The 72,089-nt window shown below is 45.3% G+C and overlaps 4 protein-coding genes and 1 long non-coding RNA gene across 6 annotated transcripts; all 5 read left to right on the forward strand.

The window, feature by feature from the left end:
• The first annotated feature begins 6,733 nt into the window (after positions 1 to 6,733).
• Positions 6,734 to 10,286, forward strand: LOC123407512 (basic leucine zipper 19-like). The gene is made up of 3 exons (XM_045100659.1): positions 6,734 to 6,948; positions 7,338 to 8,145; positions 9,670 to 10,286. The coding sequence occupies exon 2, from the start codon at positions 7,380 to 7,382 to the stop codon at positions 8,133 to 8,135; it is 756 nt and encodes a 251-aa protein (XP_044956594.1). The 5' UTR covers positions 6,734 to 6,948; positions 7,338 to 7,379; the 3' UTR covers positions 8,136 to 8,145; positions 9,670 to 10,286.
• Positions 10,287 to 13,416: 3,130 nt separating this feature from the next.
• Positions 13,417 to 14,397, forward strand: LOC123411928 (basic leucine zipper 19-like). Its single transcript, XM_045104888.1, has one exon. The coding sequence runs from the start codon at positions 13,423 to 13,425 to the stop codon at positions 14,155 to 14,157; it is 735 nt and encodes a 244-aa protein (XP_044960823.1). The 5' UTR covers positions 13,417 to 13,422; the 3' UTR covers positions 14,158 to 14,397.
• Positions 14,398 to 18,654: 4,257 nt separating this feature from the next.
• On the forward strand, positions 18,655 to 21,515 carry LOC123411496 (F-box protein PP2-B11-like). The gene is made up of 3 exons (XM_045104454.1): positions 18,655 to 19,150; positions 19,238 to 19,361; positions 20,988 to 21,515. Exons 1-3 carry the CDS (start codon positions 18,770 to 18,772, stop codon positions 21,044 to 21,046), a joined length of 564 nt encoding a protein of 187 aa, XP_044960389.1. The 5' UTR covers positions 18,655 to 18,769; the 3' UTR covers positions 21,047 to 21,515.
• Positions 21,516 to 40,852: 19,337 nt separating this feature from the next.
• Positions 40,853 to 42,246, forward strand: LOC123411508 (F-box protein PP2-B11-like). 2 transcript variants are annotated; one of them, XM_045104468.1, is made up of 4 exons: positions 40,853 to 41,231; positions 41,317 to 41,441; positions 41,642 to 41,809; positions 41,891 to 42,246. In XM_045104468.1, exons 1-4 carry the CDS (start codon positions 40,947 to 40,949, stop codon positions 42,180 to 42,182), a joined length of 870 nt encoding a protein of 289 aa, XP_044960403.1. In that variant the 5' UTR covers positions 40,853 to 40,946; the 3' UTR covers positions 42,183 to 42,246. The 2 variants fall into 2 exon arrangements, with proteins under 2 accessions (XP_044960403.1, XP_044960402.1); XM_045104467.1 differs by having other exon boundaries at positions 41,642 to 42,246.
• Positions 42,247 to 64,084: 21,838 nt separating this feature from the next.
• LOC123412223 lies at positions 64,085 to 64,697 on the forward strand. The gene is made up of 2 exons (XR_006613451.1): positions 64,085 to 64,397; positions 64,474 to 64,697. It is a non-coding gene; the product is annotated as an uncharacterized LOC123412223 (long non-coding RNA).
• Positions 64,698 to 72,089: the final 7,392 nt, after the last annotated feature.

Here is a 72,089-nt window from a genome sequence, read left to right on the forward strand (position 1 = left end):
GGGTCAGTTTTTACTTTGAAGGGCGGAATTTCATGAAACTTATTATAATCTTCTGACATGTCTGTCTTGTCATCTACTCTCACGATGTTTCTTTTCCCTGAAAGAACTATGTGGCGTTTTGGCTCATCGGACAATATCTTCTTTTGCTAATTTCTTTTTCTCGTTAATGTAGACATGTCCTTCACATAGAAAACCTGAGCGACATCATTGGCTAGGACAAATGATTCGTCCATGTACGCAAGATTGTTGAGATCCACTGTTGTCATGCCGTACTTTTGGTCTACAACTACCCCGCCTCCTGTCAGCTTCACCCATTTGCACCGAAATAAAGGGATCTTAAAGGTAGGTCCATAGTCAAGTTCCCATATCTCCTCTATGTACCCGTAATATGTTTCCAAACAGTGCCCATTCTCGTCTGTTGCATCAAAGCGGACACCACTATTTTGGTTGATGCTCTTTTTATCTTGGGAAACCGTGTAAAATGTATTCCCATTTATCTCATACCCTTGGAAAGTACATATAGTCGAAGATGGTGGCCTGGCCAAACAGTACAGCTCATCTTCAACGGTGTCGTCATTCATGAGATGTGTCTGCAACCAACTGCCGAAAGTCTTCTCGTGTTCCCCTTTAATCCAAGAGTCAACCTTCCCCGGGTTTTCGGAGCGTAGAATATTCTTGTGTCTCACGATATACGGAGCCACCACGGTGGAATTGTGTAGAACTGTGTAGTGTGCTTGAGAGAAAGAATGCCCGTCCATACATACTTTTGCTTTCCTTTCTAGTGTGCCTTTTCCTGTCAGCCTACCCTCATACCGAGATTCAGGAACACCAATCGGCTTAAGGTCAGGAAGAAAGTCCACACAAAACTCAATGACCTCCTCTGTTCCATAGCCCTTGGAGATGCTTCCTTCTGGCCTAGCACGGTTACGGACATATTTCTTTAAGACTCCCATGAACCTCTCGAAGGGGAACATATTGTGTAGAAACACAAGACCGAGAATTCTAATCTCTTCGACTAGGTGAACTAGGAGGTGTGTCATTATATTGAAGAAGGATGGCGGGAACAACAACTCAAAGCTGACCAGACATTGGACCACATCAATCTGTAACCCTGATAGACTTTCTCGATCGATTACCTTCTGAGAAATTGCATTGAGGAATGCACATACCTTCACAATTGCCAGGCGAACATTTTCCGGTAGAATTCCCCTCAATGCAACCGGAAGCAATTGCGTCATAAGCACGTGGCAGTCATGAGACTTTAGGTTTTGGAATTTTTTGTCTTTCATATTTACAATTCCCTTTATATTCGACGAGAAGCCAGTCGGGACCTTGATACTGAACATGACTTCAAAGAAGATTTCCTTCTGTTCCTTAGTAAGAGCGTAGCTGGCACGCCCTTGAAACTGCCCTGGATGCATGCCATCTCTTCCTTTATGACGTTCCTGGTCCTCCCATGCTTCCGGTGTATCTTTTGACTTCCCATACAAGCCCAGGAAGCCTAGAATATTCACGCAGAGATTCTTCGTCAGGTGCATCACGTCGATTGCCGAGCGGACCTCATGGACTTCCCAGTAGGGTAGCTCCCAAAATATAGATTTCTTCTTCCACATGGGTAGCGCTTATCAGGGCCGTTAGGAACAGGTTGGCTGCCAGGACCCTTTCCAAAGATTACTTTTAAATCTTTGACCATATCAAATACTTCAACACCAGTACGGATGACAGGCTTCCCCCGGGATTCTGCCTTGCCATTGAAATGCTTGCCTTTTTTCTTTAAGGGATGCTTGGGCGGAAGAAAACGACGATTGTACGGATACACATTCTTCCTACAGTTGTCGAGATATATACTTTCTGTCTGATCCAAACAGTGCGTGCATGCATTGTATCCCTTGTTTGACTGTCCTGAAATGTTACTAAGAGCAGGCCAATCATTGATGGTTACGAAAAGCAATGCTCGAAGGTCAAATTCCTTGTGTTTGTGCTCGTCCCACACACGTACACCTGGTTCGGCCCACAACTGTAAAAGTTCATCAACTAATGGCCTTAGGTACACATCAATATCGTTGCCGGGTTGCTTTGGACCTTGTATAAGCACTGGCATCATAATGAACTTCCGCTTCATGCACAACCAAGGAGGAAGGTTGTAGATACATAGAGTAACGGGCCAGGTGCTGTGACTGCAACTCTGCTCCCCAAAAGGATTCATGCCATCTGTACTCAGACCTAACCATAAGTTCCTTGCGTAAGCTGCAAATCTCGGGAACTCTCTCCCGATTTTTCTCCACTGCCGACCATCAGCGGTGTGCCTCAACTTATCGTCTTTCATACGATCTTCCATGTGCCATCGCAACAACTTCGCATGATCTTTATTTCTGAACAGACGTTTCAACCGTGGTATTATAGGAGAATACCACATCACCTTCGCAGGAACCCTCTTCCTGGGTTGCTCGCCCTCAATATCACCAGGGTCATCTTTTCTGATCTTATACCGCAATGCAGTGCATACCGGGCATTTATCCATATTCTCGTACTTCTCACCGCGGTAGAGGATGCAGTCATTAGGGCATGCATGTATCTTCTGCACGTCTAATCCTAGAGGGCAGACAAGCTTCTTTGCTTCGTACGTGCTGGCGGGCAATTCGTTCTTTCTTGGAAGCATCTTCTTCATCAGTACCAGCAACTTTTCGAATGACGAGTCAGTCACACTGGTCTCTGCCTTCCACTTCAGCAATTCCAGTGTGCTACCTAGCTTCTTCTGGCCATCTTCACAAGTTGGGTACAACAATTTGTTATGGTCCTGTAACATCTGCTCGAACTGCAACCTCTCCTTTTCTGTGTCGCAACCTCGCCGTGCATTAGAAATGACCCGGCCAAGATCATCAGCGGGCTCATCTAGTTCCCGTTCTTCATCCTGATCTTCTTCTTCATTGTCTTCCATTGCGGTATCAGCATACTCAGGGAACATAGATCGGTAGTTGTCATCATCATTCTCTTCTTCTTCATCGTAGTCTTCCATCATAACCCCTCTTTCTCCGTGCTTGGTCCAAACATTATAGCCTGACATAAAACCGGACCGAAGCAGGTGGCTCTGAATGACTCTTGAGGAAGTGTAATCCTTCTCATTCCGACATTCAACACATGGACAAAACATATAGCCACCACCATGCTTGTTCGCATCGGCTGCATCTCGAAAAGAATGCACGCCTTCTCTGTAAGCGGCCGTGCGTCGATCATCGTACATCCATGGATGGCTCATCTGCGTTATACGACAGTATATCAAATACAATCACGATCCTAAAAATTAGTACCGCACGATCTAAACGAGGAAATATAGTTGCTAACCTTTTAGAATAAGTAGAAATAAAGAGGAAGAGGTTTAAGCGTGGCTCGGGCATCTCATATTGTAGTTGTGTTCGGTGAACTGAAGCGGCATCGCTCTAACACACATTTCAACAAACACCTCTAGTGCATCAAAAAAAGTGGAGAGCAAGCACCCACCCACAATCCTCCATCCAAGAAAAATTGCAACGAAGAGGGGAGAGGGGGGCTGTGCTATATATAGGCAGAGGACTTTAGTCCCGGTTTGAGACACAAACCGGGACTAAAGGTGGCGCACATGCGGGCTGCCCACCACGTAGCCCTTTAGTCCCGGCTTGGGACACGAACCAGGACTAAAGGCTCCTTACGGGCCGGGACTAAAGCCTCGAGGGAGGATATGAGAATTGGGGCGACGTGGCCAGGCCTTTAGTCCCGGCCCAGAGGCAGGCCGGGACTAAATGGTCCCGGCCAAAGGCCCGTTTTCTACTAGTGTCAGCCAAATATGTAGCCATGCCTCTCTTCCTAATCCCCCTACAGTTCCAAAAGAGACAAATCATTTTTTTCTTATGTTTGGGGGATTGAGTTTTGTTGCGAGGTTTACCAGGATCCATGGTCTTACCTGCAACTCCACTCAATTTTTGATTCCGGCTTCTAGTCAAAGGTTTAGAGATCACCACATTAACTTTCTTTCTTTCTCTTTTCCTAGATTTGACAATTTTGAATCCTTCCTCATCCAGGTCCCCCTCATCCCCCAAGATGTGTTTAGAGGAGATGATTCTCCTGCAGCATTAGTAATCAACAGCACATTCTCTTGTTGTTTCTCATTGTTATTAATTTTCTTAGCTATATTGGCTCTAGATTTCTCAAGCTCTCTAATCAATAACAGCAAAATTATCATCAGGAATATTCACTCCCATTTGCGAAGCAGTGGAAATGATTTCCATATTCGAAGGAACATCAAAAGAATTGCTAAAAAGTGTTTCATTACCTTGCAGGTTTCTCTTCTTAGCCATCTTCTCAGCCGTGACGCCCACGTGTTCCATGTTGACCCCAGCTGTCCTCTTGCTAAATCTAGTTTGCACTTCCTCTATAGCAGGAGGGGTAGGTATTGCATCCATAAATTCATGGATGCGACAGATGACTGCACATAGTAAGTTTGATCTTTTTTATGACAAGAATTGTCATCATGCTCCAATTCAGTTACAATAGGCTCTCGAACACAAGCATCCAGATAAGAGGAAAATTTTCTGCCAATCACAGGACTCGGAACAATTTGCATCGAGTTCACCACAATCTTATCATAAGAAATAACTTGAGGGGACAATTTTAAAATTTCCCTCAACTGATTCTTTTCTACTTCAGCAGCCATAGCATCTATGAGTAACATGTCATCCACTTCTTCACTTTACTCCTCTGATTGGATCTCATCACTATTTTCATGATTCTTTTCATTTTCCTCATTTTCTTTAACAGGTTCCAAGCTCATATTCTTCATATTTTTTCCTCGAGCCGTTCCAGGGGGAGCCGAAGACTACATCATGGTAGACGAAGAAGCATTTTGCCCTTCTGGGCGTTTGTTCTCATTAAGTTTAGCCCTTTTTGGGGAGGTCCCCCCTTCAGTCTCCATTTGCACATTCACCTTTTCCTTAGGTGGATTTTTCACAAGGATCTTGTCCACAGAGAAGAAAAAATCATAGAAATGCCCTCCCAACACTCCTTCTGCTGAAGTAGGGATCTTCAGCATCTCTACATCCCAATTTTATCCTCACAGACTCGGGTCTGTTAATAGTAGCTTTATCAATTTCCAAAGTCACCCAAACCAAAGACCCCACATAAGCAATATTTTTTTCATGTCTTTTATCCAGAGAGATATTGCTAACATTGACCTAAGCAATGTTAAGTATACCCTTGGCACCCATAGATTCAGACCATTTCCTTAGATTTATGACATCACCACAACTTTTAACATTCATACTCTCAGCAAAGCAAGCCTTATCTACATCTCTAGGTGAAGGAAATCTCATCACAAACGTATTTGGACCAATGGATCTAGCAGAGCATCTCCAGTTTGTGTTAGTATAAGCATTGGATAACTCTTCCAACTGCCTCCCAGAAGCGTGCCCTTCCACAACAAATATTACAATGAATCTATTCATATCTATGGTCTGATTCGGAGTGCTATGATCATGGATGTAAAAGAACCCCTCCCCTCTAGCTTGGAAACCACACATCGGAACCACACATTCCCAAGGAAGAACAATATTACACACACAGGCTAGGTGACCATGATTACCACATCTACCACAAACAATGCGAGGACAATAAGCAAGCAGGTGTCTAGATTCCTTGCAAGTAACGCAAACCTCAGCACCTCCCACTAGTGGGGGGGGGGGCGTTCCTCTTGCCGGGTGTGGGATGCCGACACTCTTGAACTTGGTGAGCGCCTTGTTGTTGTCACATATCTTGCTGTTGTCGACCACCCGCGGCTCCACCAGCCACGGTATTGTTGCTGTTGGCGCCCCACTTCTCAGATCCGCGGCCACCTCCTTGCTCATAGTCGCGGCTTCCCACCTCGCCTTGTCGGATGATCCGTGGCGCGGATCCATGTTGGATGAATTTTGACCGCCGTCGTCGTTGTCACGCATCCACACCAAGTTGCGGCCACCACCGCCACCACCACGGTCGCGACCTCCACCTCGCCCAAATCGACCACCACCACGCCCGAATCGCCCCTCCCCGCCGCCATCCCCTCAGTTGATGCGGTTGCCACTCTCTCGCCCCGCCATGGCTTGCGATCGTGGTGGCGAGGCAGCAACCTGCGAAGGATCTCTGGTCTCCTCCCACCTTCCCCTCCCACCAACTGAAGGAGGAGGAAATCCTAGAGGTGTCCGAGAAGTGGTCGAGCAGTGGATCGAGATCTGGAATGGGAGACGGGGGGTGGGGGGGTGGGGGTGGGGTGGGTGGGTGTGTATATCGCAACCCTAGCCGCGCGCCCCCTGCAGCACCCGGGCCCTCGTGGACCGTGGTCGCACCGCTCTCCTCAGGCCGCGACCCGGGCTGCATCGATATTTGATGTCACACGCTTGTGATCCATGCAAGGGTTCAACGACGACGGCTACAGCTCCAGAGCGCTGGTCTTTATGAGCACTTGCACGAAAATTTCTCGGATGTCATCGATGAGGTCAAGCCAACTCCGATTTGAGAGCGACGGCTGGTTCTAGCCGCAGTAGTGAATGTTCAGTGGGCTTGGAATCTCGATGCAGTTTTTATATTGAAATACACGGTACTTCAATGAACTTTTATACTGTATATACTACTACTAGAAGTAGATCTGATTGCAAATGCGTGATATTGCTGTCGCGGTAGATTTGTGGGAGCAGTGAAGCAATCTCCCCGCACGATCCAAGCAGGGGCCCGAATCGTACTGTACGAGCGAGCCTCTGATTATTGGCGGCCGTCCGTCCGCAGGTGGCTCAGATTCCGCCCCACCACTTCCATCGCCTCACCACCGCCCCCCGAGATAAATTCCCTCCGCCAGCGCCGCCTTCCCCCCCTCTCTTCCGCCGCCAGAGTCCTCCCCCGCCGCCGGACCGCCGGCCCGGAACGGCCGCCGCGGCTGCTCCACGGACGGTAAGCGCTCCTCTTTCTCCGCTTTCGTCCTCCCCCCCCCCCTTCCACCGCCGAGATCGGATCGACCGGTCGCCGCCGGCGCGCGGCCCGGTTGCCATGCCCGGGCCGTCTAACTAGCTAGCTTCTGCCGTGGCGTCCATTGCCCGCAACCCCAATCGGTCAACGGACCGTGGGACAAAACAATCGTAGGCGAAGCAGCTTGTTAATTATTGCTAGCACCAATTTGCTTACCAGGAACCCCCGCTTTTCAGCCTCCGCCCGCATGCGCTGCTACTTCTGTTGCTAGATGAAATCGTTGCTGCCCGTCGCTCCGAAATTTTGGTTCTTTTTACAAGAAACTTGAATTTTTCGGTGGCGCATCTGAGGCGGCTGTTGTGCTCTGTTTGCAGGTCTTCGTGGCGGGTGCTCGCCCCCCTGCGGCAAGCCCAGCCATGGACGACGGGGACATCGACTTCTCCAACCCGGAGACGTACCTGTGCGAGGCCATGGGCAACGACCCGCCCGCCAGCTGCTCCATGGGGAGCTACTTCGACGACATCCTCAACAGCGACGCCGACCACCTCGCCTGCACCCACACCCACACCTGCAACCCGCCCGTCCACGACCTCGCGCACCACACCCATACCTGCGTCCACGTCCACACCAAGATCCTCTCCGCCTCCGATGACGCCGCCGAGACCTCCGAGTCCCTGCCGGACGCCAAGAAGCAGCGGCCCTCGGGCAACCGCGCCGCCGTCAGGAAGTACCGCGAGAAGAAGAAGGCCCACACCGCGCTGCTCGAGGAGGAGGTGGCTCACCTCAAGGCTGTTAATCAGCAGCTCGTGAAGAAGCTCCAGAGCCACTCCGCGCTCGAGGCCGAGGTGGCCAGGCTCCGCTGCCTGCTTGTTGACATCAGAGGGAGGATCGAAGGGGAGATTGGCACTTTCCCTTACCAGCGGTCGGTGAAAAGCAATGAGTTTGTCGACCAGGGGAGCTTTCTTGGTGGTGCGCAGGTTATGAATTCCTGCGACTTCAGATGCAACGATCAGTTGTACTGCAATCCAGGAATGCAGCAGGCCAGGACAATGGACGACGATGGTGTTATGAGTGCTGGACAGGTTTTGGGGCAAGGTGCCGGTGACACTATGGGTTGTGTAAAACCAGGTTCTTTAAACCCCCCAGGCTGCCGTGGGGGCCAAATGCTGTAAACAGCGTGAGGTTAGTTATGCTTCTCTGTTACCATTTCCCTACATCTAGGAACATCAATTTACTTTCTGTGTGTTTTAGTATGTTGAAACTCTGAACAAGTGTGCAAATGGGCAGATTTTGATTTGGCTACTTGGTGTCTTGGTTGTTTTGGCTTAACTATAGGGTCCTGGCCTTTATGTTATCTACCTATATAGCCAATGATATGTCTCTGGCTGGATGTCTGATGCTTTTCTTAAGGCCACTGTAGATTCGATTGATACTAGATCTATCTAAACAACTATTTCATTTGGTTTGCACAACATTCTTTTTAATGAAAAAATCATGTGGTTTTATTATACTGTAGTAAATTAGCAGTGCGGTTCATGTGCAAACTGTGTTTAACTTTTCAGTTATCACAGACCGATTGGGACAAACAAAAATTATGCATTTCCATCTATCTTTTTGATCATAGTCATCATTGGTGTCAATTGATATTGGAATTCTGAAACTACAACCACATAGTTTAGATTGCTCATAACAATAATCTGCACTAGTTTGTGTTCGTAAAAATCAGCACCACTAGTTGTTCTTTTAGGTTGGCTAGAAATGCTTCCAGCTACTCCCTCCGTTCACAGATATAAAATGTTCAACTTTTTCCCGAATCAGATGTATATAGACACGTTTTAGTGTGTTTGTTCACTCATTTCAATCTGTATGTTGTCCACATTAAAATATCCGAAACATCTTATATTTGTGAACGGAGGGAGTACAATACTATTTCTGCCACAAATGTTCCAGCTGCCACCTGTGCAGTATTTTCAGTGTGTAGCGCAATTCCAAAAAACATAATCCCTATGATTCAAAGTTTTTGGACAAACTACAAACAGTTTCCCATGTAGCACCACCTCCAAGTTGTGTGTTATTATGAAGAGTTATTTCTTCCAGGTGCTTAATATTAGCATCACTAGTCTTCACAGAGTAGTGTCGGACAATCTTTTCTCAGAGTTGATCATTTTTCATTTTAGATGCGTGGGGACTAAATTTTGGTTTGTAACTGGGAACTTAGTTCATTCATTTCAGGTGCTTGCCCTATTGCGTTTTAATGCACTAGCCTTTCCATACTTTTTATTTACTTTAGGTTGTTCGATAGTGGATAGTGCTGCACTATTAACAAGTGGAGAATCAGGTGCACATATTGATGAAAGCCGTGATATGCTGATAACAGCATATAGTGGAGGAGTGCCTCCATGATTATGTCACTGGATGCAACTTTTGTTCATCCCTAGTTATGAAACAAAAAAGTCATCCAATGTCTCTGCAATAATGCTATGTTTGTACCAATAGTTCTTATTAGGTGTATCCAGTACTTCGAGTTGCTATCCACATAGTGTGTGGCTTCTATGTAGCTCAGGTACCATGTGCCAATAACACCTCTTCTGTCAATTGTCATTGCAACTTATTTGTCGTTATCGTTTTTGTCTTTGGAAGTTTCTTAAAGTCGATGCTAACGACTGTTTCAGGACTGAGTAACACATTCTACTGCTTCTTTTTCAGGACTATGAGGTGCTTATCTTCTCCTCCCTGTACAAGGAGGACTGTATAAATTGCTGGCTTCTACCAGAGGGCCGCGTTTGGTTCAAATTGTCGTGTTTGTGGCTCTCTTGTCGAAGATGCCTTCTAAGGTGCCCCGGGCGCCGCAAGTTCGTTAGCTAGGATGCTATAGTGACATCCCCTTTACTGTTGCTTAGTTCCAGCCTCGGTAATGTTCTTGGAGTTGGACATCCTTTGCTCCTAGTCCTAGATGCTCGCCGATAATTAGCAGAACAGACAGCGTTCGAAGACATCTTGAATAATTTAGATTTCAGCATCCAGGTTCTGTGCGAAGATTTCATGTTCAGTTTTGAGTAGACCTCAAGTTGGATATGAGCTGCATCAATTCTTTGGTTGGTTGGTATGCATGCCCCTTGTGTTGGTGCTCTATACTCTGCCCATGATCCAAGCAATTGCATGGATTCCATCATTGTTTGGTTGTTTATTTGTTTGATCCTTAAGGGAATATTGTGTGCCATGGTATTTATTTTTGTACAAAGTATAACTGCTGAACCTTTGCAAAAGTCGCCGAGTTTGGCTCTGTGGTTGAGTATTTTATTGAAAAAGTTGTGGTTCTTTTACTGAGAAGGCGTATTGAATTTTTTTGAAGTCAAACTTTTATTAGTTTGAGCAAGTTTACAGGGAAAAATTATATATCAATACGTAAAATTCCAAATAAATGGAATATGTTATGTTCCATAATGGATCTATAAATGCTGATTTGGCACTGCAATGATATTTTTTCTGTAAACTTCATCAACATAAAAAAGTAACATCTGACTTTTGAAGTTATTAATCCACATTGTACTGCATGTTGGAATAGAGGGAGTACTTGCTTTGCCTGTAATCAAGTGCATGTCCTAGCCTGTGGCCTGTGGCCAGGATCTACTTCTGTTATAGATCTGTGCATCCATGTGTTGCATCTCTCCTTTTCTCGGGTACCAGTCACATGTAAATTTTAATCTATGTCAAGAGAATAAATCTCAATCTTGTGCTGCTCCCCTCCCGATTGCCACGAGCTCCTCCAACTCTACCTCACTAGCTCATGCCACCACTACTCCGGCTCTCTCCTCTCGATCGCCAAGAGGACCTCCTCCTTCCTGGTTTACTCACGTGACTACTTAATTAGTTCACCACCCCTCCTGTTCTCTGCACTCAATTGCCATAACCACCTCCAGCTTTGATCCTTCCTCCTCGACTCACATGTCCGCCGAGGTCACCACCACTTCGGCTCCTCCAGTTGACGTTGATCAACATTTGCAACCATGCTCTGATAAGACTGGATCTCTTGAAGGCCACAATTGGTCACCACTCCCTCCTTCTGATTGTCACCTTCCGATAGCCATGATCACCTTCATCCCTGAGCCCTCCTCCACGACTCACCTAGCCGCTCATGTTATCACCACTATTGGCCCCTCCCACCGTATCCAACTGATCAACATCCATAACCACATGCTTTGACCACACATGATCTTGGCGATGCCGACAACGGTCCCCAATCCCTTCCCCCGATCGAGCACCTCCAGCTCCACGCCCTCCTCCCCATCTCACTAGGCCTCTCAAGTCATCACCATATCCAGTTGATCAACATTCGCAACAATCCTCCGATCACACTCAATCTTCGTGAAGCCAACTATGCTCTGTGGTAATGCTTCTTGCATGTCCTTTTTGGCAAGTTTTGACCCGACTAAAGCCATAACAATTTTCATTCTATAGTCTACATCAGAGTCTCCATCGAGGTCCTGCGGAGCTTGATGACCTTGCCGAAAGCTCCTACTCCATTAAGTGGTTGTCAAGGCGATGTTAGGCAGCAAGTTCCGTCGGAGTTTCATTGTGCCATTTAGGGTGATATGTCCGTCATGGCGTACTGTTCAGAGATGAGATCTCTCGCTTACAAACTTTGGGGCATCGACGTGCCAATGATGACAAGGAAGTCATGCACGGGATTCGGTAGACCCCATGCAGAAATCTTCAACATTTTATCTTGCACCTCATGCGCACTCAGGAGCATCCATTGGTCCTCGAGTTGTGCTCCTTTATCTTTAGTAAGGTGTCATGTATTTCCCACTCCACCTAGCTATAGATCTAATCTACATTTCCCATGGAAAATGATGTTGTGTCATTGTCCCTTGACACACTCCTGTCCACGCTTGCACTTCACGGATTATTCACCCTTCCCAATAGAGGAAGCTTGTACGAAAATAACAAAGGGAAGAGAAAGGAGTATGGTAGTTCTTCCTGCAACCAACGCGCTCCATCTCTAGTGTTACTGAGCCTGTGCTTTCATGAGTTCAATCCATGGAAATGTCTGGCTCATGCTTGGCCACTTCCTACACGCCTTTCCATGCATAACATCTTACATTTGTTCCATGACATCCCCATGCCCTATTCGATGATGGGCACTCAAATGTCCGCCAAGATGCCGCATTCGGTGAAACAGACGTTGATGCCCGCTGCCATGTAGTAATATTTGCCACCATGCTTGCTTACAAGTATGATGTGATACTTCTCCAGGTTCTAAACAACATATCCATCAACTCACACACTTGTGTTGGGATTGGTTCTCGCGACATGGGCACATTCTCACATATGTTGAACACCTTTGGTAAGCTCCCCTCAATCGAGTCCTACTCCTCTTCACATTCTTACATATTGTGGGCAATGGTGCAACTGTACCAATCTCCCTATTACGTTATGACAAGACATATCTTGTTTATCATATGATTTATCATGGTGCGCATTGGATGCTTACCTGATCCGACTTGAGATGGACTTTCTCGTGTAGGCTTACCTCTATTCTAGTTAGTATGATGCTTTATTATAGTGCTTGACAGAGTCTTGTCAGTATCATTCCAAATTGGTGACACCATAGGAGATTGACCGACACGAAGTGAAGTAAACTGGTCTCTCCGTGCAATCCAAATGTCCATCGACTCCATCATTTCCATGAATTCCCCCCTCAAGTGATTCAATCATATATGACACCCTCTGAGGCAAAGAGTGTGATGCTTTTCGTGGAAAGGCAGTACATGATCACCATTGTGGTGTGTATGCATTACAATTTTGTCTAAGCCGTAATTTCCAGGTAAAAATGCTCATTTCAAAGCATTAACCACGATAGTTGCGGCCATTCGGAGTCAACTCTCTCAGTCTCTTCTCTAAGTATTTAGTCATCTACTCCCTCCGTATCGAAATATTTATAATTGTAGTAGGCTAAGTTAGCCTACTACAACTACACATATTTTGGTACAGAGGCAGTACATGGTATAATATATTAAGATTATTGTTGGTTATATGTGTACGAACAATACAAAAACAATGGTAATGTTCTTAATACTTCTCGCCACTTTTCTATGTGTTCATTTTATATTCTAGCAATATCTAGCTAGCATCCCTCCATGAGGGAGCACTAATAGAGCGCTAGAAATGGTAAAAAAATATTCTAATAAGCATGTAATGTAGATATTGTTATATACAAATAAATGAGGTTAAAATAAGAATTTTTGAGGTTAAATACCGCTTGAATAAGTTCCCGCGTAACAGCTACATGAGGTCTGTGATTATTTTCCTATCACTGATAATAACAAATACAATTTCAAAAAGGTATAAGGGCCTTTATGCAAATTGTCAAGCATTTATTTTTTTCCTCCACATTTCTTCCATTCATGAGATCAACCGAGTGGGATGCTCTCTATGCCCCACCGGCTCTTTTTTCCTATGAAAAAAAGTTGTACCAATATAGATGAAAGAATTTCCCATCATGTCGACATCTTGTGCAAAAGTAAAGCAAAACAAAAAAATTTGCAACAGCAAGCAGCACGTGGGCACGGCTTAATTAAGCGTCCTCCTGTCTGTCTGCTGCTAATCGCGGCCATGGACGACGGGCACCTCGACTGCTCCTCCATCGGCAGCTACTTCGACGACATCCTCATGGACACGGAGCAGCAGCTTGCGTGCTGTACTCACACCCACACCTGCAACCCGCCCGACCACCACCTCCACCACACCCACACCTGCCTCCACGTCCACTCCAACTTCACCGCCTCCGCCTCCTCCGACGCCGGCGCCGGCGCCGAGACCCCGGCCGAGTTCGAGGACGCCCACAACACCTTCAGGAGCAAGAGACGCCGTCCCTCGGGTAATCAGGCGGCCGTGCGCAAGTACCGGGAGAAGAAGAAGGCGCACACCGTGCTGCTGGAGGAGGAGGCGGCCCGTCTCAGGGCTATGAACGAGGAGCTCGGCAAGAAGGTCCAGGATCACGCCGCGCTCGAGGCCGAGGCGGCTAGGCTCCGCTGCCTGCTCGTCGACGTCAGGGGGAGGATCGAAGGGGAGATCGGCGCCTTCCCTTACCACCGGCGGCCCGCCAAGGGCGCCGGTCAGGGCGGTGCCCAGATTATGAGTTCATGTGATTTCATAGGAACCTGTGAACAACCTCATACGTGTTTTCATTAGTATCAGATCTATACAATGGACAATATTATTCTCTGAGGGCAGTTGACATGGAAGGAGAGAGGACGGTGGCGACAGTCGTCACTAGGTTGAAGAAAGAAGCTAGTTGTGGCATGGTTTAGTCTTCGGTAGATGTCCCGTGAGTGTGTACTCCCTCCGCTACTCTTATCAATAGAGGTTTTCGTTCCGTTTTATATATAAAGTAACGATCATCAATAACCCAGTACAAACACAAGCCACCACAACACACACCTTTCGGTACTTTAATCAATAAAATAGTTGCATGCATCACTCAGATGCAGAGACCGGGGGTCATCCTTCTTTTCTAAAAAAATTAAAAAAACATCCTCTGATACTTGTTACTCCGCACGCAAGAATTCTTTGAAGTCAAACTTTGTAAAGTTCGGCTAACAACATAGGAAAAATATAGTGAACTACATGTGTGTGTCTATGATGTCTTTGGTGGTTCTATGGAAATAAATCTAGCGATTCAAATAAACTCGATTTCATTATACCCAAACATTATACTAAAAGAAATGTGGGGATAGTAGAAAACAAGGGAAATAGACACATTGACTTTCATTACTTGCATGAATTAAAACCATAATTGCATGCCATGAACGGAGTCCTTACCGGTACGTTTGGCGTGATTCCCGTTTCAGTCACATGTGGCCGTCTATTACCGCCGTTACAAGTATTGTAGGTATGGATAATTCAATTTTGTCCATCGCCGACAAGATCTACGATGACACAATGATCACAGGTTTGATCGTGTGTTCAGCATTGTTTTAGGCTTATAGTCATAACTAGCAAAAGGCCCGTGCGTTGCAACGGAAGAAAAAAAAATACTACACACTTTTAATTTTTTTAATAATCATTTTGATTTATTAAAAGAATAAGCTAATTAACTAATGTAGTCAGTCCTATCCTATTTTGTTGAAAAATCAACCTGTCCATTGTTAATTCCATCATGATGAGAAATTGAGCGGAACAAGCAAAGCAAAACAAAGAGGCTACGTGAATTGATCAATGGATTATTGTCTTATTTCATTCATGGGGTAGAGAATGTGGGATCAGATGACAAACTGAAGGTGGTGTTTCATTCTCTGTCTCTACAACAATGCAATCTTACATTCAATACATTCATTCATCAGCAAACAAATCCCCACAAAACAAAATTTCTTGCCGGTGCTTGGCACACGGTTGGAGGCATGGGAAAGGGATCTCACCAGATGATGAGTTCCTGCCGGAGGAGGGGATACGATGGGGGAGCAAGGTTACGCGCCTCTATCTGGCCATAAGGAGTCGCCCTTGTCGCACCATAACCTTGGAGTTCCTCGTGTGAGCCATGGAGGCCCGCCTCCACCTGCAAGTACTTCGCTCCGCCGCGCCTTATCCTCGCGCCGCCGCCGTTCTGCATCGAGCAGATGCATCATCCCCAGTCACTGTAGCTGTCGCGTTGATTTGATCGAGAAGCTGTGCTCGAGCGCCGAAACGGGGGCAGCAAGCGGGCAGAGGTACGACCGCGGAGGCGGGTGGGTTAAGATCGACAGCAGTGGTGGTTGAGGTCGGCCGCGGCGGCGAGTGGTGTGGCAGCGGTCTGGGCACAGGCCAGGGTGGACCAGGGTCGACGCGATGCGCTTGAGCGCCGCAACGGGGGCAATGGCCGGGGAGAGGTACGACCACGGAGGCGGGTGGGTTGAGATCGGCCGCGGCGGCGAGTGGTGTGGCAGCGGACTGGGCACAGGCCATGGTGGCCCAGGGTCGACGGGAGGAGGCGATGCGTACGGGTATAATTTTTGCAGCGAATCATTTTTTACTTTTGCGTTACAGATAAATGATGGAGCGCGGGTTGAATAACAAAAATTACAGGGGCTTTTTATAAAAATGCCACGATAGGTTTTTCAACGGAAGCAATAGCCGTTTTATTATTAGGGGTATAGATTGTAGTCTCCTTGATAGTACAATCAAGTGCATCCCGAGACTAGAAATTGGGCCACCAGGCCAGTCGCAGGTTCGACACAAGCATGCTACCTAGCTGGTAGGACTCCTCGAGAAGGGCACCAAGATCTCGGTGCACAAGAAGGCTTCTCGAAATCTCGAGGATATTCAACTGGCCGTAACCAACTAGGTTTACTGTTGACGCTAGGACATGTCCCCTTTATAAGGTGAGGCCAGACTAGGTATATACTGTAATCTCGACAGAACCTACAAGAACATCGTAATCTTCTCCTTAATCAACCCCCCCACGCAGTGCATATACACCACCAGTTCAATCTAGAGAGTAGGGTATTACCTTATCACGAGGGCCTAAAGCTAGGTAAAAACTTTGTGTGCACTCTCATCTGGCCTTCCGGCTACGTGTTATACCCTTTCGTGGTTATTGCCAACAATATGAACTGACACACGGGTGCCCGAACTGACACTCCTCTTTGTTTAAGTTTGCTTTTGTCTGTGATTTCAGTTATCTGATCTAAAAAAAACACCCGAATAAACAAATGAAATATATTTGGACGCAGCTCGGAAAAGAAGAGTAGATTTTCTTTTGGATTAGGTAGAATAATAGTTTAAAAATCCGTACTCGTGAGTGAACTGAAATGACACCTATTTAACATATCATCATATTTAAATGGTATTCAAGCTCATTAAGAAAAAAAACCTCAAATCGTTTGTGTATTTGATCATAATATACAGTCAGCAGTGGTGGTGCTTCACTATGCGATTTGAGTCTATCCTTATCAAATACAAGAAGATTTTGCCTATTTCATATCAAAATGGCATCATCACTTTTCTACGGAAGGTCGAAGATCGTTTATTAGATAAAGACAGCCCTTATAAGAACTTTATCACAAAAATAAGAAATTATAGACAAGTCCTTAAAGAAATAAACATTGTTTTCCTTCTGCATTCACCGATGGCACGCCGTAAGCAAAGTTCTCGCTAGCTCTGGGACTCCATCTCAACGGAGCAATCTTGTTGAAACTCAGAAGCTTGAAGCAGCAGCAGCCAGGAAATCATCGATGTAAATCAGAGACGTCCACAACTAGAATTTGACATGTCACCATCTTAGGAAAGCTAACACCAAGGAGAGCCAGAAGATAATCCAAAATCCGACCGGATAGATGAGTGAACTCAAACCTCGCAAGTACCCCGGCCGAGACGCATCCCTCTTAGCTTCGTCGGGTGGAAAAGGAAACGGAGAATGAAATAACACAATGCCATCATCGCCTCCATACATGGTTGGTCACATTGACGAAGTGAAGATAAAAATGAGGCCCATGATCTCCCTTTGTACTAAAGCTCCACAAGCCCACCTACGATCCCAAACAACATCCTTTGAATGAGGAGAGGATGTGGAGGTCTTATTCGACACTATTGATGGCGCCATTGCCTCACCGCCACCATCCATACACCTAGTCTTAACCTAAGTCCCTAAATAGAGCTGGTCAATCGGAGACAGTAGACACATCGTAGTCCGGGTTCCCCCAGTTCACCGATGTAAGAAGGCACCTGGAAGCGAGGGAACTTGCGATGGAAGCCCTAAGGAGGAACTCTAGTTCGCTCGTTTTGTCTCTCTCGTGGAGGCATACGGCCTGTTCGTGCATGGCGGCTATCCTTGCTTGGTCTTGCAGAACTCGTAGGGGAACACACCTGCCTAGATGTGTCCGTCGCCTGATTGCCTCACAATCCGCAATGTCATTGGATCGCACAAAATTTCACAACAAGTTTTAGTTCCAGTTTATGAAACTTACCGTATTTTCGGTCAGAAGTTCTAAAACATAAGATTTTTTCGGCCACAATTTCTAAAACTTACGATTCTATTGGTCGCTTGCACAAGGTTTCAACAGTAGAAACTGAACGAGGTTTCAAAAACTCGGCAAATCATATTCAAAATGGATCTCATGTGAAAGTCCTCGTCACGAGAAACACAAATATGCAAACCAAACTTTATTCTAATTTTTGGTTCAAAAGATATGAAAGATTGAAACCCGAAAGCTAAAAGAAAAAGGGGTTGCGTGCCTCCGCCCCTGCATACGACAAATCTGCCCCCTTGGTCTTGTCATTGTTTTTACCGAAACAATACTTTCTTTCAAACAGATGCTCCGAGTGAAAAACTTGATCTTTTTCTTTTGTGTGCAATCTCGATCGATTTCTCAACCTGACGCTGTACTGTTTTACTTTTTTTTTTTCTTGTAAAGTTTCGGAAATCAACCTCAGATGAGAAAAGAAAAGAAAATCAACATCATGTTTGTTCAGTTTTGCACTCCAGTATAACTTTGTACTAAACTAGAGACAAGTAATATGGATAGGAGGAAATAGTATCCTTGTAATTACATCTTAATTTGAGATACATTATGCATCTTCATTTTAAGTTTTTGGTTTAGAGGGTTACAACCCAACATTTTTTTCTTTCTTTCAAGCAGTTACATATTATGTCTCTTTTTTTTTTGTCTCTCTTCCAATCACCCACACGAGGCTAAACATTATACTTGGCCAATAAGAAAATAACCAAATTGGCGTCAGGAATATAGGAGTATGTCGTCATTATGTGACCATTGCCAGCCATAGCTCAGTCGCAGCGCAGAGCAGGCGATGTTGTCATCTTGGCAACACCATGATCACCATGTGTTGTTATACCAGCGAAGCATATTACACATCGCTTTATCATCCCTCCAGGATGGACCAAAGCAAAATTAATCAACACATGAGCATGGTGACGGAGACGGGCATCTGCGACCTGCCGGCGGACTGCCTGGTCCTCGTGGCCTCCTTGACCTCCCCTGGCGACGCGTGCAGGCTGGCGGCCACCGCTACGGCGCTCCGGGCGGCCGCCGACTCCGACGAGGTCTGGAAGAGCTTCCTCCCGGCAGACTGCGCGGACATCCTCGCGCGGTGTAGTGCTGCGGGTGATGAGCGCCGCCGTGAAGGCGAAACGAACAAGGAGCTCTTCTCCCGACTCTGCGTCTGCCCCGTCCTCCTCGACGGCGGCAAGCTGGTAACTTCTGTTGGTCCATCATTGTTTGTACCATTCAAGAGATCTCTCGTCTGACATTGGCATATGATTGATCGGCCGGGCAAGAAGAGCTTCTCGCTCGAGAGGCATAGCGGTGCCAAGAAGTACATGATTGCACTGTGGCACGGGTTTGGTGGCTACCAGTACTACGGATTGGAGGACTCGTCCAGTCACACATTCACCCTCACTCCAGGTTTTGCTTCCGTACTCCCACCTGGCATAACCTTAGGTTAAATATCCAGTCATTTCTATAAGCCTTGTAATCGTTTTCTCTTCCACACCTAACCCGAAGTCAGGTGATTTAGATGTACAAAAGTTTCATCGAACTGAATGTTGGTGGGGATGAAAACGAAGTGGAAACTTTCCTTTTTTCCATAGGAAAAATGAAAACGGAGAGGAAATATGAAAATTGAAACGGAAATTTGTAGAAGGAAGTGGAAATGAATTTTTTTATACGGAAATGGAAACAAAAACGAAACTATGTTTTCCGGCAGAACATACATGGAGATGGAACTTCCCGTTTCCGTGAATATGAAATTTCAGTTTTTACTATAGGCATATAGCTGCTTTGTAGCCCAACCAACAAACAACACAAAATGTCACAATGAGCGGAATGAGCATAATGGATCATTTCAGACCCAACTTTTGCTACCACACATGTACTCAACTAGACCCTATATGTAATTGTTCAGTGCTACTACAATACTATGCTAAGTTTCTAACATAACTATATTATTTTGTAGCCATGTTAACAATCATAAATCTTGTTTGCTTTTGTGTGTATTTCTCTATGATTTAAGGGGTTTTAAGTTCCGGTCAATGCCCACTTCTGTTTCTGTATCCGCTCCCTATTTGTTCCATTTCCGTTTCCAGCAGTATTTGTTTCCGTACTTATTTCCGGGGTTTGTGTATTCGTTTCCGCTTCTACAAAATAAAATGAAAATAGATATGGTAATACTTAGTTCCATCCGTTTCTACTCTGTTTTCATGCCTAAATGTTAGGAAAAGGGACATTATTATTCGGACCCAAGTATTCAGCGAAAGTCAGATTTATAGGCATGACAAATCAAACGTTTTTCAAGCCAACTTATGTTTGTCGATCAGGACAAGTATAATTAGCAAGTATGGAAATCCGTCTCAATTCTTTTTTGACAGAAAATTGTGATGCTTGCAAACTAAATTTGCCACACACGTGCCAGCCTTGCCATGAAAAAAGTTCGATTTCCCATGCCCAAAAACTCTCAAAATAGGCTTTCGTCTCGCTTTATATAAAACAAATTTCCAGACAATCAAGTTTCACGAGCTATCACACATACGACAGCTGGGGCAACAACACAATCACGTCCAAAAATCATTTAAAAAGTGAAAAAATCCCAACAAGTAGCAGGCGACCCTACGAAGAGGATAAGTGACACACGGTAGCCAGAAGCGTAACTAGCATAAGTCCAAGCCGGTTGCGGTCGCGCAGTCTATAAAGCGGGTGTGAGTGCTGCAAGAAAGCAATAAATTTGAAGAATGAGTTAGAAACATGCCATGCCCTAAAAATACGATGTCACATTTTAAGCATTTCCAGATAATTTAGCATCTTGCTGATGGGTGCACTTTTTTTAAAAGATTTGAGATACATTCTGGGGAATAATTTAGGCTGAGCATTGCCTTGGATTACATTTTGTGCGAGTTTTGTTTGCCAAACTTCTTATTATAGTGCTTGTTCGACCTCCTTTTTCCTACTTGTGTGGCTAATTATCCAAATCATATTATTTATAAGCGCAACATAGGACAACACAGTTCAACTGAGCCTTACTCTTTCGTCCTGTAGATTCCACAAGGTGGCGGCTCCCTCGTACCTGTTGTGGGTGTATGTCAACGCCATCATGAACACCAAGAACCTCTCAAGCATCGACAGAGGCTATGAGGCATATCTCGTGTACAAGGTGCATTGGTTACATGCAGACACGACTCTGAACCAAAACCAAGAAGCTGTACGGGTCCTCCTTCGCGGCCATTTGCAACCATGACTGCAACCATAGCATGTCTCATAGGCACTCGTGGTCAATGTTATGGGAATTGGCTGGGAACTATGGATCATCATGGTTATCTGTGGACAATAATGGTTTTACAGGAGGGTTCACAATGTCACATAGGTGCTAGATTATCATATAGAAGGGATAGAGATAAGGCCAAGAGGAATTGGAAGTTGAAACATGTCTAAATGTATTAGGTAGATAAATTCACAATATATGGTTAAGTCTGTTTTAGGGGATATTACAATTTGCAACTATGTTGTGCTAATTTTGTGCATCTTACAGACATTTATTGTTTTAACAGGAAAAAGATCGAGAACATATCTCTCATTGCGTGCTCCACTTAGAGAATTACCAAAAAGCATATTTATTCCTAGGTAAATACTTTCCTAACTCATCTATCTAGAAATGAGAATTACCAAAAAGCATATTTATTCCTAGCTAAATACTTTCCTAACTCATCTATCTAGAAATGAAACACTTCTCTCTTCCTAAACTCTTACTTTAATTTGGTTCCCTGTTCTTGAAGTGTTTCCTCATTGTTAAATCTTGTCACTGGAAATTACCACCACCAACTCTAGCATTTGGTATTCTCCTTGATCTCTTGATTTTCTTTCTAGAGGACATCAATTTTATTTAAAAGGGGTGAATCCCAGCCTTTGCATCATCGTCATGCACACACCGGTTTTATTAAAAGTACCAAACATATGAATCATTTAGTACAAAGAAAAGAAAATAAAAGAAAATAAAAGACCAGAATAGATAAATAATTAAATTATGTGACTGAAACACATAATCTATTACTACTCACTCGTCATCCAAATTGGTTGGATTTTTTCTATGCATTCGTCAGCAAACGGTTTCTCCCAAAAGGCTTATGCTCCCGATTGTACACAAGTTGAAGTAATTTCGTTGAAATTGTTCGTTTGGAAATTTCCCGAAAAGCTAATTATAGGTTCTTCTCTCCATCGGAACAATAGGGCCGTTATGCTTATTACTAAACTTGTTGAAGAGATGAAATAGAACGACCACATACAGATTCATGCCATAACCTCGAAGATAACCTGCAAAGATTTATTTTTGAAATAAATAAACTAAATACATTGTGATATTGACAATCCTAAATTTCCCGTAAAATGACACACATGACCACTTGGAGATGACCCTTAAGATTTTGGTGAATTCCACCCAACCAGTTTCCATAGAATTGGTATTCTTGTTGGAGGTGAAAAATTATCTGGTATTTGAATCGTGTGGCAAACAGAAGTGGCAAAAGACCAAGAAATAAAAATATGATGGATTGTTTCCTCTTACCACAAAACAACCTTTTTTGCATCCATCCCAAATTTTGTTTGCTAAATTATCTATCGTAAGAGTCACCTTGCCCTCCCCTCCCCACACAAAAATGAGATGGACACTTCAATTTTAGTCTTCCAAAGGTATTGTCTTGGGAAAACAGGCCTAGTATTAATGAAGTCCACATACATGACTTCACAGTAAAAAAATTCTACTAGTGTTCAACCCCGATTGGCATACATTTGGTGCCTACATTACATTGATAGTAAGCAAGCTACATACCAAATGGATCCACATTTTCCATTTATCTCCAGCCAAATCCTTACAAAATTGAAAATTCAAAGGATTTTCCTGAGCACCATGGGCATTGATGCCTCGTCTCTATGCACAATATTATAGAGGTACGATATTGGAGATCCAATGGGTTCTCCCTCAACTAGGTATCTTCCCAAATGTGGGTCGCTTGGCCATCACCAACCACAAAAGAACATTTCTTAAGAAAGGTGGTCGAACCTTCATCAATCCCTTACTAACGATTAGTTAGCCGGACTTACTTGTACCAGAGATGAAGTTTTGGAATGAAGTTCTTTACTATGCAAAAGATCATGCCAATTTTTTATGGAGCAACTTATCCAACCATTTACTGAGTAAGCCCCTACTTTTTTTGATTTGGAGGGTTTCAATACCCAAAGCACCTTGATTCTTGGGCCTACACAGGGTGTCCATTTAGCAACTCTGTACTTCCATTGGTGCTCACCACGATGCTATAAGAACCTAGAATGATAGAAATCTAGCTTTAGGAAACCCCTTTGTGTATTTTAAAAAGGAGAGGATGGATATACGTAGATGTAAGTGCATCTAGTGCCCCTTAGTGATTTTGGTGGTTTGAAGACTTATAGGTTAAGTATCTAATGTGTTTATAAGTGTAACATAGGATCTATAAGTCATTCAGGAGTTTGAGATATTTGAAGAATATCGACCCCTAAAAATGTATATCTTCAGTTGAAGAAATTAGTCTGAAGCTGAAGAAATGAATCACGAGGAATCTGCGATGAAATTGATATTCCTCGTGAACACACTGATATTGAGAAGACCGGTGGTTCCTGAAGAAAATCATTCTGAAGAAATTGAAGCGTGAAGATTTACGTTTTCTGTTTTACTTTCTTCGCATTTGATGAATAGGAACACCGTACTGTTAAAGGGGGTCAAAGTAACACTATGGAATGAATTTCCTCATGATGCTCAACCCAAGCCAAATCCTACCAAAAGCCTCAAGTGAGGAATATGAGTGACATGAGGACTCTCACAGTTGAGGGTCCCGACCGTTTCGATAACCACGCCAAGTCACTGGTCTTATCCACTCCAACGGTCATATTATTTAAGGGCATTAGTGTCAAATCATGTCGAGATGCTCCCAGGCTATAAATAGCCGCCCCCACAACCACTAGCTGGTTGGCTGCTCCGTTAGAAACTGACACTTGTCATAAGAGCAACCCAAATTCCTCAGAGCCTTCGAGAGTAATTCATCAGTGAGGAAATACACCACCCACCGAAACCACAAACCAAACCTAGTGATTGAGCATCACTGAAGAAGTTGTTCCTGTGTGGGACTGAAGCCTTTTACCTTTGAGGACTGTGCATCCTCCAGACGGTTAGGCGTCATGGTCTAGAGCAATCCAGCAGTCAATTGTGGATCGCCGGGTGACCGAGTTTGTGAGGGTTTGGAAGTCTGCCCTGAAGACTTACCACGAGTGTTGGGCGAGGACTGTGTGTTCTTAGCTCAAGGAGAATACGGTAGGGACTGTGTGTCCCGGGACTGGGTGTCCTTTGGTTTCAATACCAAGCCGCTCCAAACCAGATGTACAACTGTCACAGCAGTTGGAACTGGGTCATCAACGGCTGTCGTCTCTGAGAATCGGGTTCTAATTCCTCAACTCTTTACTTTCTCTGTATTATGTGTTGATGACTTTCACTGTGACTGTTTGAAGAATTTGCTGAAGACTTTCTCTGAATTTCCTCAACCCCAAATTCTTCACAATAGTTAATCATCATCTGTGTTCTGCGTGCCTGCTTACTGTGCGATCTGTTTTCACATTCTTCACTCTAAAATACTGCTGGTGTGAACGTTTGCACGTCTGATCCTTTACTGTTTCCGCTGTAAGTTAGTCATCAGTGAGGAATTTCCTCAAAAGGAATTTCCTCAGTGATGAAATTCTAAAAATCTCCTATTCACCCCCCTCTAGTCGATATAACGCACTTTCAATTGGTATCAGAGCAAGGTACTCCCTTGTTGTGTGTGATTTTGGTTTAACCACCTGGAGTTTTAGTTATGTCGACTGCAGGCATGTTCAAGGTGACTGCACCATGTCCCACCTACGAAGGGAAGAACTTTCCTTTCTGGAAGAACAAAATGCAACTGCATCTGCAAGCTATTGACAATGATCTCTGGTATATTGTGGAAAATGGCGTCCCCCTCGTTTCTGCCAGTGTCACTGCAGCTGATGTGAAGAGATTCAAGCAACTCGATTCTCAAGCGAAGAACATCATCTGTGGCTATCTGAGCCCGGGCCAGTTTGGAAGAGTAAGTGCTTTGGGATCTGCAACACTGATCTGGGAGAGACTGTGCAAGGTAAATGAAGGAGTATTAACCCAGCGTGACTCTCGTGTTGATATTCTTCGCAATCTCTTCAATCGCTTCAAGAGACATGACAATGAATGCTGCCAAGACACCTTTGATCGCCTCACTAATATATCAAATGAACTGCAAGCACTGGGAGCTCGAGACATCACTGATCACGAAGTTGTGAAGAAACTGCTGAGATCCTTGGATCCTTCATTTGACACTCTAGTTCTGATGATTCAAGAAAGACGATACTACAAGATGCTAGATCCAGCTGATATTCTTGAAAGGCTAAATACTCATGAATTCCAGCAAGAAGAAAAGAGAGATCTATATGGACAAAGCTATTCCAGACCACGTGCACTGAAGGCTAGAACAATTTCCTCATCTGAAGAAGAAACAGATGACAACAGTTGTGACCCTGAAGAATTTGGACAGGAGCTCGCAATGCTTGTGAGGAAATTCCAGAGATTTACACGCCGAGGTCAGTTCGGTAAATCATCAAGAAGAGACATGAGGAAATCAGAATCTGCATCTGAGGACTACAAGAAACGGACGTGTCACAAGTGCAAGAAATCAGGTCATTACATTGCTGATTGTCCTCGCTGGGGAAAGGAATCAAAGAAGAAGAAATACAAGGATGACAGTTCTGATGTCTCGAAGAAGAAGAAGAAATCTTCAAAATCCTCATCTTCAAAGTCCTCTTCACACAAGAAGACTAGCTTCAGAAAGGCTCGGGCACTTATTGGCAAGGAAATGGATTCCGAGGCAGAATCAGAGGAATGTGATGAAGAAGAAGGCTCTGGAGAAGACTCAGAATCCGGACAGGCTAGTCTTGCACTAGCAATCACTTTCGTCAGCAGGTCAATCTTCAATCTTGAAGAAAATGATTGCACCATCCATACTGATGACTATGCTGATGACTTCGCTCCAACCTATTGCTTCATGGCAAAAGGTTCAAAGGTATCAAATAATGCCTCCTCCTCTGATTCAAGTGACTGTGAACTTGATGATTACAAAAAACCCAGTTACAGTAAACTTGCCATCATTGCCACTAAACAACAAACTGCTCTGGAAAAGCTTCAAAAACTGCTAGACAAAAGTGATGATCTGTTGAATGATGAAATGAATCTTAATCAAATCCTCGCTGATGACATGAAAAATCTTCAGTCTAGATTTGATATTCGTCAGGATCGTTATGATACACTCCTCACTGGTCATGAGAAGCTTTCCTACGAATTTCTTCAAAGGAAGCTTGATCTTGAGAAGCTGAGGATGTCTCATGATGATCTTTGCATGGAAAATGATTCATTACTAGCTCAACAGATCAGCGCTAGTCAAGTTGAATTTATTCCTCCGTGTCTTAAATGCATTGAACGTGAAACTGCTAATTCTTCACCAGAATCATCAAATGCTACAAATTCTTCAACTGCACCTGTTGTGTCTATTTCCTCACTTGAGGAAAACACAAATGTTACTGATGAAAATGCAGGGTTGAAGGAATTGTACGTGACAGGCATGTACAAAAGTCTCAAAGGACACCAAACCCTTTGTGATGTGCTCAAAAAGCAGATCTTGAACAGGAACCCGAGGAAAGAAGGAATCGCCTTTCAGAGGAAATTAAATGCTGATGGAACTTATTGGAAACCTGAGCAGTATCCCAAAACCTCATGGGTTGCTGCTACTGGGCCTCCTTTTGATCCATCTAATCTAACTGGCTTCTCATGTGAATTATCCTATTCCTCGGATGATTCATTTGATTCCAACTATAAACTGTTCAAAAATCAATCTGGTGAAGTATTTGCTCGATATGTTGGAACTAAGTGCAGGAATGGCCCTCCTCTGAGGAAAATCTGGGTTCCCAAAAGTTGTCTTGAAAATCTTCAAGTGAATGTCCTCATGACACCACCTCTAAAGAATCTGAACCCCAGATCAAATTCCTCAGGAGGACCAAAGTCCTCAAGAGGATCAAAATCCTCAATTGGTCAAAACTATGCTCGTACCCGTGCTTATGCGTCTAACATGCAGGGAAACTACAAGGAATATGATTATGAGCGCTACTCCTCAAATCATTATGTTCATAAATCCTCAAACCAGTTCTCTCCATACTCATATGAGTACTTTAACCCCCCTACTGTTAAGAGAAGTGCATTAGCTTCAATGCCACCTTCCTCATATGGTGCTCGCAGGATGATGAACGCTTTGCCACCCCTTCAGATGTGGGTGGTGAAGAAATCAAACTAATCACTTCTGCAGGTCATGTCTCCAGATGAAAATCATCATTTGAAGAATTTGCTGGAGACCTGAGGAAATGCTTGATAGGACGCAAGCTAATGATTGATGAAATAGAAATATTTCACATGTCCTTACATTTCTGTTATGATGAAATCACTGAACTGATGAAATTAGTATCATATTCTTCAAATCTGAAGCATATGAGATGGTAAGCTGTACTAATTCATCTGCAGGATGACAAACCCAAAAATACTGAGTGGGTTCTCGATAGTGGCTGCACACATCACATGACTGGTGATAAAAGCCTACTGATGAATATGCCATTAACTCCATCACCTCTGAAGCAAATCACATATGCTGACAAAGGTAAAAGCAAGGTATTGGGACTTGGCAAAGTAGCTATTTCCAAGGATAGGCATATGGACAAAGTGATGCTTGTTGAATCCCTTGGTTTTAACCTCATGTCAGTCTCGATGCTCTGTGATCTTGATATGATTGTTATCTTTGGTAGATATAGATGTGTAGTCATCATGGAATCTGACAGATCCAAAGTCTTCGAAGGTGTAAGAAGAGGGGATTTGTACATTGTCGATTTCTCTACAGGTCCTCAACCAGCCACTTGCTTACTAGCAAAAACCTCAGAAGGATGGCTGTGGCACCAAAGACTAGGTCATGCAGACATGAGGAATTTGCACACGCTTGCAAAGAAGAAGCATGTCATCGGCATCGAATCAGTCAAATTCCTCAAGGACCATCTCTGCGGTGCTTGTGAATCTGGGAAAATGACCAGATCCAAGCATCCCTCTAAAACCATCATGACTACTACACGTCCATTCGAATTGCTTCATATGGATTTATTTGGACCTACTCACTATGCCACACTAACCAATGCAACATATTTATATGGTTTCGTCATAGTTGATGATTATTCCAGATACACTTGGGTGCATATCATAGTGTATAAAACTGAAGTGCAGGAAATCTTCAAACGATTTTCTTCAAGGGCCTCGACGAACTTTGGCATCAAGATCAAACATATCAGAAGTGATAATGGAACCGAGTTCAAAAACACTGGTCTTGATGATTATCTTGATGAACTTGGTATTACTCACGAATTGTCTGCTCCTTATACTCCTCAGCAGAATGGTGTCGTCGAAAGAAAGAACAGGACTCTGGTTGAAATGGCAAGAACTATGCTTGAAGAATATCAGACTCCTCGTCGCTTCTGGCTTGAAGCAATCAACACTGCATGCCATATCATCAACAGGGTATATCTTCACAAATTCCTCAAGAAAACCTCATATGAACTCCTCACTGACAAGAAACCCAATGTAAGTTATTTCAAAGTCTTCGGTGCAAAATGCTGGATTAGAGATCCTCACCATAGCTCAAAATTTGCACCTAAGGCACATGAAGGTTTTATGCTCGGTTATGGAAAGGACTCGCACACCTACAGAGTCTTCAACAACTGTCACAACAAAGTTGTTGAGACTGTAGATGTGCGGTTCGATGAAACTAATGGCTCGCAAAGAGAGCAATTGCCTTCTGATCCAGATAAGCTGTCTCCTGAGGAAGCGATAAAGCTTAAGCCTACTGAAGACACTGTCCCCACTGAGGAAATTGGAGAAGAAATAATCCCCATCGTTGATAAAAACCAAGAAGATGCTCCTGAGGAAATTGCAACAACACCACTTCCTCAGCCCAGACAAAATCCTCAACCAGCTCATCCAAGGATTGCAAATGAAGTAGAACTTGATAAAATCCTCAACGACATCAACGCGCCAGGTCCTCTCACTCGCTCAAAAGCTTCACACTTAGTTAACTTTTGTGGGCATTTTTCCTTTGTATCCATCACAGAACCCTCAAAAGTAGCTGAGGCTTTTCTGGAACCGGAGTGGATCCAAGCCATGCAAGACGAACTTCTTCAATTCAAGCTGAATGACGTATGGGAGCTCGTCAAACGACCAGATCCTCGCAAGCATAACATCATCGGCACCAAGTGGATTTTCCGAAACAAGCAAGATGAGGATGGTCAAGTGGTGAGGAACAAGACACGACTTGTAGCCCAAGGCTACACCCAGGTTGAAGGCATAGATTTCGATGAAACTTTTGCACCTGTTGCTAGACTTGAAGCTATTTGAATTCTACTTGCTTATGCTAATCATCATAACATCACCTTATATCAAATGGATGTGAAAAGTGCATTCCTCAATGGTAAGCTTGAGGAAGAAGTATATGTTGCTCAGCCCCAGGTTTTGAGGATCCAAAGAATCCAGACAAAGTCTTCAGACTCAAAAAGGCTCTGTATGGCCTCAAACAAGCCCCTCGGGCATGGTATGATACATTGAAGGAATTCCTCATGAAGAAAGGCTTCAAACCTGGTTCGCTCGATCCAACTCTTTTCACAAAATCCTATGATAATGAGCTGTTTGTATGTCAAATATATGTTGATGATATCATATTTGGCCGTACTGACAAAAGATACAGTGATGAATTTGCCTACATGATGAGTGAAGAATATCAGATGTCCATGATGGGGGAGCTAAAATTCTTCTTAGGTCTTCAAATTCGTCAACAAAGCAATGGAATCTTCATATCACAGGAGAAATACCTCAAGGATGTTCTGAGAAAATTCGACATGCACGAATGCAAAGGTGCCAAGACTCCAATGCCTACCAACGGTCACCTCGGCACTGATGAAAATGGTAAAGACTTCGATCAGCAGGTATACCGTTCTATGATTGGCTCTTTATTGTATCTATGTGCATCTAGGCCAGATATAATGCTTAGTGTTTGCATGTGTGCACGTTTTCAAGCAAAATCGAAGGAATCACACCATAAGGCTGTGAACCATATTCTTCGATACTTAGCTCACACACCAACACTAGGATTATGGTATCCCAAGGGCTCCAATCTTCATCTGGTAGGGTATTCTGATTCAGACTATGCTGGTGACCGTGTGGATCGCAAGTCAACTTCTGGCACATGCCATTTCCTCGGAAGATCACTAGTTTGCTGGTCCTCAAAGAAGCAGAGTACATTGCTGCTGGTTCTTGGTGTGCTCAATTACTATGGATGAAGCAAACCTTCAAGGACTACGGCATCAACATGAAGAATGTGCCTCTCTACTGTGACAATGAGAGTGCTATCAAGATTGCATATAACCCAGTACATCACTCGAAGACCAAGCACATCCAGATTCGTCATCATTTTCTTCGGGACCATGTCCTCAAGGGAAATATCCTCATCGACCATGTGAAGACTGATGATCAACTGGCTGATATCTTCACTAAGCCCTTGGATGAGAAAAGGTTTTGCAAGTTGCGGTGTGAGCTAAATATCTTAGAGTCTTCGAATATTTTGTAAAAACATGCACACATCCTAACACTTATGCAAAATTGATGAGTTAGATGTGCAACACATGATGAAACGATTTTCTTCAACCAATGAAGAAAGTCACTCTGAATGTGAAGAAATTAACGAAGAAATTGATTCTCAGGGCCCTACGACAATTGTACGCGGCGTCTGTAATCAACATTCTTATATGGTGGGTAACGCCACCGCCCAATGTGAAATTATTCAAGTTGATTTTCTTCAAATGATCAATTTCCTCACAATGCATTTTTTCTTCAAAACAGCTGTTCTTCATTGTGATGATCTATTACAAAATCTTCAAAAACACTTGATGACTTTCATTTGCCTAGGTAGACTGTGATTTCTAGTCCTCAACAGCATTCACTTATTGCTATTTCTTCAAGTTGATGTTTGTGCTAAGTGAATGTGATCGGACCCCACTTTCCCTCTATGCTATACTTATCCAGTCTATTCAATTCTTCATATGCGTTCTACTTGAAACTTTGTTCAAAATCCTTACTGCATCCTGGTCAGCTGATGATTTTGTAACGAAAAATCCTCAAATCTTCAAAAAATGTTTTCTTTAAAAGGACAGTAACTGAACCCCCACTTCCCACGATCGGATAACCACGATCTCCACTATCTCCACCGCATCGTACGGGAGCTACACGTGTCCTGCGGAGACGTAGAGGCAAGGGCTATTTGGTCCGAAACTTTCGCGCCAAACAGTAACTTTCGGGCTATAAATATGTCCTTATCCCCCTCGGTATCATCTTCTTCGCCTCATCGCTCTCCTGCCACAACACACTCCACCGAACCCTAACGCCACCGCTGGTAGTCTTGTCGCCGGTGAGGAAGAGCTTCACTGCCTCGACCTTTTCGCCGCCAGGATCACGCCGGAGTCGGAACATCTACGTCCGCCGCCGCCGTAGACGTCCTCTGCTGCCAAGTTAGGGTGCATTGGACACTCGACCGAAGAGCCTCTCCAACACCACTTTCTGTGTTCTTCGCTCGCACCTACTAGGGTAAATATACCCCATTTTTACAGCAGATTAGATCTGAAATTTTACCTCTCCCATGTGAAATCTGTTTTCCTGAAGATACGATGCGCACATGATCCCTCAAACACTACCTATCACCGCAATCACTGATGAACTAGCTAAGCATCTAAGATTTTCACGAGATTCCTCAATTGTGCGAATTTTCGGAGCTGTACAACTCTGGAACCCAAGAACAGTATGCTTAGACAAATTCCTCAACCACTGGTTATATTCCTCAAACTGTCAAACTTTTTCATTTTCTTCAAATCTGAGAACGCATATGACCTCTCCAAATTCCTCGCAACTATACTCTGTTCACAGGTACACACATGTCAGCTGATGAATCTCTCGGTTCTCATCACATTAACTCATTTGCAACGTTTCTGGAAGAAACTCTTCAAGGCTCATCAGAATCCTCAAGAGTTCAAAATCATCAGCAAATTCCTCGTCTGAAGAAAATGGAGGAAGAAAGGAAACAAAAGGGAGGAAAGAAACTGGAGCAGAACACAGCTGCTGATATTCCTGAGGACATATACTTGGACTATTGTACGCCTGATGAAGAAGCTGAGACAATGGCCAAGAGAAAGATTAGGCTGTAGAAGATTGAACGCAGATCGGCGAAGGAATGGAAGGAGTACAGGTTTGTGACTCCAAAATATGCGAAGAAATTCGCTTTGAAGCCTCCTGGCAGAAGGGCCCCACTTGAGGATCATCAAGTAGCACATCCCTCAAGTCTTATGACACTTGATGACTACCCAGATGAAAAAGAAAGGCATCTGGCCAAGCTCAAGAAGCAAGCTGAAGCTGCAGTGAAGAAATTTAATGAATCCTCAGATGCTGCCTCCGGTGCTGCTCATTCCTCAGCAGCAGAAACTTCAGGCTCAGAGATTCCTCAAATGCAGTCTGCGCCATCAAAGCCAAAGGCTCCAAAGCCTCAAGAGAAGTCTGCACAGGCTTCTTTCACAAAACCCTCAGCTCCAAAATCCATAGTTCCAAAACCCTCGGTTCCAAAACCGTCAACACCAAAACCATCAGCGCCAAAACCCTCAGCACCCATCTCATCTACACCAAAATCCTCACCTCCACCTCCAAAGCCAGTACAGAAGAATGTCGTGAAGCCTACGACAGCCAGCTCCAGCTCCTCACTCCCAGCTGCAGCTAGCTCGGAGACAAAGTCTTCAAACACCCCTTGTGAAGACTTTGACAACTGCTCAACCTGCACCTCTGCCCAGCCCCAGCAAAATCATCGCAGTCCCGTCTGGATCAGAGGGAAGTGATGACTATGATAATGAAACCCTGCAAGCCATCATGAGAAACAAGCAAGAAAGGGTAGCACAAGCATCAGACAGTGCTATTCCTCTGGCCATGGACCCCAAGGTCCTCCTCGACTTCATCAATATATGGTATGAGGACCCAAACACCCCCATTGATGATTTGAAACCTCCTCCTGGCATCAGTCACATGGTGGCCACCTTCATAAACGAAGCCAAGTGGAAGGAACAGAAGGCCAAGCAGGCAAAGATTGCAAAGGCCAAAAAGAAGAAATTCCTCAGGCAAAATCTCCTCAAGCTGACTCCTGAAGCACTGGTGTCAACCCAGGCAGAGCTGCAGGTCTTGACTGACAAGTGTGACAAACTGTCAGACCGCAAAAGCACCAAGCGCAATTTCATCAAACTAGCCACTAGTGCTGTTGATGACTACAACAAACGACACCCACCACCAGCACCAACTCCTCAGCCCCTGGTTGAGCAGCCAGAAGATGCATCTCCTGATGAGGAGGAAATTCCTCAAGCTGAGGAACAACACCAAGAGCGCCGTGCTGATGAGCCGGCCATTGAAGAAATCATCACCGAGACCGCTACTGATGAAATTGCAATCCATGCAACTGCTCCTGATCCAGCTGTTTCATCAAAGCAGGCTGATGACTCTGTTCCAGCTGGTTCCTCACTACCAGCTGAAGAATCTGCAGAAAGAACACCTTCACCAAAAGCTTCAAAGATGAAGAAGATAATCCCGTCTGCATCAGACGCGAAGAAGACAAGAGCTGCTGAGAAGGAAGCAAAGAAGAGAAAAGCTTCTTCAGCAGAAGAAAAGATAGAGGCAAAGCGCCTCAAAGAAACTGAAGAATCTGCCCCTCTGGACCCGGTGCCTCTAAATATTGCACCTTCATATGAAATGGTCATCATTGGTGACCAAACTACAAGGGCAGATGAGGAAATGAAGGATGTCGCCTCTGAGGAACATACTGATGAGGAAATCCAGATTGATGACAGTCCTCAACCTCATGTTCCTCAGACAGAGACTGCTCAAGCTTCAGCTGCAGCAGCTGATGAATCTGCTTCTGCCACAAAGCCAGTTGAAGAAAAACAAACTGAGGAAAATGCACATTCTGAGCAGACTCCTCATTCTGAACAGGTTGACCAAACTCCTCAAGCTGAGAAAGAAGCAGAAATTCCTCAGCCTGAAGCTCAGCCAGAGCAAGAAATACCAGCTGATGAAATTCCTCAACCTAAGGAAAATGCTGAAGAAAATGTTCCCGCCCCTGACAATGACTACATTGTGCTCAACCTAGAGACTGCCATGGTTGTTTCCCCTCCCATTCCTCAGCACAATATCAAGCCAATTCAGCGCCAGCCATTCTCGAAGCGGCCAAAGTTTCAGAAAGAAGATTTCTTTGAGGAACGCATGTATTTCATCGGAGAGAACCCTTATGACAAGCCTCAAATGAGGCATCTGATGTTTTGGACAAGGACTCAGATGAACTACTATGCTTCTGTGCTCTGTGGATGCAACAAGATATTCCAGCACAGGCACATTCCTCATGATGAGCTTGAAGTAATACCCTGCATGGAACCAGTCCTCAGTGTACTCCATGATGCAGGTTTGCTCCCTATGTTCTTAGACATATCAGACTGGAATAGTGAACTTATTCTTGAGTTCTATGCAACTCTGCACATCTCTGGCAATGCTGATGACATCAACACTTGGGTGTTCGACTGGATGACCCAAAACACTCACTACAAGGCTCCTGCTTCTGAACTCCTCAGAGAACTGCCCGTACCAATTCTCTCAGACGGGGCAGTGAAGTCCTCATGAAGCCTTTGGCTGCAGGAAAACCCTCAAGAACCACCTTCCTCGTCCATGAGCTCAAGTACACACCCCGGTCTGTCTACCGCATTCTCTGCAGTGTGCTCGCGCCAATCAAAGGCCATGACGATGAAGAAGATGTTGTAGGCCTCATGAAGAATATCCTCTTCAACATCATTCACGGTATTCCTATGAATATCCATGATTTCTTCTTGAGGACTTTAGCTGACAATGCAATGTGCCCCTATGATCACAAGATTTATGCACCATGGATCATGAGATTCCTCAGGACAAGGACAGACATCAACTTCCACGCTGATTTCCAAAACCATGTTGGTTATATGCCTCCTATCCGGGTCAACAAGAAGACTTTCGAGCCCATTGAGGGAAAAGGAAAGTCTGTGATTGACGAAGGCAGCAGGCCCCTTGATGGCCAGTTTAAAGAACCAGACGCTTATTCTTCATGGGACGATACTGAGACTCGTCCACCCAGCCCTGTTCCTCCTCGCGTGCTAAACACCAGAGAGCTTCTCCTCAGTCTTCATCAGAAGGTGGATCACAACCATAAATGGGTCAAACGCCAGTTTGGTGCCATTTTGAAAACCCTCACTGAAACCTAGAACTCTGTGAAGATTAATCATCACTATCTGCATGAGGTTTTCGATCGCACCTGGGCTACGCTTGGACATCTGAAGACCCAGAATGAGCTTGAAGAAATGAACTTTGAGCAGGACTTTGACTGGTCGTGGCCTCCCAAGAAGAAGTTCAGGCCCATTCCAGTGCCAGACCTTGAAGACAGCTCCTTCTCTTCATTTCGCACCGCTGAGTCTGATGAGGAACAACCCGACACCGCAAAAGGCCCAAGGAAGAAGACTACACCCAAGAAGCGTCAAGGATCTTCATCAACCGCCAAGAAATGAAGTCGTCACGGGTGTTAGTCTTCAGTTTGTCCCTTTTTGTCACTTGATGACAAAGGGGGAGAAACTTGAGAGTTAGTCTTCAAACGGGATTTATTTTTGGGGCCTATGAACTATATTTAAGTTACAAACTCTTGGCTCTTCTGAAGTTTTTATGTAATGAGTTGTAACTTAAGCCCGATGGTACTCTGACGCTTTTGAACGTTTTTCTTCGCATGCTTATTCCTCAAGTTTTAATGCACGCATGCTGGAATTCGTCAGATACCATTTGTCATCATGCATCTTCATACTCTTCATATGATATGTTATATGTATGCATGATTTACAAGATTCAGGGGGAGATCTCCATGATATAAATCATCAATGTGCATCTGCTATAAAAGCAAAATCCTCAAGGTATGCACATCTTCAGGGGGAGTCTGTGTGAATCTTGTCTTCAAATTCCTCAAATGAGTATTTACACTTCATATTTTTGATCCTTGTTGAAGACTTAACCTAATTGTCATCAACCACCAAAAAGGGGGAGATTGTAAGTGCATCTAGTGCCCCTTAGTGATTTTGGTTGTTTGAAGACTTATAGGTTAAGTATCTAATGTGTTTATAAGTATACACAGGATCTATAAGTCATTGAGGAGTTTGAGATATTTGAAGAATATCGACCCCTAAAAATGTATATCTTCAGTTGAAGAAATTGGTTTGAAGCTGAAGAAATGAATCACGAGGAATCTGCGATGAAATTGATATTCCTCGTGAAGACACTGATATTGAGAAGACCGGTGGTTGCTGAAGAAAATCATTCTGAAGAAATTGAAGCGTGAATATTTACGTTTTCTGTTTTACTTTCTTCGCATTTGATGAATAGGAACACCGTACTGTTAAAGGGGGTCAAAGTAACACTATGGAATGAATTTCCTCATGATGCTCAACCCAAGCCAAATCCTACCAAAAGCCTCAAGTGAGGAATATGAGTAACATGAGGACTCTCCTAGTTGAGGGTCCCGACCGTTTCGATAACCACGCCAAGTCACTGGTCTTATCCACTCCAACAGTCATATTATTTAAGGGCATTAGTGTCAAATCATGTCGGGATGCTCCCAGGCTATAAATAGCCGCCCCCACAACCACTAGCTGGTTGGCTGCTCTGTTAGAAACTGACACTTGTCATAAGAGCAACCCAAATTCCTCAGAGCCTTCGAGAGTAATTCATCAGTGAGGAAATACACCACCCACCGAAACCACAAACCAAACCTAGTGATTGAGCATCACTGAAGAAGTTGTTCCTGTGTGGGACTGAAGACTTTTACCTTTGAGTACTGTGCATCCTCCAGACGGTTAGGCGTCATGGTCTAGAGCAATCCAGCAGTCAATTGTGGATCGTCGGGTGACCGAGTTTGTGAGGGTTTGGAAGTCTGCCCTGAAGACTTACCACGAGTGTTGGGCGAGGACTGTGTGGTCTTAGCTCAAGGAGAATACGGTAGGGACTGTGTGTCCCGGGACTGGGTGTCCTTTGGTTTCAATACCAAGCCGCTCCAAACCAGATGTACAACTGTCACAGCAGTTGGAACTGGGTCATCAACGGCTATCGTCTCTGAGAATCGGGTTCTAATTCCTCAACTCTTTACTTTCTCTGTATTATGTGTTGATGACTTTCACTTTGACTGTTTGAAGAATTTGCTGAAGACTTTCTCTGAATTTCCTCAACCCCAAATTCTTCACAATAGTTAATCATCATCTGTGTTCTGCGTGCCTGCTTACTGTGCGATCTGTTTTCACATTCTTCACTCTGAAATACTGCTGGTGTGAACGTTTGCACGTCTGATCCTTTACTGTTTCCGCTGTAAGTTAGTCATCAGTGAGGAATTTCCTCAAAAGGAATTTCCTCAGTGATGAAATTCTAAAAATCTCCTATTCACCCCCCCTCTAGTCGATATAACGCACTTTCAGTAGAGGTTCATAATAACATAGATGGTGATGTTTAATCATCCTCCACAGGACATGAGTTTAGCCTTTCAACTGTTGAGCTTCTTTTGAAACAGGTCTTCAATAATTTCGCACTCTTTGCTTATCATTTTACAATGATGAATGGGTATTCCAAGATACATGAATGGGAGGGCGCCCACCTAGCGGGAAAAACAACTAATATTGACACTCTTCCCCTTTGTCCTTGCCAAACCAGATGATCTCAATTTTGTGTAAGTTTATAATGATTTCGACCCAAAAATTGTTTGAAAAGATAGACAATCAACTTCATACTAATAGCCTTTTGAAGATCATGTTCCATGTAGATGCCGATGTTATCAACATTACAAATGATATACGCAGCAACATCCACTGAATGTGGACGCCAATCTGACTGTTCACCTTAGCCGTTGGTATGAGGACAACCAACATATCAGCCTGGTGATCACTCTCCTAGCACAATCAAACGTGGAAATCCGAAACGCAAAGACATGTAGGAAAACTTTGCTCCTTTGATATGTTTATTTCCAATGAAATTATGGCGATTCTTGATCTCAATGCGGAGTTTGATGATGAAGTTTCTGAAGCATGCCAGTAATGCATAGCTTTACTTAAAAAATGGGTACTATGTATTTTGCAGGAATAGGGTGTTGGTTCTAGGCAACTATTCAAAGAACATAAGATCAAGCAAAACAAAGGACAATGCATTCAACCAACAATTAAAATATTTGCGTGGAGGCGTCTAAGGATTTAGCAACGGTGGAGGTCATCAATATTTTCAAATCGTGATGCATAAAAAATAATACCAGATCCAATATTTGGTCCTGAATTGGATATATTTTTTTTCTTAGTTACCATTTTTCAAAAATTTACAATCCTAATTGGGTATAGAATGATATTTATTTATCAACCTATATTATTGTAAGTATTTATTGTGCACCAGAACATCTGGAAGTTTTATTGACAAATTTTAGTTCTAATACTTTTGTTGGAATCTTGAAGCATATATTTTTTCCTTTTTGAGAAAAGAAAAGAAAAAAAATCGGTGTTATACACTTAGTTCATAGCACATATCTCAATGTATTACTGGGTGGTATAGATAATGGGTGCATTTGACTACTATTTAGAAAATCCACTATGTTGTACTATATATGGAGAAACTATTCTCTCAAGTAAAGTAGTGGGGTGTTGCACTATGCTAGTGTTGATGTGTGGTTGACATGGAAGGATAGAGGAGGGCGGTAACAAAGGTGGTAGGTTGAAGAGAGAGGCAAGTCGTTGCATCGAAGACCGTTGATAGAAGACACACTAACATATATCTTTAGCCAATTGAGAATCAAACTTTATGTTTGACGTTTTGCATGGCTTAGTCTTGGTGTTTCTACAAAAATAAATCAAAGTTGTAAATGAAAACTATAGCAAAAATGTGGGGATAGAAAACAAGAAGGGAAATAGATACAATGACTTTCCATTACTTTAAAACACATGATGAATACTTGCATAGTTGTCTTATATTGGGGAGGTGCCCTGATGTGCCAATCTTTGTTGTATGTAGCGGTCTACTATTTCAGCAATTGAACACGATTTTCTCCTCTATTGGTCTTCGTAGGTACTTTTGTCTAGATCTATTAATGCAATCCATCATTGATGAGAGCTATGGTGACACAACAGTGGCAAGCTCAACCATGAGTTCAACAAGAATTTTGAGACTTACGGTTGCAATTTTCATTTCCTATTTTTTAGTGTTTTTCTTATATTTCTGAATTTACTTATCAATTATATATTTACATCTCATCTAGTGCTCTGTTTATCCAAATATCTAATATAATTTGGGTTTGATTAAAAGACACATGAAGAAGCAATGCAAGATATTTGGATGCAACTTAGGAAATGATGAGTATTTTCCTTTGAATTAGGTACAATCATAGCTTACAAGTCCAGGACGGTGAGTGAATCAGACGAGCCCCTAGTTAACCCGCTCAATCGGTCCAATACAAAATCCACTTAATTGATATCGAAGATAACTTAGAAAATGATGACCTCATATCATGTATTTGTGCATAATATAGGATAATGTTTTACCAGAATACATGATACAGCCGACTCAGCCTAGTTGGTCCTTGGTCAGTAATGGAGGTGCTTCTATGTATGTTTGAGTCTAAGTTATCACCCCTCACAAATAATCCTGACATTACAAAATATAAGGTGTATTAATTTTTGAAAATCAATCTTCCCAATATTCGATTGAGTTTATAGAAAGAAATATCAATATATAAGATACTAGATATTTTACACCAATGGATGTTGATGTGATCCAAAACATTCATAAAATAAGTTGTTCTCAACTTAGTATCATTAGATTCGTCATGGTATATATCTTTGCATTTTATTTATTTTGTGTTGTATATGTTAAATATTTACATAAACCCAGCGGAATTTTTTCTCCTTTTTTCTTTTTCTGATTCTCGGTCCATTTCTCGGCCCGTCTTGGAACTTTGTAGTATCTTTGTAATCAAATCTCAATTTGTGATAGATTATGTATCTTCATTTTAAGTGTTTGGTTTACAAGGTAGTTATGACCCAGCAATTATATTCTTTCAATCTAATTTTATACGTTCGTTCTCTTTCTCTTCACCCATGGCCATGGGGCTAAAAAATATATTTGCCCAACCAGCTGAGAACACAAGAGTACGTATCACAATAGTCCACTAATTACACGTGCAAGTTAAAAAAAATATACACGTGCTACCCAAATTGGCTTCGGCCTTGTTTGGTACCAGTGTATTTTAGAGAATTTGTGGGGATTATCCCGGTCAAACCCCTCAATCCCCACACATCCCATAATATCATTTGGTTCTAGTGTATTTGACATGTTTCATCCCTACATTTCCCCTCAAATCCTCAAATTATAGTGCATTTTTCTCAATATCCAATACATTATCCCTACCTAGTGTATTGGGGATAAATGGGGATTTTGAGGGATTGGGTGAAGGTTGGGTTTCACCAGATTCCTTGGGGGATTATCCCCACCAATCTCTATAAAAACACTACTACCAAACAAGGCCTTCAGGAATGTCGTCACTATGTGGCCACAAACATCCATAGCCAATAGCTCAGTCTCAGCGCAGAGCAAGAGATGTTGTCATCTTGGCAACACCGTGACCACCATGTACAAGCATCCTTGTTGTGCAAGTCTTTATCATCGCTTCCAGAGGCAAATGATCAATCAACCAGTACGCATGGACCATGGAGACGGAGACAGGCATCTGCGATCTCCCGGCGGACTGCCTGGCCCTCCTCGCCTCCCTGACCTCCCCCGGCGACGTATGCAGGTTGGCGGCCACGGCTACGGCTCTCCGGGCGGCTGCCGACTACGACGAGGTATGGGGGAGCTTCCTCCCGGCGGACTGCGCCGACATCCTCGCGCGGTGCAGTACTGCCGATGATGAGCACCGCCGGGAAGGCGAAACGAAGAAGGAGCTCTTCTGCCGACTCTGTGACTGCCCCGTCATCCTAGATGGCGGCAAGCTGGTAATTGCTGTTGTCATAGTTTGAAAATGCATGTGTGTATCAAGAGATCTCGTCTGACAATGGCATCAATCGGCCGGGCAAGAAGAGCTTCTCGTTGGACAGGCATAGCGGGGCCAAGAAGTACATGATACCAGCGAAAGCTCTGTGGTACGGGTGGAGTGGCTACCACTACGGAGGACTCGTCTGGTCACGCTGCCACCCTAACTCCAGGTTTGGCTTTCGTGCCAATAGCTTAGGCTGCATTTAAGCGTTGCAGTGGATAACAATTTATGTGAATTTCGTTTTCCCAGCTTATGCTTGCTTATTGTGGTGCTTGTTGGCCCTACTTGTGTGTGGCTAATTCTCCACAACAGATTATTAAATAAGTGCAACACAATATTTCAATTGAGCCTTACTGTTTTGTCCTGTAGATTCCGGGAGGTGGCGGTTCTCTCTTACCTGTGCTGGGTGGACATCGACGTCATCTTGAACACCAAGAACCTCTCGGGCGTCGGTAGAGGGTATGCGGCCTATCTCGTATACATGGTGCATTGGTTGCACGCAGACACGGCCCAGAACCAAAACCAAGAAGATGCAGGGTCCTCGCCCTCGGCCATTTCCTATCATGAGTGCAACCATCTCGTGCCTCAGAAGCACTCACGATGTCTGTTATGGGACAGGGGCTGGGAACTCGAAGGATCACCATCGTCATCGATGGCGGCTGACACCACGGAGAAAAATGGAAGGCAGAAGCAGCGGCCGACAGCTAATGGCGTCGGCATGAGGAGCGATGGACAATGGATAGAGCAAGAGATTAACATAGAGTTGGACAAGCAGTGTCCGGAAGGGAAGGAGAGCAATGTTTCCATTGAGTTTAGAGGGTTCACAAGGTCACATAGGTGTCAGATTATCATAGAAGGGATCGAGATAAGGCCAAAAGGAATGTGGAAGTTCAAATCACGGCTAAATTGATTAGATAGATAAATTCATCATATGGCTAATTAATCTGATTTTTGGCAATACAGCAATATGCAACTATGGCCTTGTGTTATAATTTTGTGCCTTGTAGTCCTTTATTGTTTTAACAAAAAAGAATCGTGAACAAGGCCCCACTGCTGGAATTTCACCCTACGCTGAGTGTTTGTCTCTTTGCCGATGGCCAAATTATAGACACTCGGCAAACAGATATATGCCAAGAGCACCACGCGACAAAGACAAGAACACATCAACGAGATGTTGTTGCCGAGTAGACCACATAGCAAAGAAGGCATAATGGGCAAATGCTAAGTATGCCCACAACATCGCACGACAAAGAGTTGCCATGTCACATGTCCATTTGCATCTGAGGGCTCCGTGACTTGCAATTGTCTTTACCCACCAGTGCAGAATCAATCAATAGTCTCGGTTCGTAAGGACCTTTAGTGCCGGTTGCCATTTGCATCTGACGGCTCCGTGACTTGCAATTGTCTTTACCCACCAGTGCAGAATCAATCAATAGTCTCGGTTCGTAAGGACCTTTAGTGCCGGTTCTGCAACCGGCACTAAAGGGTGGGGACTAAAGCCCCCGCCCTTTAGTGCCTTTAGTCCCCATCCTTTAGTGTCGGTTCGTCACGAACCGGGACCAAAGGCCCACCACATGGCACGAGCCTGCTCCGGGGGCTGGGGACCTTTAGTCCCCGACTAAAAGGTTTAGGGGTTTTGGGTTTATGGTTTATTTTTTCTTTTAATTTTGTGTTTTCCATTTAATTTTTTTTCATTCTAAATATATTTTACGGTACTACATATCGTACTCGTTATGCATATATAAAAATAGAATTTCTCATAGAACCGATCATAATAAAGCAAATACGGTTTCTGTCGTCCGTCGTGGCTGTTTTGCAGAAAAACCCCTGTCTTTGTTACAATTTAACCCGCAGTCCTCAAGTTAGCCTGAAACGGTACATGCCGGAGAAAGAAGAAACACCCGCACAATGCTGCCTACCCTCCCGATCCCATCTGGACCTCGAGCCCGCCGCCACCTCCTTCCACGTCCCACGCCGCCGACCGTCGTCTCGAGCAGCCGTCGCCTACTGCGGGCCTTCTCGCCGGCGAGGCGAGGCGAGGCTGAGGGGGCCGTGCGTGCCCGCGAGGAGGCGGGGCCGAGGAGGCAGGAGGACCCCTGCCGGCGGTGCTCCTCGAGTACTTGGTGAGGGCGGGGGGCGGCGCGCGGGGGCGAGCCTACTGCGCCGCCCTTGTCGGCCCCGCGGGGGTCGGCAAGACGGCCATCGTCGAGGGCCTCGCGCAGCGAATCACTGCCGGGAACATCCCCGACACGCTCGTCGGCTTACGCATCATGGAGGTTGACATGGGGGTCCATGGTTGCCGGGACGCACTGGCACGGCATGTTCGAGCAGCGCTTCAAAGACGCCATCAACCAGGCCGAGGAGGCGCAAGGCAAGGTGATCCTTTTCATTGACGAGATGCACATGTTGTAGGCGCCAGCGGCGATAGGGGAGGCCCCGTGGAGTCACTCTTTCCTGGGATGCAAACATAGTGTTTTACTCTGTTTTCACTGCGTCAAGTTTCAGTTTCTGCCCAACTCAAAATTAAAAAGGTTTCAGCTTCTTTTGTTTTATGATTTAGTTATGTGTTGGAGTTTTATCTTTATCGTGGGTTAAAGTGTAGCATTTTCATGCCAGGGACAACAACAGGGTCAAGCAAAGAAATCATGACACTGAAGGTATGATTTTTTCTCGTGTTACTACGTACCGATGACCTTATGGGCTTATGACCCAAAAGATGAATACATTAATGCAAACGAATACCATTTATGCTGTTAGCAATTGGAAGTGCTCCTCTATTTATTTGCAGTAACATGTATGGCATGCTTCACCTCTTCTTTAGCCAAAATATGAAATTTCAAATGATACATTTGTTAGAGCATATATCTCCATATGTGGTTTTGGTAATTGATGACAATTCCTATGGACTAATGGTTGCCTTAAGTTACATTTATAGGATTTGTCCATAGGCACTTCTTGAAGTCCATCTGTTGGGTTCAAGGAGTTTATATGATGACCAAGATGGTATTCAAGGTATTATCCAAAGAATGGTCATAGAGACACATGGTTGATCAAGATCTTAGACAAAGAGTAAATCAAGATGATCAACACACAAAGTGTACAAGATGTACCGAGAGGGATCAAGTGATCCCATGGTCTGGTAAGCATTGTCCATTACGTGTTTGTGTACTAACCCATGGTCTTCGTGAGAGTTCTATGTGGGGGTTAGGTGTGTTTCCATGGGCTTGCGTCTAGAGGAAGATCTCATACAACCCATGAAGGATGACGTCAAGTTGTGATAGTCATCAAGATTGCGATGTGCAAGTTCAAGTGGATCAGCACGAAGATATCATGCTTGAAGCTTGCCGTCCATTGTGGTGGCAATGGACTTGTGAAGATATGCTGAAGAGTGGCTCACTCGTTAGTGAGTATGGGGGAGCAATCAACTAGTCTTCATCAAGACAACACAATCAAGAAAGGTGGTCCATCTTGAGGAAGCCAAGATCATCATCATCTAGCTCAAGAGGACGAGGTGCAAGGTATAGGTTTGCCCTTGATAGGTTTTCTGTTTAGGATAGATTGTTGTACTATCAAGGGGGCTCTCAAGTGAGTAGCTTGATCGTATCATTCGCTGAGAGCTCAAACCATTTACATCCTTGCATCATACTTCTTGGTTCTTGTTTGGTGTTTCTCTTTGTGAGTTTTAGAGCTTATGGTCATCTTCGTGACAAGCTCGAGTTCATCGAAAACGGAGTCCATATGCATCTACTATGATGTTTTCGATGTTGGAGTTTTTGCCGGTTCTTCATTCATAGAGGACTCACATCTCTATATCTTTGACATATTCATAACCGCATGGTCTTAAGATTTCCTGAATCCAACAAGCTTGGGTTTGCTCGATTCGGAGCTTGTATGCGAAAGTTATGGCTGTTTCAGTGGCGAGCGGTAGTACCGCTGGACCTAGCGGTAGTACCGCTGGACCTAGCGGTAGTACCGGTAGTACCGCTGGCCCTAGCGGTAGTACCGCTGGCTGGCGGTAGTACCGCCCCTGGTCAGCGGTAGTACCGCTCCAGGAGCTTAGTACCGCTTGCCTAGCGGTTGTTCGTGGACGGACCTTTTTGCGAAGACTTTCTTGGTGGTGGTAGTGCCGTTGCACTACCAGGGGCCCAGCGGTAGTACCGCTGGGGCCAGCGGTAGTACCGCTGGAGCTCGGGCAGAAAGTGGGGGTAACGGTCTGATTCCTTCCCCCACTATATAAAGGGGGTCTTCTTCCCCCTTGGTCTTATCCATCCGTTGAGCTCTTGTTCTACATCCATTGTTGACATTCTTAGAGCTTGATTACTCTCTATCCCTCCAATGATTCTTGCTTGTTCTTGAGGGAAAAGAGAGAGGAGATCTAGATCCACATCTCCACCAATCACTTTCTCCTCTATGTGAGGGGAACCCCTTGGATCTTGATCTTGGAGTTCTTTGTGAGCTCCTTGTTCTTCCTCTCATATTTCTCCATAGCTTTTGTTGTTGTGGAGGGATTTGAGTGTGAGGGACTTGACCACTTCGTGTGTTCTTGCCATTGCATTAGTTGCATCGGTTTGAGTTCTCCACGGTGATACGTGGAAGTGAGAAGTTGAGAAGCTTACTACCTTTGGTACTTAGTACCCTTGATATTGTTCTTCGTGGATGCTTTGGCGTCCTAGAAGCTTGGTGGTGTCTCGGAGCTCAATCATTCTGGTGTGAAGCTCCGGGAAGCGTCGGGGTCTCCAATTAGGTTGCAGAGATTGCCCCAAGCAATTTGTACGGGTACCGGTAACCGCCCCCAAGGGTTGCCACGTGTACGGGTTCGGTGACCGCCCCCAAGGGTTGCCATTTGTACGGGTTCGGTGACCGCCCTCAAGGGTCCCTTAGTGGAATCACGACATCTTGCATTGTGCGAGGGCGTGAGGAGATTACGGTGGCCTTAGTGGAATCTTGGGGAGCATTGTGCCTCCACACCGCTCTAACGGAGATTAGCATCCGCAAGGGTGTGAACTTCGGGATACATCATCGTCTCCCCGTGCCTCGGTTATCTCTTACCCGAACCCTTTACTTATGCACTTTACTTTGTGATAGACATATTGTTTATTGTAATATATCTTGCTATCACTTAGTTGTTTATCTTGCTTAGCATAAGTTGTTGGTGCACATAGGTGAGCCTAGTTGTTTGTAGGTTTTGTGCTTGGCATATTAAACGTTAGTTTTATTCCGCATTTGTTCAAGCCTAAACCTTAACTATTTTAAAGCGCCTATTCACCCCCCCCCTTCTAGGCGACATCCACGTCCTTTTCAACATTCATTATGTGCGTTGCCGTTGATTTCCATCAACTATTGGGAAGTACAACATAGAACATAGTGACCTTGTCACATTCAATTCTTAGGGATTGCTTTGTTACTCCACTTAAACGAAAAATTGTGCATACCTTAAAAGTAGAACTCACTATCAGGTGTATTTTAAGGTATATTTTCTCTGAGTCTCATTGCTGTTTCATATTCATCAGGTGTTAAGGAGAACACTAACAGAAGAAAATTAGATCGAGCTGACAGTTGCCTTTCTTCCATAAACCCTGACACAGAAGCAGTTGAGAAACAACAGGATGAACAAGTGTGCTCAACAGAAAACAGTTTAACCGCAGTTCCTGTTTCTGAAGTAAGGACAGGAACGCCAAGATCTGACCCTTCTGATACATGGATGTATGTAAGAATGCTTTCGGTACATACATTCTGCTGGGTACTAAATAAATCAGATTTCTGTAAATTGCTAGAGAATTTAATCAGGAGGGCAAATAATTGTGGGTGAAAATTACTTAACTGATTTTGGGGGGTTATGATTGTAATCGTACTGTGGAATTTTGTAATGGGGCTCAACTTTGCTATCTAAATCTAGATGTTTTCGGAATCTCTCTAATTCAGATTTTCCGTGCACATCTTTGGGAGAAGGTCCATGAAAGTGTTGTTATGGATCTTTGCCAAGTTCTGGATCAGGAGTTGGATGCACTAGAGATTAAGACAGTACAGAAGGAGACAATACATCTGAGGAAGAGTTACAAGATGAACAGTTCATGTGCAGATGTCCTCCTTTTTGCTGCACATAGGTGGCAGATGTCCAAACCAAGCTTATGACAGTCTGAATCCTCTGTGCACATAGGTGACATATGATTTTGTTGCATCCATTAACTTCCAATTTCTTGCCATTGTCTGAATCCTCTGTGCTTATGTTGATTAATATTTATTGCAGGAGTGATGATTGGACTTGATCTAGCTTATAATTTGCACTCCGTTTGGCAACTGGTTCCCTGGGTCAAAGCCCCTCCTCCAGCAAGCAATGAACAAGATCATGAAGGTAATAACCATGCTAATTGTAACAAATCTAGATCCATGGCATTATCTGTGTTGTTAAACTGATTGAAAGCCCCCTGTGACGCCCTCGGCTTAATCGTACGCTAACCATACACGCAAATGCGTACGATCAAACCCAAGGACTCACGGGAAGATATCACAACACAACTCTAGACACAAATAAAATAACATCAGCTTCATATTACAAGCCAGGGGCCTCGAGGGCTAGAATACGAAAGCTCGATAAACACACGAGTCAGCGGAAGCAACAAATATCTGAGTACAGACATAAAACATGGGGTGCCTTAGAGAAGGCTAGCACAAAAGATACAACGATCGAACGAGGCGAGGCCTCCTGCCTGGGAACCTCCTAACTACTCCTGATCATCAGCGGCCTCCACGTAGTAGTAGGCACCGTCGGGGTAGCAGTCGTTGGTGGCGGGGACCTCCATCTCCTGGGCTTCATCATCTGGTCGCAGCAAACGGATCAAGGGGACAAGGGGGGAGCAAAGCAGCGGTGAGTACTCATCCAAAGTACTCGCAAGTCTTACATCAGAACTATTCTATTTATGCATCAGTATCAAAGAAGGGGGGGGGTTATATGTGGACTGACTGCAGCAATGCGAGAATAGAGAGGGAAGGCCTAGTCCTATCGAAGACTAGCATCTTCAGGGTCTTGCAGCAATAGACGAGAGTAGAACAGGGGGGGGGGGGTAACACATTAATAGTCATATTGTTGCAGCAATATTAAAGTGAGGTCACGCCTAAGGATCCTCCCTCGACTCCCTGCGAGGAAGCAATTCCGAGACAAACTAAATCCAGTTAAGTAACAATTGTAGTTATATAAGATCGGGGCACAACTCCAAGTCGTCCTGTAACCGTGGACACGGCTACCCGAATAGTTAATTTTCATCCCTGCAGGGGTGCACCACATGTCCCGTCACGCTCGATAACACTCTGGCCGGACATACTTTTCTGGGTCCTGCCCGGCCTCGGAATATCGACACGTCGCAGCCCCACCTAAGACTAATCAGAGAGGCCAGCCCGCCGGTCTAAATCCTAAGCACAAAGGGTTCATGGGCCCAGTTCCCCTTCACGCTCCTGCACGTGGCGTGGGCGGCCGACGTCAGTCCTAGCATCCCTTAATCACAAGCGCGATGCATCTCGGGACCACTCGGGCGCGCGCCGCTACACTGCTGGCATCTGAAAAGCTTCGGCTGATACCGCGACGTCGAGTACCCATAATTCTTCCCGCGTAGCCGGTTAGTGCGAAAAGGTCTCCGACCAACCCAGATCAAATACCCAAATCCATTAGCATTTTAATTAGGCCAACAACACGGTCTCGCGGGAATCCACCCGTCTTACAACTAATCACCAAAGATCCCAGTAACATGGTCGAGTAACTGTGTGGTTGTAACATCGGGGGAATCCGAGGTATCACCCTCGTTGGATTCCGAACGACGTACCCGGCAAGGTGGGCTTAGAGGAATCACCCTCGGGGGTCCCACACTCGCGGGGTGGCACGACAGAGACGTCATCGGGAATGGTGAAAGAGGAATCACCCTCGATAACCACGACCGACTAGCTATACTACAGAGATATCATCAGGAGTACTTAGCGAGGTGTCACCCTCGGTACCCGATAGTATCCCTGTAGCGTCGTACAACGAAGGGGGGTGAACGTGCTGTGTCGGGTCTGGCTCGTCGATCAGAGATCGAGATTTGGAAACAAGCGGGGCAACTGATCTACGGGGTCAGAGGGGATGACTGCTCCACCTATACTAAGCATAATAAAGGTACAGGACTGAAAGTAGCAGTTCATCAAAAACAGGCTATGCATCAGATATAGGAGCTAACTACAACAGTAGCAAAATACTAATGCAAGCAGTAGGAAGAAAGACATAGGCGATATAGGAATGATCAAGGGGAGTTTGCTTGCCTTGCTGCTCTGCGGCAAAGGACTGATCGGCAGGGTCGTAGATGTACCCGGCAGCAGCGTCAGTTTCGGGGTCTACCGGTAAGGAGAGGGGGAAGAAACAATAAATAATAGCACCGATGCAACACAAAACATGACATGGAAATATGCAGGCTAGGCATGAGCTAACGCAGGAACATCCGTCATAGACGGGTCGGAAGAATATCTGACGATATTTTCCGGGTCTCGGGCTACTACCGGTTACACTGGAAACGATGGAAAAGTTCCATGTTTGCTATGCTAGGGACGCGTGACAGACGAACGGACCGTGTATCCGGGTTCGTCTCGCTCTGCTGATCAACTTTCATGTTGAAATTATTTCGATCTGACTTACGGATTATTTAATATTAATTTTTAAAGTTTTATTAATTATTTAAGAATTAAAAACAGATTTAAAAGATTTAATAAAATCCTATTATGACATCATCGCGATGTCAGGCTGACATCAACGTTTGACCGGTCAACTGACCAGCGGGTCCCGAACGTCATAGGCACAAGTTTTATTTAAGATTAAATATTTATTAAATCAGATTAATTCAACGAGGGACCCACGTGTCATACTCTAATTATGTTAATTAATTATTTTAACTAATATATCTATTTATTTATTTATTTAAGAAAACATTATTTTTAATTATCGCGCGGGGCCTCCCTGTCATTGACAGCGGTGCATTGGCCCCACCGGTAAGTGGCCTAAAGTTATTTCCACATTTATTTTTTTATTAGATACCTATCCGTGCAAATACCGTATTCCTCTAAATACCCAAATACACAAATACATACATCACATCTCATACATACATACATACATACGCATCTAATACACCAATTATTCTTTTTCATTTATCTTTTCTCTCAACACTCATCTCTCATCTCTCTGTTAACACAGACAGAGAAGTTCTTTTGCTACTCCACCTAGAGGAACACAAACTTCGAATCCTTCTACCGGAGTCCACCGTCGACGGATCGAGGCCCCGTTTGCCGGAACGGAACCGTGACGTCGAGGAGAACGGTAAGGTGGGAGGAGCCCGAGGAGGGGCTCACCGACGGTGACGTGACGGCCCGGTGAAGCCGGAGTTCGCACGTAGTTGACGGTGGAGACGGACGTGGAGGCGGTGACGGTGACGGTGGTGGTGACGTGCCGGCGAGGAGGAGCCGGTGAGGAGGGCCCCGGTGAGGAGAGGCCCCCGGAGGTGGAGCCGCCGACGGGGAGGGGCGGCCACCGTAGAGAGGGCCGCCGGAGAGGGACCTCCCGGGAGGGCCGGCCGCCGAGATGGGGGGGCCGAGGTGGCCGGCACCCCTGCCGGCGGGGTGGAGGCCGAGAGGGGGCTCGCCGCGGAGAGAGGGGAGGAGCCGCCGGGGGGTGAGGGGGATGAGGGGCCGCCGGGGGTGAGGGGGATGAGGGAGGCGGCCGTGGGGAGGGGAGGCCGCCGGGGTAGGAGGAGGCGGTGGAGGGAGGAGGCCGGCGGGGGAGGGGGCTGCCGGCGGGGGGGAAGGGCGGCCGCCGGTTGGGGAGGGAGAGGGGCGAGATGGGGGGAGGCGAGATGGGGGAGAGGGGCGACAGGAGGGATGGGGCTCTCGTGGGGAGGGAGCCACGGGAGGTGGGAGGAGATGGCGCGTGGGGTGGGGAGCGTCGGTGGTTGGGGTGGGGCCCCCCACGAGGGGGGGGGGGGGGCTGGCGGCGGCGGCGTGGGAATGGGAGGGAGTTGGCGTGGGGGGGCTTGACCGCCAGGGGGGGCGTTAGGGTTCGGCCGGTTGGGCCCCTTTTGGCCCAGCTGGGCCGGCTGGGGGGGGGGGGGCTTTCTCTCTTTCTTTTTTTGATTTGTTTTTATTTTGTTTTACCTTTTTCCTTTTCTTTTTATTAATCCTTTCTTTCAGTTTTCTTTTCTTTCTTTTATTATTATTTCTTTAATACTTTCCCCTTACATATATATCCTTTTAACACTTGTAATGAACCGATAAAGTGCTTCCCTTTGCTTTCAATTCATCGATCCGGACAGACGCGAATCCACGCGGGTCTGAGATGGGAATTCGATGACGTGGCATCATTAGCGGTTGATCACTGTAGCTTAATTACAATCACTACTGTAGCAAAAGTCGAGGATGTCACAATTCTCCCCTACTAACAAGAATTCTCGTCCCGAGAATTAAGAGGTAGAGGGAAAGAGCCCGGGGTATTCATCACGAAGATGATCCTCGCGTTCCCAAGTGGCTTCATCTTCAGAGTGATTTGACCACTGCACCTTAAGGAACTTGGTGACCTTGCGACGAGTCTTACGTTCAGCTTGGTCGAGAATGCGGACCGGGTGCTCTTTATAAGAGAGGTCTTGTTGGAGCTCTAGCATATCGTGATCCACTGCTCGAATAGGGTCCTTGAAGCAGCGACGGAGCTGAGAAACATGGAAGACATCGTGAACCTGAGAAAGGTTCGCCGGCAGTTCCAATTGATAAGCCACTCTTCCACGCCTTTCGAGAACAGTGAAAGGACCAATATAACGAGGAGCTAACTTGCCCTTGATTCCGAAACGGTGTGCACCTCTCATTGGTGTGACACGAAGATAAGCCTTTTCGCCAGGTTGATAGACCATATCTTGATGATAACGGTCATACTGACTCTTCTGACGAGACTGAGCAGCCTTCAGATTCTCATGAATAATGCGGACTTGATCTTCGGCATGTTGAATAATATCCGGACCGAAGAGTGATCGTTCCCCAGTTTCTGACCAATTCAGAGGAGTCCGACACCTTCGCCCATACAATACTTCGAAAGGGGCCATCTTCAGGCTAGCTTGATAGCTATTGTTGTACGAGAACTCGGCATACGGGAGAGATTCCTCCCATTTCTTACCGAAAGAAATGACACAAGCTCGAAGCATGTCCTCGAGAATTTGATTGACTCGTTCAACTTGTCCCTGGGATTGAGGATGAAATGCAGTGCTGAAGGACAGATGAGTCCCCATAGCCTTCTGAAAACTTTCCCAGAATTTTGAAGTAAACAAGCTGCCACGGTCCGAACTGATTACCAACGGAATACCGTGAAGTGAAACAACTCTTGACATATAAAGATCTGCCAGCTGACTAGCATTAATCGTTTCTTTGACGGCCAGGAAATGTGCAACTTTGGACAGTCGATCAATGACGACAAGAATAGCATCATTACCTTTCTGAGACCTGGGAAAACCAGTGACAAAGTCCATTTCAACGTGATCCCATTTCCACTCGGGAATAGAGATAGGTTGCAGAGTTCCAGCAGGCTTTTGGTGTTCTGCTTTGATACGCCGGCATATATCACATTCTGCCACATAGCGTGCAATGTCTTGTTTCATATTGGGCCACCAGAATCTTTGCCGGATGTCTTGGTACATCTTGGTACTACCCGGGTGAATAGAAAATGGTGTGTCATGAGCTTCTTCCATCACCTTCCCAGTCATCCTGAGATTTTCCTTCTTATTTGGGACGAATAGGCGACCCTTGAAATACAAGGCGCCACCTTCATCAACAGTGAAAAAGGAGGGTTTACCCTTAGCAATATAGCTCTTAATCCTGTCGACATCATCGTCAAAGTTTTGTATATTCTTTATGGAGCTCACAAGATCTGGTTCAACCACTAGGTTACTGAGGGAACCCTGATTAACAACACGAAGGTTCATCTTTTGATACTCTTCAGGAGGCGGAACAAGGTAACCCTGAGGAACAATGTGGAGGTTCAGCTTACGGAATTCCTCTTGCAGGCGATCGTGAACCTGATGAACCTGGAGGTGGTTGCAGTATGACTTGCGACTTAAGGCATCAGCCATTACGTTAGCCTTGCCAGGGGTATATGATATACTACAGTCAAAATCTGCTATACGCTCCATCCATCTTTGTTGACGCAGGTTCAGCTCCGGTTGAGTGAACAAGTACTTCAGACTTTGATGGTCGGTGTAGATTTCACAGCGATTACCGACAAGGTATTGTCGCCATTCCTTCAATGCATGAATGACTGCGGCAAGCTCGAGATCATGAACTGGGTAGTTCTCTTCATGAGCACGCAGTTGACGCGAAGCATAAGCGATCACCTTGCGATCCTGCATTAGGACACAACCTATTCCTTGACGAGAAGCATCACAGTATATGACGAAATCCCTTTTTGTATCTGGAGGAGCAAGTACTGGAGCGGACGTCAGTTTGTCCTTGAGTGCCTGGAAACTTTCCTGACATTTATCAGTCCATTCATACTTAACACCTTTGTGAAGCAGGTTGGTTAAGGGCTTCGCAATCTTGGAGAAGTTCTCGACGAATCGACGGCAATAGCTGGCGAGTCCGAGAAAACTTCTGACTTGCTTGACATTCTTCGGGGGAGTCCAGTCAAGAATAGCTTGAATTCGTTCGGGGTTGACCGCAATACCATCCTTGGAAATCACATGACCAAGGTAAGTCACTTCGTCTAGCCAGAACTCACATTTGGAATACTTCGCATAGAGTTTATGCTCCCGAAGCTTATCCAGTACAAGACGAAGATGTTCAGCATGCTCTTCTTTGTTCTTCGAAAACACCAGAATATCATCCAGATATACCACGACAAATTTGTCGAGGTAGTCCATGAATATATAATTCATCAGTCGAGAGAAGGTTGCCGGTGCATTGGTTAAGCCGAAGGACATGACGGTGTACTCGTATGATCCATATCGAGTAACAAAGGCGGTCTTTGGAATATCCTCCTTGCGAACACGGATCTGGTGGTATCCCAATCTCAAGTCGAGCTTAGAGAAAACGGTGGAACCAGCAAGTTGATCATACAAATCATTTATCCGAGGGAGAGGATATTTGTTCTGAATAGTGGCCTGGTTGATAGGACGATAGTCTTGAACCAATCGATTTGTCCCATCCTTCTTCTTAACAAAGAGAGAAGGTGCTCCCCAAGCAGAGGAACTCGGACGGATGAAACCCAGACGGAGCGAGTTGTCAATTTCTTGCTTAAGTTCAAGGAGTTCATGTGGTGGCATTTTATAAGGACGCTTGGCAATAGGAGTGGTACCGGGTACCAAGTCAATGACAAACTCGACAGCTCGAGCAGGGGGAATCCCCGGAAGTTCTTCTGGAAAGACATCTTGGAACTCTCGGACCACTGGAATGTTTTCAATCCCTTCAAGAGGCGACGCATTTAATGCATTCAAGGCATACAGCCGTGCCTCAGCATTACGGACGAGACGAGCATGGTAGCTTACTAGTTCATCTGAAGGGTGTAGGAGGTGGACGGTTTTGGTGGCACAAACGATCGATGCCGTATGAGCCTTCAACCAGTCCATCCCCAATATGAGATCAATGTTGGATGACTTTAGTAGGATGGGGTTGGCAAGGAATTCTAATCCTTCAATTTCAACTAGAACATGGGGGCAAACCACAGAGGTTCGACATTCGCCCCCAGGGGTGTTTACCACTATCGGGAGGTTCATCTCTTCGCTCCTAATGTCATGCATGTATGCAAAATTTTCCGACATAAAGGAATGCGATGCTCCTGTATCAAACAATACAGAAGCAGGTACTGAGTTAACGAGAAGTGTACCCATCACGGTAGCAGGCTGGTCTTGAGCTTGACCCATATCAATGTTGTTGGCCTGACCACGAACATAAGCAGGCTTAGTGTTGAAGTTGCGGTTCTGGTTGTTGCCACGGCCAGTTGCGGGAAGTGCCAGCTGATTCTGATTCTGCCTGCAGTCTCTAGCACGGTGACCTGGACGGCCACACTTGAAGCACAACCCGTCCTCAGGACGGGAAGGAGGAACTCGAGGCGGTGGAGCTGGAAGCCTCGGCTGCCTAGGTGGTGGAGGAGGCAGGCGAGGTGCATCATAGGACGGCCTCGGAGGAGGAGCAGGTGCATGGTACATGTTGTTGGGAATCCAGATCTTCCGCTTCTGTGCAGATGAGCCCGAAGATGAGCCCATGTCACGGTTGCGCTTGCTGCTATCTTTGTATTCCTGCAGACCAGTCTCAACCTGAATAGCCTTGTTCACGAGGGTGGCGAAATCAGCATAGTCCTGAACGAGGAGTGTCAGCTTGATATCAGGGTGGAGGCCTTCACGGAACTTCTCCTGCCTGCGTGCATCAGTCGCAATGTCTTCTTCAGCATAGCGAGATAATTCCAGAAATTCCCGCTGATAAGCATCCACAGTCTTGTTGCCCTGGACTAAGTTGCGGAACTCACGCTTCTTCCGGTCCATGATTCCCTGTGGAATGTATCGAGCACGGAAAGCAGCCTTGAACTCTTCCCAAGTGATGATAGCTCCAACGGGCTGAGAGCGCCTGTGGCTGTCCCACCATTGAGCAGCGGGACCCTTCAGAAAGTATGCGGCAAAGTTGACATAGCTCGCCAGGGGCACATTGGCAGACTCTAGCTCATAAGAAATGTCACGGAGCCAGTCATCAGCATCTAGAGGCTGAGTTGAGCTGCGGTAGATCGCAGGGTTGAGACGGCAGAAGTCTTGCAGTGTCACGCCTTGTGGTTGGTTCATGTTCGGCCTTTGGAACTGATCCATGAGCCCTTGCATAAACTGGCGGTTCAGCTCAAACTGTTGGATCATCCCCGCCATATACTCAGGAGGCGGGGGTGGTGCATCGTTGGCACGGCCACGCGGGCGGCCAGCTGGTCTAACCATCCTGTTAAATATTTAGCAGGGGTAGTTTAGCTTAAAGTAATCGAAAGGCATCGCACGCATTCATGAAGTAATCAAGCATAATGAAAGGGAAATGCGATAGATACTCCATAGTAGTTGAGTTCGACATACAGACCCATACATAAGTTCGATTACAGACTAACGATTAAAAACTCGAAATTTGGCGATAGCCCGGACGCATTTGACGATACCCTGGACTCACTAGGCGGCGCGCAGGCACGCGGTGGAAGAGTACCACAACGAGATGTAGCGATAAGGCTACATCAACGTCGGAGAGGACGAACGAATCCTGGTAGCTGGCGGTGATAGAAGGTAGGGACAGGACCCTGTGTCCCGTTGTGACTCTGGTGACGGTACCGCATCCAGTCGAGGAGCTGAGGTCCAAGTGCAGGGGTTCTACCCCCAACATCTGTCCACTCGAGAGCTGATGGTAGCTCTGTCCTGCTCGGCTCGCGGATGCGCAAAGGGGGAACCCTCGGACAGTGTGATGGCTGCAGCTCTGTCAACGCGTCGTAAAGACGAGCGCGTGTAGCATACAACTCCACAGTCAGAGCTCGGAAAGCACGATCCATTGCCTCAGTGTACTGCACCAGAATCCGCGCGTCGTAGCGACGCGTCACGTAGGGGGCGCAGACAGCGACGTAGGAACGGTCGTTGCGCTCCCGAACGTCAGAAGCGTAGGCAGTGAGATCAGACCCAGTCTCATCCCCAGCAGGAGCATGCGGGATGTATCTGAAAGGGCTCTCCTCCAGGTGAGGGTACGCTACACGGAGACGGGTGATGGCGATGTAGGCCGCATCATGGACGGCCATCTCGACCGACACTCCAATACCACAGAACACGTGGCGCTCGAGGGTCTCACCGCCCCTCTGGTCGAAGATGCGAACCTCAGCCTGGTACTGGTACTGGTTGTACTCGCGGAAATCCTCGAACACAGTGTACTCGGGGTACCAGCGATATCCCAGCCTGGTCAGGAGATCGACCAAAATGGCCGGGAACCCAGTCGTCTCGGTGGCCTGGGTCAGGCGCACGTGCTGTCTTGCGGGACGCATCTGAAAATAAGATTGACAGATGTCAATGACAGTGTGTGTAATACATATTCAGGAGAAAAAGAGTAGATAGTCCAGCGCTCCGGATTGATGTGATTCGAGAACCTAATGTTAGAGTTAGTAAAATCTTTGACCCGAAAGAGAAGAGAAAGTAGAGCCCAGAGTATAGGAAAGGAGTAAAAGATACTAATACCACCCAATTGAGATGTGGGCCCGTAAGCCACAACATCAGTGTTAGTAAGTTTTTCAAACACTAGACTCAACTTCGGCCAAGGAGTTGGAAAGGGGGGCTACCTACAGGCAGTTGGCTCTGATACCAACTTGTGACGCCCTCGGCTTAATCGTACGCTAACCATACACGCAAATGCGTACGATCAAACCCAAGGACTCACGGGAAGATATCACAACACAACTCTAGACACAAATAAAATAACATCAGCTTCATATTACAAGCCAGGGGCCTCGAGGGCTAGAATACGAAAGCTCGATAAACACACGAGTCAGCGGAAGCAACAAATATCTGAGTACAGACATAAAACATGGGGTGCCTTAGAGAAGGCTAGCACAAAAGATACAACGATCGAACGAGGCGAGGCCTCCTGCCTGGGAACCTCCTAACTACTCCTGATCATCAGCGGCCTCCACGTAGTAGTAGGCACCGTCGGGGTAGCAGTCGTTGGTGGCGGGGACCTCCATCTCCTGGGCTTCATCATCTGGTCGCAGCAAATGGATCAAGGGGACAAGGGGGGAGCAAAGCAGCGGTGAGTACTCATCCAAAGTACTCGCAAGTCTTACATCAGAACTATTCTATTTATGCATCAGTATCAAAGAAGGGGGGGGGTTATATGTGGACTGACTGCAGCAATGCGAGAATAGAGAGGGAAGGCCTAGTCCTATCGAAGACTAGCATCTTCAGGGTCTTGCAGCAATAGACGAGAGTAGAACAGGGGGGGGGGGGTAACACATTAATAGTCATATTGTTGCAGCAATATTAAAGTGAGGTCACGCCTAAGGATCCTCCCTCGACTCCCTGCGAGGAAGCAATTCCGAGACAAACTAAATCCAGTTAAGTAACAATTGTAGTTATATAAGATCGGGGCACAACTCCAAGTCGTCCTGTAACCGTGGACACGGCTACCCGAATAGTTAATTTTCATCCCTGCAGGGGTGCACCACATGTCCCGTCACGCTCGATAACACTCTGGCCGGACATACTTTTCTGGGTCCTGCCCGGCCTCGGAATATCGACACGTCGCAGCCCCACCTAAGACTAATCAGAGAGGCCAGCCCGCCGGTCTAAATCCTAAGCACAAAGGGTTCATGGGCCCAGTTCCCCTTCACGCTCCTGCACGTGGCGTGGGCGGCCGACGTCAGTCCTAGCATCCCTTAATCACAAGCGCGATGCATCTCGGGACCACTCGGGCGCGCGCCGCTACACTGCTGGCATCTGAAAAGCTTCGGCTGATACCGCGACGTCGAGTACCCATAATTCTTCCCGCGTAGCCGGTTAGTGCGAAAAGGTCTCCGACCAACCCAGATCAAATACCCAAATCCATTAGCATTTTAATTAGGCCAACAACACGGTCTCGCGGGAATCCACCCGTCTTACAACTAATCACCAAAGATCCCAGTAACATGGTCGAGTAACTGTGTGGTTGTAACATCGGGGGAATCCGAGGTATCACCCTCGTTGGATTCCGAACGACGTACCCGGCAAGGTGGGCTTAGAGGAATCACCCTCGGGGGTCCCACACTCGCGGGGTGGCACGACAGAGACGTCATCGGGAATGGTGAAAGAGGAATCACCCTCGATAACCACGACCGACTAGCTATACTACAGAGATATCATCAGGAGTACTTAGCGAGGTGTCACCCTCGGTACCCGATAGTATCCCTGTAGCGTCGTACAACGAAGGGGGGTGAACGTGCTGTGTCGGGTCTGGCTCGTCGATCAGAGATCGAGATTTGGAAACAAGCGGGGCAACTGATCTACGGGGTCAGAGGGGATGACTGCTCCACCTATACTAAGCATAATAAAGGTACAGGACTGAAAGTAGCAGTTCATCAAAAACAGGCTATGCATCAGATATAGGAGCTAACTACAACAGTAGCAAAATACTAATGCAAGCAGTAGGAAGAAAGACATAGGCGATATAGGAATGATCAAGGGGAGTTTGCTTGCCTTGCTGCTCTGCGGCAAAGGACTGATCGGCAGGGTCGTAGATGTACCCGGCAGCAGCGTCAGTTTCGGGGTCTACCGGTAAGGAGAGGGGGAAGAAACAATAAATAATAGCACCGATGCAACACAAAACATGACATGGAAATATGCAGGCTAGGCATGAGCTAACGCAGGAACATCCGTCATAGACGGGTCGGAAGAATATCTGACGATATTTTCCGGGTCTCGGGCTACTACCGGTTACACTGGAAACGATGGAAAAGTTCCATGTTTGCTATGCTAGGGACGCGTGACAGACGAACGGACCGTGTATCCGGGTTCGTCTCGCTCTGCTGATCAACTTTCATGTTGAAATTATTTCGATCTGACTTACGGATTATTTAATATTAATTTTTAAAGTTTTATTAATTATTTAAGAATTAAAAACAGATTTAAAAGATTTAATAAAATCCTATTATGACATCATCGCGATGTCAGGCTGACATCAACGTTTGACCGGTCAACTGACCAGCGGGTCCCGAACGTCATAGGCACAAGTTTTATTTAAGATTAAATATTTATTAAATCAGATTAATTCAACGAGGGACCCACGTGTCATACTCTAATTATGTTAATTAATTATTTTAACTAATATATCTATTTATTTATTTATTTAAGAAAACATTATTTTTAATTATCGCGCGGGGCCTCCCTGTCATTGACAGCGGTGCATTGGCCCCACCGGTAAGTGGCCTAAAGTTATTTCCACATTTATTTTTTTATTAGATACCTATCCGTGCAAATACCGTATTCCTCTAAATACCCAAATACACAAATACATACATCACATCTCATACATACATACATACATACGCATCTAATACACCAATTATTCTTTTTCATTTATCTTTTCTCTCAACACTCATCTCTCATCTCTCTGTTAACAGAGACAGAGAAGTTCTTTTGCTACTCCACCTAGAGGAACACAAACTTCGAATCCTTCTACCGGAGTCCACCGTCGACGGATCGAGGCCCCGTTTGCCGGAACGGAACCGTGACGTCGAGGAGAACGGTAAGGTGGGAGGAGCCCGAGGAGGGGCTCACCGACGGTGACGTGACGGCCCGGTGAAGCCGGAGTTCGCACGTAGTTGACGGTGGAGACGGACGTGGAGGCGGTGACGGTGACGGTGGTGGTGACGTGCCGGCGAGGAGGAGCCGGTGAGGAGGGCCCCGGTGAGGAGAGGCCCCCGGAGGTGGAGCCGCCGACGGGGAGGGGCGGCCACCGTAGAGAGGGCCGCCGGAGAGGGACCTCCCGGGAGGGCCGGCCGCCGAGATGGGGGGGGCGAGGTGGCCGGCACCCCTGCCGGCGGGGTGGAGGCCGAGAGGGGGCTCGCCGCGGAGAGAGGGGAGGAGCCGCCGGGGGGTGAGGGGGATGAGGGGCCGCCGGGGGTGAGGGGGATGAGGGAGGCGGCCGTGGGGAGGGGAGGCCGCCGGGGTAGGAGGAGGCGGTGGAGGGAGGAGGCCGGCGGGGGAGGGGGCTGCCGGCGGGGGGGAAGGGCGGCCGCCGGTTGGGGAGGGAGAGGGGCGAGATGGGGGGGAGGCGAGATGGGGGAGAGGGGCGACAGGAGGGATGGGGCTCTCGTGGGGAGGGAGCCACGGGAGGTGGGAGGAGATGGCGCGTGGGGTGGGGAGCGTCGGTGGTTGGGGTGGGGCCCCCCACGAGGGGGGGGCTGGCGGCGGCGGCGTGGGAATGGGAGGGAGTTGGCGTGGGGGGGCTTGACCGCCAGGGGGGGCGTTAGGGTTCGGCCGGTTGGGCCCCTTTTGGCCCAGCTGGGCCGGCTGGGGGGGGGGGGGCTTTCTCTTTTTTTTTTTGATTTGTTTTTATTTTGTTTTACCTTTTTCCTTTTCTTTTTATTAATCCTTTCTTTCAGTTTTCTTTTCTTTCTTTTATTATTATTTCTTTAATACTTTCCCCTTACATATATATCCTTTTAACACTTGTAATGAACCGATAAAGTGCTTCCCTTTGCTTTCAATTCATCGATCCGGACAGACGCGAATCCACGCGGGTCTGAGATGGGAATTCGATGACGTGGCATCATTAGCGGTTGATTACTGTAGCTTAATTACAATCACTACTGTAGCAAAAGTCGAGGATGTCACACCCCCGCAATTAGCATGATAATCTCTTATTATTAACCCTGAATCTACCCTACACATACAGTGCATGCAATATCTTGTGAGTTTTGTAGGACCTATTTTGATTCGTACCTGAAGGAGTGCATCTCCTGGTTCAGCTGAAAAAATTAATGCTCCGCACTTGGCTCTACATCTGATGCCCCGGTACAAGATTCATGCTCTGCACTTGGCTCTACATCTGATGCCCGAGTACTAGATTCATGCTTTGTTACAGACCAACCAGACATCATTAGTTGGGTCTCAGAGTGCCTGGAAGATGATGGAGATCACAAACAAAGTAGCAGTGTGAGCATATCTTCCACACTCAGCACCACTGATACCATATGGAGACCCACACAGGCCCCTGTCCCCAGTTTCGGTGCGTCAAACCACTATCAATTACCTCCATACCATGGTGGCTTGCCCCAGTCCATGTGTGGGGATCAAAACCCCATGAGATGCTGCTGCACTTTTCCGTCCGTAAGCAATAGACCAGATCAGATGCGTGAATATTGGAATGGAAGTGCCAATAGCTACATGGCGCGTGGTGGCAATTTTCAAAGAAGTTGGCAGGTATGATACACTCTAAGAGTATCTGAATGCTGCATAGCTTTATTTCTGTTGTTCTTAGCATATAGCTTAATTTATATTAGAGGAAAGAAACAAAGGATGATGGACAAATATCTTCTGCACCATTTCTTATATGTTCATTTGTATAACTTTACGCGAGCTGCTGATCAGGGCCGGCTCTATATTTTTGGGGCCCTAGAGCGAAGTTTAAAAATAGGCCCCTTACGAATAATAAATATATACGCATTTATAGATATACAGACGTAAAATATTGAATTTTAGATCTAATCATACATTTTTATTTAGAGACGTCTATAAATAATTAATAATCGCTTAAGTTATGTCATATCACGACAAAAGAAAAAAGTAGAAAAATATAATAAATAATATTCTCTGCTAGTTTGATTACCTCAAATAAGAACCAAGTTTCTTATGAATTCATCGACAATAATGTAATCAGATCAATCAGGGCCTGAGATCAACTGATCTAAAAGGATTAGGACAGTGGGCAAATATATATGCAGAAACGTAGTATTTAAATTATATCGAGTGAATGGATGCATGGATCAGGATGTTGTTATTTTATAATCACCAGGCCTGATCACGTGTTGCAGTGCTGGGTGATCTCCAGTTCTTCCTCAGGCCTGATCTCCACTACAGAAAGTATATACAAACTGCAGATACGTATATACCAGTCCCCTCTTTCTCCGTCGGGGTCGTACGTGCCTACCGGAGTGTCGGAGGTGCAACCGCGCATGCGCATGCGCAGCGATGCAAGCAGGCGGCCGAGGCAAGGCGACGAACGAACAAGCAGGGATGGATCGATGCCTTCTCCTCTTCCGAAGTCCCGATCAAATACTTTTTATCAGCCCATATAACAACAGAAGTATACTTACACATATGCGGTGATGGGCCCCTCCGGAACATGGGCCCTTGGGCGTCGCCCATGTTCGCCTAGGGCGAGAGCCGGCCCTGCTGCTGATTCATGGACATATTGGATTAAGCTTTTTTCTACTTGTAATAAAAGGAATCACCTGAAGGTGTTAACATGGTAGAATTTCGGAAATCGCTCCCAGCATACAAGGAGAAGGAAAGGCTTCTGGCAGCCATTGCACGTAATCAGGTACACTTGTCTGGGAGGAACTTATGAGATTAGTGCACTCAATGGAAACATGTGTCACAATTCCTATCTGTCGTTTTATTTATCTGAATATTCATGTGCAATTCCAGGTCATAGTTATTTCTCGGGAGACAGGATGTGGAAAAACAACACAGTTGCCTCAATTTGTGTTGGAGTCAGAGATACAATCTGGTCGTGGGGCCTTTTGTAATATAATCTGTACACAGCCACGAAGAATATCTGCATTGGCTGTTGCAGAAAGAGTATCCACCGAAAGAGGTGAAAACCTTGGTGAATCGGTAAGATGGAACTTCTGATTTGCTACCTTTTGTTATTGGCGCCCATCTCCATTGTAATTTTTGGCATACAACGCTAGCTTTTTCAATAGGTTGGCTACAAAGTTCGATTGGAGGGAACTAGAGGAAAAGATACACATTTACTTTTTTGCACCAGTGGTATTTTACTGAGATGATTGCTGAGTGACCGAAACTTGAATGGAGTGTCTCATGTATTTGTTGATGAAATACATGAAAGAGGGATGAATGAAGGTTGTGTCTCAAGACCTTATTATTTGCCCTTATGATCGTTTTGTTCCCCATTTAACTCATCACAATAATTAAATTATTATTGCTTTGGTCCGTCAGGTTTCTTATTGATCGTTCTAAAGGACCTATTGTCACGGCGGCCTGATCTAAGGTTGATATTGATAAGTGCTACTTTAAACGCGGAACTGTTCTCAAGTTATTTCGGAGGAGTGCCAACTATCCACATTCCTGTGAGTTGTTATTTTTTCGAATGTGAATTATATCACTGTATATACATAATGCTCATCTGCTAGCTTGTGTACATTTGGTATAACTGTGTAAGTGATCTTGCATCCATTGCATTCTTCCCCTGTATTCAGGGATTCACATATTCAGTGAGGGCGCATTTTCTGGAAGACATATTAGAAAGGACAGACTATAAGATGACAACAAGTAATCAACTTGACGATTACTGCCAAGATAAAGTGTGGAAGACTCCGAGACAGCTATTACCCAGAAAAAGGAAAAATCAAATTACTACACTTGTCGAGGTACTTGTTCTATATAGAGATTAGTGACTGCAATTATTGCTCAACATTCTTCAAATATTGTTATTGTACTATGCAGGATGCCCTTCAAAATTCGAACTTTGAAACCTATGGCTCAAGGACACGTGATTCTCTGGCAAACTGAAATCCTGACTGCATAGGGTTTAATCTCATAGAGGCTGTTCTATGCCACATATGTCGCAAAGAGCGAGCTGGTGCAGTTTTAGTTTTTATGACCGGATGGGATGACATTAGCTCTTTGAAGGATCAATTAAAAGCACATCCATTGCTAGGTGACCCAAACAGAGTGTTAATGCTTTCATGCCATGGCTCCATGGCTACTTCTGAGCAGGTAATTGATCAAACTGGCATGATGCGGTAGCTACAATAATACCTTCCAGTCATTAGTATATCTATGTTGCACAAGTATAGCTATTTTATATACAAAATACAAAATTCATGATGCAAAAATAGACAATCTAACCCGCTGCAACGCACGGGCATTTTTACTAGTATATATATATATATATATTATATATATATATATATATATATATATATATATATATATATATGGAAAAATACATCCTACCACCCAGGGGTAGTTACCCCACGTGTTCCATATACTACGACGCGGGAGTATATATACTAATTTATCATTTTTATTATGTTCATATACTATATATAAGGTTTTTCAAAGTGAGTTACATGAAAAAATTACAAGTTGATCCATAGTTTTTATTATATTTGTGAAATACGCATATATTTATATGTAAAAAAGAGCATACACAAAATATGATACATACTACCAAAAAAATAGTATATATACTACCTAAACATGATTATATACTACATACTACGCATACATACTCTCCGATTTGATAGATACTACATACAACATACAAAACACAAGTGGTGGTAACTACCAGCGATGGTAGATAAAATTTGTCCCATTACATGGAGACATTACAACTTGTAATGGTATTCTCCTTTGGGATCTATGACCTGGTTGAGCAAAAATCCCGCTATTTCCTCTTGAATTACTTGTACGCGATCCGTTGGTAGGAGCCGATCCCGCATGCCTTTCATCTTTATTAAAAAAGAAAAGATTAATATGAATATATTAGTTGTGTGTATATATATTAGATCGTAGTAAAAAGAATTGTGAATAGTGTTCTGGCAACTTGATGGGCATAATTTGTCATAAACACGAAATGCAACAAATAGTTATAAAAGAGAATATACCACATCTGAATCATAAACCGGACGAGGGCGTACGGGGACGGATATCAAAACCATGCCACTATGTATAACAAACAACGTATGGGTAAGAAAATTATACAAGTAACTATATATCTAAATCACAGAAACATGATTTTTTTAAAAGATAATAAGAACAAGAGGCTCACCAAGGTGGCAAGGTGGTGCCGGCAACGGACGGTGCGGGCGATCCACGATGGTTAGGACGGGGACGTGAAGGCACTAAGTAAACCACACCTACATATGCAAACTAAGAGTTAATTTAAGCTCAAATTGCATATAAATCAAATAAACTACCACATATAATTACTCACGAAGTAAAAACCACAAATCACTATACTTATAAAGCATTGCAAGAGCTAATCTAGCAATGAGAGATAAAAGGACAAAGTTGCTAACCTTTGTGATCACTTGGATGGATGGGGGGCCTTCAAATCTTGACAAATTTTGGGCAAAATGAAGGATGAGCTCGAGGGGAAGAACAGAGAGGAGAGGAAAGAGGAAGAATAGAGAGCTCGATCGCGGGCTGGACGAAGGGTTTATATAGGAAAGCCTTTAGTCTCGGTTCATGACACAAACCGGGACTAAATGTGAGCTTCTAGTACCGGTTCATGCCACGAACTGGGACTAAAGGTGCTAGTGAGGCCTAGCCTGACACCAGCCTGCCACTCCCCCCTTAGTCCCGCTTCGTGTCACGAACCGATACTATAGGTTCAACACGAACCGGGACTAATGATGCCCGCCCTCCTAGCCATTGGAACCGGCACTAATGGTCACATTAGTGTCGGTCCGTTTACAAACCAGGACTAATGTATCTCACGTAAAATAGTTTTTCTACTTGTGACCGAGAGCTAAACCGAGGCGCTCGGCACTCCACTTTCCATTGAAACATTTTGACCTGACAGGTGGACCCCGTGGACTCACATGTCATTGAAACATTTCACGTGATTTGATAATCTTTTAAATAAATAATATGAATCCGTAAAAGTTTTGTTTGCCCGCTCGGCATCCCACCGTTATATTTTGACCTGACAGGTAGGACCGTTGATCTCACGTGCCATGCATGCTCTGGGAAAAGAATGGCACTCCTGGAGTTCTACATTTACTCAGAGCCACCTGGTCTCCAAAAAGAATGGTAATACTGGAGTGCTACCTTTGCCAAGAGGTGCTCTCGGAAAGTTCTGTCCTATCGCTCAGGTGACACATCTTCCAAGCGCGAGCTCTGGGTAAATTGTGTATTTTCGAGTGTTGTTCTCAAAAATATGCCCCATTGCTTCTGTTGTAGAGTTTGTTTCTTCTATAATCCCTGCAATTGAAAATAAATACATATATTTTACTGCTATATCTTCAGTGAAAATTACATCATATCTAATGAATGTGGGAGCTCCTGGCTCCCTCGAAATTCCTTGAGCACATCACACACATATTCACATAAGCATAATTCATTCAAGTTCACATATGCTAATAATTCATACAAGTTCATAGAGCAAAAGAACGTTGCTCGATCACATCACACATAAGTTTGTATATTCATACATAGGATTAATTCATATAAATTCATAGTGCAAAGCACATGCAAATTCTAAGTTTCTAGTGGCGTTGCACACAACAAGGGCACATCCTCTATGTTTTTCGAGAAGGAGAAGGAGGAGAAGGAGGAGGAGGAGGAGGAGGGGCAACAGTTCCAATGCCCTGGTCTTGTATAAAGGCCAATAAAATGATAGTCATTAGCATTGCCCATCGATATAGTCAATGGTGGCTATATATTACAGGAATGCGCTATCTCAAGCTTTGGTTCGAGCATCTTCAAATTTTTGTTTGTTTCTACTTATTTCCTCGCTCTTGCCTCCTTTTCAGCATGCCGTCGTTGCTCCTCTTTAGCATCCCACCTCTTCAATAAAGCCTATAATATGGCATTAGTCTCATATATGTTGCAACAGTTCTACTTGGAGGCATCGGCATATATAAATGCTAACGGGGTGAACCTTGAGACATGTGACCTTACGCGAGGCGGCGTTTGGGCGACTTCGTATGGATAGAGTTGAGCTTATGCTCAACATGCGGATCTCATGGAGCTACGATGCCAGGGTGTGGCAATCGCCCCGTTGCAAATGAGGTGGCAGCCACCTCTCTTCCCCTGGCCAGCAATGACGACCAACTTTGGATCTAATGACCGGCTGGTACGTAAGTTCAACGTCCTCTCTGTGGGCCTCCTTGAAGATGGCTCTAAAGGTTTCATACTTATATTGTGCCAACTCGCTGCTGATATCCTTGCCATCATTTCCATTCTGAGCTTCTTTCCATGCATCTAGGATGTGGACCGGGCGACCATGCTCCATTTTTTGCAAAAGCAACCATCAAGCTTAATGAATGATGGTGGATCACGAGACAAAGTTTATCATCATATTGCACATACCATATGTTGCTTGAGAGTTGTCAGGTTGTGGCTCCCCTGGATGTGTACTGGGCATGGCATTTTCGCTCGATCATTACTTTTCTCAGTGTGTTGCGCCTGCCATGTTGAGTAAAATCAGAGATCAACCAATGGTTCCCCATAATATTGTTTCATCCATGGTTGCCTCGCCTAGTCACACATAATCAAATCATTGAGTAATGCATGGAACTAGCGGCGACTGACTCAAAGTAGAAGCAAGCAATGTTGCTACTTACCACCGATACTCTTCTTTCTTCAAATTGGTCTAGCGAGCAATTTTCTTTGTCATCTTTTGCCCCTTGTCATCCTGTTCCCGTGCTGCAGCGTGTGCTTTGCGTCGGAAAGTATCTTCCTGACAACTTTCATGAGGGCTTTTGTCGCCTGCTCTTCTTCCCCGTCCGCAAAAGAATATTGTTGCTGCCACAACAATGCATATGGCAGTTAATTACCAGGCGCCGGGTATGGAACAATGAAGTGCCAAAGATACATACAATACGGGAAGCATGAGATTTGCCGGAAGCATTGCACTTTGCCATCAATTTTGTCGGGATAGACACGAAAGACATATAATTTGCCGTCATATCCTGACTGCAAAGAACAGTTGACGGCAAATACATAGTTTGTCGTCTCTAATAAAAAATGCACACGTCAAAGATTCTTCGGCGTCAGCAGTTTTGTTTTATAGACGACAAAGTGCTCAGTATTGTCTATAAAGAAGAACGCGGACAACAAAGACTTTGCTGTTTGCGTTTTTCTCTACAGACGACAGACTGACCACTTTGTCGTGTGTAAAACAAAACCGCAAACGGAAAAGAAAAAGCACAACCCGTAGATCGATCCCATGGATCGATGACGTGGCAGCAGCATCCACCGTAGATGCAAATCCCACCCCCACCACTCTCCCTCTCCCATCCCATTGCCACACCCCACCCCAACCACTCACAACACCCCCACTTTGTCCACCCCGAGGTTCTCTCTTTCTCATGTCATAACCTCTACCCCTCAAATTCAGATCGAGAACCAGCCTACGCCACCGGCTTCAAGCTCGTCATCCGCCACCACTTCGGCCACCGGCGGCTGCGTCATCGGCCGCCGTCGCTCCCGCCGTTAGCCTCCGCCGTCGTCGCTTGGGCCACCGGTCGTCGTCCCTGCTCGGGCCGTCGTCCCTTCTCGGGCCACCGGCCGTCGCCCCCGCTCGGGCCGTCGTCCCTTCTCGGGCCACCAGTCGTCGCCCCCGCTCGGGCCGTCGTCCCTTCTCGGGCCACCGGCCGTCGCCCCCGCTTGGGCCGCTGCTTTGCCCATTCATAATATGCCATCAAGCTTTGTTGTTTCCTGGTTGATGGCAAAATCTTTATTGTATGTATACGGACCTTTGTTGTCTTAGCGCTTGATGACAAACTTACTGATTCCCTAGTGTTACGTTAAAACCTTCAATGATCTGGAGGGCCATGATGACATCGTGCTCGTATAGGTGAAACTACGGTGGACGTCATGCTCATCCAATGAGGGATGTCGTCATTATGTGAAGAGATGTTGTCACGTTTTTTATTCTCGTTTTAGGGAAGAGATGTCGTCATGTTGGCAACACCATGATCACCATGTGTTTTGACCGGCAAAGCATATACTACTACGCATCGCTTTATCATCGCTCCAGCCTTCAGGTCCATGATCGACCGAAGCAAATTAATCAACGAGTACGTACGCATGGAGGTGGAGACGGGAATCTGCGACCTCCCGGCCAGCGGACTGCCTGGCCCGCGTCGGCGTCACCTCGCTGACCTCTCCCGGCGACGCGTGCAGGCTGGCGGCCACTGCCGCCGTGCTCCGGGAAGCCGCCGACTCTGATGAGGTCTGGCGCAGCTTCATCCCGGCAGACTGCGCCGACATCCTAGCGCGGCGGAGCACCAGTGATGAGCGCCGCCGGGAGGGAGAAACGAACAAGCGGTTCTTCTCACGCCTCTGCGAGCGACTCCCCCGTTCTCCTCGATAGCGGCAAGCTGGTATGCTACTACATAACTAGTTCCATGTACATGTGTGTATCAATAGATAGAGATCACGTCTGACATTGGCATCTCTCGACCGGCCGGGTAAGAAGAGCTTCTCGCTGGACAGGCGTAGCGACGCGAAAAACTACATGATACAGGCGTAGCGACGCGAAAAACTACATGAAAAACTACATGTAATTGTGCCTTTCATTCGATTGGTATTTTAGAAAGAAAAATAAAGCCCACGTTGCATCTTTCACTTGGAGAATTATCAAAGAGCACACTTCTTTTCTTTATGAGGATTTGAAGGCAAAACGCTTTCCTAATTCATTTATCTAGAAAGGAATTCTCCCCCTAAACTCTCTCTTTAGGTTCTCTATTCTTAAAGTGTTGCACATGATATATATTTTCTTCAATATAGGACGCTCTTATTAACTCAAAATGGAGCATCAAACGAATAAAAACATATCGAACCACACCCGGCTTCTGCATACCTAGTGTGCACACAGCCAAATGGAAACAAGTTCAACAACAACAAAAAATGACATAATGGTAGCAGTAAAATCCTAAGAGACCAATACTATGTCCATGTCATAGAGGAGTGGACCGATCCTGACATTATGCTGCCACCCGTGTTGGGTACAAACTTCCTTGGCCACTCGGCCGGACCACATACACATCGCCTTGAACAACAGTTGATACTTTGTTCAGTGCAGCGTAAACCACATATGAAGACAATGTATACAACGTAAAATGACCTGGAAAGGACAAAGAGTTTTTCCCATTAAACATGATGGCATTTCTGCATAGCCAGGGCGGGCATAATAAGGCAAATGCTCCCACCTTATTATCATACTAAACTTATTTGATATTTCACTAAACCAGTGATCATATGTATTGCCAAGGTGTTGCAAATGGTTAAATCTTGTCATTTGTACAATCCTAATGCTAACTCAAGCATTTAATGTCCCCCTTGGAGTCTTGACTAGGAAAACATTCTCACATATCAGTCGTGGCGATCATTGTCCTAGAACAATTACATGTGGAAGAAAATCTCTAACTCCTTTGCTTGATCTTTTCAAAATCAAATTATGCATATCCCAATTGGAGTGCCAAGTTTGATGATGAAGTTTGTTGGAAGCATACTCCTAATGCTTAATTTTCCTCGAAAAGTAGGTACACTGTATTTCGCAGGAATTGGTTGGTGGTTCCAGCCATCTAATCTGGGCCCATTAGATCAAGAAAACTAACTTTGCATCACTTGAAAAGATAAGATCATTCCATGCAAAATTAAAACATTCTCATAGAGGATTCTTAGAAGTGCTTTACCAACAAGTGACTGCATCTAGATTAAAATCATATTGCAAAACAAAATTATCAGCTGCAATATTTGTTCACAAATTGGATATAGACATTTATTCTTCCTTTGCCATTTTGGTACACACTACTACAAAAAGCATTACACCCGTTGGTTCATCATTGGCTGGTCGGCTTCTATCTGTCAGTGGTGAACAATATAAATGAACGGTATATGATGACCCGTTAGCTCGTGTAGAACATCAATAACGGGTCATAACATGATCCATCATATATATATGGGTCAAGTGTCAAGCCGCATGGGGGCACACCCCGGACAGTCACTCACCTTTGAAGGGTCTCTTATATTGAAGGAACCACTAGGGATCAGACTACTGATCCCTAGTGTTCCATCAGACCAGCGCACCACCGTAGATGAGAATGCTTCTCCTCGTTGGATTAGTATGGAGGTGGGTCCCCTTTTGTAGGTAGTTTCCATGTGTTTCGCTTCATAGAATTAGTTGCACCCAAAAATCACGGTGGGTTGATTAGCATTGGAAACGTGGGCTCACAGTTGTTTCCATATAATTTGCTTTGTCAAAGTAACAACATCCGAAAATCAAGCGAGGAGAAAACTGAATATCTATTTATTTCGTTCTTTCTACTTTGTATTCACATATTTCCTATTCAATGATTATTTTTCTACTGCTCCCAGAATTT

Source organism: Hordeum vulgare, chromosome 7H (assembly GCF_904849725.1).
Source record: "Hordeum vulgare subsp. vulgare chromosome 7H, MorexV3_pseudomolecules_assembly, whole genome shotgun sequence".
NCBI lineage: Eukaryota > Viridiplantae > Streptophyta > Magnoliopsida > Poales > Poaceae > Hordeum > Hordeum vulgare.

Coding starts and splice junctions, on each gene's coding strand:
- LOC123411928 (XM_045104888.1), top strand. CDS start 13,423: ATGAAAAAAAGTTGTACCAATATAGATGAAAGAATTTCCCATCATGTC.
- LOC123407512 (XM_045100659.1), top strand. CDS start 7,380: ATGGACGACGGGGACATCGACTTCTCCAACCCGGAGACGTACCTGTGC.
- LOC123411496 (XM_045104454.1), top strand. CDS start 18,770: ATGATCACCATGTGTTGTTATACCAGCGAAGCATATTACACATCGCTT. Junction 19,151..19,237: donor TCCTCGACGGCGGCAAGCTG/GTAACTTCTGTT, acceptor CCGGGCAAGAAG/AGCTTCTCGCTCGAGAGGCA. Junction 19,362..20,987: donor CACATTCACCCTCACTCCAG/GTTTTGCTTCCG, acceptor TTCGTCCTGTAG/ATTCCACAAGGTGGCGGCTC.
- LOC123411508 (XM_045104467.1), top strand. CDS start 40,947: ATGGAGACGGAGACAGGCATCTGCGATCTCCCGGCGGACTGCCTGGCC. Junction 41,232..41,316: donor TCCTAGATGGCGGCAAGCTG/GTAATTGCTGTT, acceptor CCGGGCAAGAAG/AGCTTCTCGTTGGACAGGCA. Junction 41,442..41,641: donor CGCTGCCACCCTAACTCCAG/GTTTGGCTTTCG, acceptor TTTGTCCTGTAG/ATTCCGGGAGGTGGCGGTTC.